Source organism: Mesocricetus auratus, unplaced genomic scaffold (assembly GCF_017639785.1).
Source record: "Mesocricetus auratus isolate SY011 unplaced genomic scaffold, BCM_Maur_2.0 Super-Scaffold_100020, whole genome shotgun sequence".
Classification (NCBI taxonomy): domain Eukaryota; kingdom Metazoa; phylum Chordata; class Mammalia; order Rodentia; family Cricetidae; genus Mesocricetus; species Mesocricetus auratus.
The window spans coordinates 35,090,744-35,162,832 of NW_024429201.1; the positions used below are offsets into that span (position 1 = coordinate 35,090,744).

Genomic DNA, 72,089 nt, shown 5'->3' on the forward strand with positions numbered 1-72,089 from the left:
AAATATTCTCTTTGTTGTATTCAGAAGAAAATTGTTTTAAATGGTTATAAAAGGACTCTCATTTGTTCCCCAATGTCTAAATTTGTTGACAATTCCAGGGAATCTGACATCCTACTCTACATTCAGAAGGTTATCTGTATTCACATGTACATAACACCCCCAACATAGACACTAGGTAAAAATGAAATATTTCAAAGGGCAGCATTAAAACTACTTTAAGTTGAAACATTGTTAAACAAAACATTCCATTCTATTGGTTCGGTATTTATTAAACCAAGCAAACGACATCAACAGAGTGAAGTAACCAACTTCAGTAGCAAAAATGCTCAAACACATTTTACCCAGCCCCACATATAATTAGTAAAATTCTTCTTCATACTAATGCTCACTTTTAATTTTACTGTAAGATTTTTCCATAGTTTTAAATTATGTACACATTCATAATTATGGAAGACACCTTTTTATTTGTGCTGACTGTGTATACCAAATGGTATCTGGTGCAGAGTTACTGTAGAGAATGTTTTTGTTGAATGAATGAGTAAGTGAACTTATGGAAGAATAATGAGAATTATATTACTCTTGTATTGGTTTGAAAATTTTTGAAAGGATAAATTGATGCTGCTATTGAGATTGTCTACCTGTCATTATTACCTAAGAAATTATAAAAGTCAGAAGAGGATAATGGGAAATATGAAAGAGGCTTATCTTGAGATATTTGATATATTTCAATCAAAATGAACTAGATAATTTTAAGATTCTTAATTTTTATTTATATACCTATTAGGAAATAAATGGAATAAACAGTAACTATGAGAATTTTACTGATCCAATTATTTTCAGAGAAATATTCATAATAGATATCAAATTTATCTTCATTTTATACTAATTTCCCAATACCTCTTTCCTCTACTTCTCTGTTTCTCTCTCTCTCCCCTATACTACTTCTCATTTATATCCATTTTCATTTTACTCTGCAATTCTTGTTAAGAAGCATCAAACACAAACTAAGTGAATCCCATAATAACCTCAGGAAGTCAATGAGATAATGCTACTAATATCTTGAAATGTTGACTCATAAAAGTGTTCATGTTGATAACTGAAAATGTAACTTATGTCTTTCTGGACCACCTGGCAATGGTGCCATTTTGTAATGATGCAAAAAGTTGTTTATGGAATTTTAACGTTTTTTTCTAGATAGCCACCAATTCATTTTTATATTAAGTACTGATACCTATCCAGTAATAATAACCATACCCAAGGGCCTACCTCAAACTGCTGCATATTCAACCTCTTTAAATGCAAAGGAAAGAATCTATCTTTAAGTCCTTAAGTCAAAAGACGGTTCATAATAGACTTACTCATAGATGAGCCTTGATGACCAGAAATAGGCCAATAAACGTTGAACAGAAAAGGTAGGATTTCATGGCCCCTTGTCTTTAATCCTCCATGCAGGGTAGTTAGTCCTGCTGCAGAGTTAATTAGCATACATATGGAAGCAGTATATTGATGCAGTTTCATCCCAACCAAATGTGAAAATAAGCCCACATTGTTTTGTAGAATGATTTACATTCATTATCATCTACTTAAAAAATACATGTTTTAAAAAATCATTATTATTTCCAGAAAATCCTTAAAAAAGTATTTTCATATTTGTACTTTTGAAAATTATTAATTTCAATACAAGGTCATATTTTTGCAAATCAAAATAAAGTATAAGTTTTTTTTTAAAAACTATGGATTCCAAATTTTGTCCAAATATACTACTAAAAATGTCAAGATTTATACAATGAGTCTGAATATTTAATTGACTATTCAGCATTAGAAATCCAAACTTGCTACATACTACTTCTCCACAGTCCCCTTCCTTGGTAATGAGAGATTTACTTATGATATGAGAGCTCTCTGCCAAAGAGCTACATCCCATCCATCTTTTGTAATTTTTATAACAAGTATTTTATATCATAATTCATTGAGATACATATAAAAGGGTAATACCAGAATTAAGTCTAGTTCTCATAACACTCAGATAACTCAATAACAAGTCTAATGTTTAATATAGATTCAGATTATCTGCAGTCTTCATTTTCAGTCAATATATATTGATCAGAGATACAGTTATACCAAATAGCTATAATCATAAAGATTGTAATGAAGTTTGAATACTATATGGAATAAAACAGAAGCAAATACTACGCAAACTCAGTGGCTACATTCTGATAGTCTGAAATTCTTCTAATTGATTCTTAGGAAAGAAAATGGAATGTCTTCCTTTTTAGACTTTGTAAATCTATACTTCAGTTTCCTGAGTATTTCACACATGAGTATACCATATTTAGATCATTTACATTCCTCCCTGTACCATGCCAGCTCCTACCAGGTTCCTCTCAAATTCATAGCAACTTGATCAATAATAATAATTATTATGTACAAGCAAGATTAGGAAAGCTAAAAGGAGTGTTTCTCTGGAGAAAACCGCCCTACAACCCCAGTTATTAACTGGGATTCACTACATTTGTCTAGAGATGGAGATTCATGACATTTCCACCATTCACATGGCATATTGACTTCTGGCCTTGTTCTGTTGTTGAGATTTTTTGTGTAGTGTCCCTGCCATATCTAGATGACGTTGACTAGCAGCAGTTCCCCTTGTCCTGTGTCTTTTATAACTTTTCTGTCCTTTCTTCCCATGGTGTTGCCTGTATTGTGTTTCTAATAGTCTGCATTTTGAGCAACTGTGGACTCCTTTTGTAGCTTCTATATTCTTCAAAAAGAACTTTCTGTGATGAAGGGTAAGAAGTTTGTTTGATTACAGATATACAGTTGAATACAGTTGAAAGCTGCACTAACTTAGCAAAATAGCAATAGTATATTCTCCTCTAGGGTCTATGATCTTTCCAATCATAGGTAGATGACTTAGCTTATAGCACCTATAATGAGTCCCCTTCTACTGATGGGGCCATACGTTGAATTAAAAAGCAGTTTGTTACCCCAATGATAGAAGTACAACAATTTGGGATATCTTACCAGCCTGATCATTGTGGGATTCATAGGCTTTCAAGGTAGGCAGAGAGCTTTGTCAGTAAGTATTCTGTCTTGTAGGCTTGCATGGCAGCTTATGAGAATGGCCCTCAGGAAGGAGGCTTCTGAGTCAATACCAGTTTGATTCCATCAAGTCCATGACTGAAGTATGTAATGTATTCAACAACAGTGCCTTGATTTCAAGTTCTGGGAATTAATCAAGGGAGCTCTCCTTACAAACACCTCAAATGGAACTGTCTCTTCTCTGCACTATTTATTTGTAAGACAGTCTATGGTTCCTGCAAAGCATTATCATTTTAGTCTCCTTGAAATTTTAGTTCAAACTCAAGAAACTTGTAAAGATGGTATATGTTAGGCAATTGTTCCCGGAGGTTAATCTACTTGTAAAACACTTGGTCATCTTACAGGTGCTTCAAGCATGTGCCGTTATTCAATCAACAAATATTTAGGCCCATTATTATGTTCTAGGAGCAGGAACAAGCCTTAAATTTAATGGTAAACAAGCAAATTATTGTCGCAGTTCCTTTGAGGATTAGAGACTAAAGGGAGAAACAGCTGTGTCACATGGAAATTATAACAGAGGAATGCATTTATAATAGGCACAATAGCAGAAACTTATATTCTACTGGAGAACCTTCTAATTATTAGAGACAGTATTGCAGCAAGGTGATGTGTTAATGTAAGCTGAGAATGACAGAATGAAAGAGAAAACAGCATATTGTAAAAGAGAAGGGATGGTATTTTCTCTTTAAGTGGAGAGGGATAGCTGTGGCTCAATTTCAATGTAGTATTTGAAAGTATGTTAGTGATACAAGAAGCTAGAGATAATGAGTAGGGAAACACATTCCGGAGGCTCACTGAGAACTTTGGCTTATTCTTTGACTTAACAAACACTTGCCTGGGTAGTGTCACTTTCCTTCCATGTATGTTAAATGGTACAGTATATGCTGAATAGGAAAATTAACCATATCTGGATATTTAAATCACACAGCTTCACAATTTGAGTGAATAATGGATCTCTCTTTCATTCTACACGCTGGTGTTAATTATGACAGATTCACAGCTGTCTCTTCCTATATTCAACTCTTTTTACTTATGATATAGATACATGGTCTTTTACTAGAGTATGTTTCCAGAGCTTAGAAGCATCATGTCTATCTTAACTTGTCATTTTCAATACAAAAAAGTATCAAATTAATACTCAATTTTTTCCACTTCCATTTCATTTTCCTTGGAAAAAAAAGTTGGGTGTGGTGGATTTCTGACAGGAGAAGCTCTTAGAATGGGAAACATTGAGTGGTAAATTTATAATTGATTTGATTTAAAGACTAGAGTCTCTGGGCCCAAGACTGTGCTATTGGCAGACATGGACTGTAACTACTTGCAGCTTCTATAGGATGCATCTGTGTACACTACCCTCCTTCATGTCTTCATGAGACCATGGGGGACCCCACACAATATCCCACTACAGAGGTAGCACATTTCAGTAGGGGGAAAGCCACATTCTAGCAGTCTAGTAACTTTTTCTAAGAATATACATTCCTAATCTGTGTGGCCAGGGTGAGATTTTTTAAGAATATTTGGGTCTTGTCTGAGTAATGTTCAAGTATAAAAAGAAGAATGTCTGCTTTTATTCAGAACTCATGGTGTTTCAGTAAAGAAATCGAGTTTCATGGAAACTGATTTCTAAAAACAGATTAACATGTTACATTTTTCTTTCTGTTCTCCTGGGTTTTCCATCTTTACTGCTTTTGAGGATGGGCCTGAGCATTTCCAAGGTCAGAGAGACACTTTGCCCTATTGATCAAGAGCATGAGCTAAGACTACTTTTCCTTTGGATGGGTAACACCTCAATTCTTTAATTATTTAGCCAAACATTGAGATGGCTCAAATATTATAAATAGTAATTTGTTCCATAATTCCTTCTCTTTCGGGGGTCTTCCAGATTCTCTTTACCAAATATGTTTTTTAAAAAATCTTTGAAATGTAACATTGAAAATGGAATTTACTGACTTTAATAAGTTATAACCATGTTTCATTTTTTCTAGCTTCTCACTCCTTGCCTTTCTAAGTGGGAAAGAAACACCTGCCTCAAATTCAACAATAATTTGTACATTGAATTTTCATATAATTTATACTAGCATTAGTATTCCCTTTTGTCCCTGAATGTCAAAATTCCTTGGAACTTCCAATGTTAGTTTTGTTAAAATGGAATGGGGGGGCAGTATTTGCTACACAGTTATATATAGTAACTTTATATATATTTTGTTATTTTTTATTTATTTTTAAATTTAAATGTAAATTGGAAACAAGGTTGCTTCTCATGTCAATTCAAGGTCCCTCTCCATTCACTCCCCTCCTCCCATGCCCTCCCACCAACCCACACAATATCCATTCATTTCCCCAGGGAGGGTGAGGTCCTCCTTGCAGGAGTCCATAGTCTGTCATTTCATCCAGGACAGAGCCTAGACCCTCCCCCAAGAGTTCAGAGTGAGAGTTCATCTCTCATTGTTGGATGGGAGTCCAAAGTCCATTTGTATACCCGGGATAAATACTGATCTACTACCCAAGGCTCAATAGATTACCTAGGCCCCCTCACTGACACCCACATTCAGAGGGTCTTGATTAGTCCCATGCTAGATTCTCAGGCTGACGCCTGGGATTCAAGAGTTAACCTTTATCAGGTCAGCTGTTTCTGGGGGTTAAACCAGCCCAGTCTTAATCCCTTTGGTCATCAGTCCTCCCTCTCTGTCACTGGATTTCTTGAGTTGAGCTCAGTGCTTCACCATGGGAGTCTGCCTCTTCTTCCATCAGCCACTGAATGAAGGTTCTTTTTCCCAGACTCTCTGGCCATGGGATTGTAGGCTGGCACTCCCCAGATCTATGTCTCAAATCCATATATGAGAGAGCACATGCCATGTTTCTTGTTTTGTGCCTGGGTTACCTTGTTCAAGATGGTTTCTTCTAGTGCCATCCATTTGCATGCAAATTTCATTATTCCATTGTTTTTTTCTGCTGAATAGTACTCCATTGTGTAAATGTACCACATTTTCTCTATCCATTCTTTGGTTGAGGGGCATCTAGGTTGCTTCCATGTTCTGGTTATTACAAATAATGCTGCTATGAACATAGTGGAGCAGATGCCCTTGTTGTATGAATTTGCCTCTTTTGGATATATGCCTAAGAGTGGAGTTGCTGGGTCTTGTGGTAGCTTTATTCCCATTTTTCTGAGGAATCTCCATACTGATTTCCAAAGTGGCTGAACAAGTTGGCACTCCCACCAGCAATGGAGGAGTGTTCCCCTTTCACCACATCATCTCCAGCATAAATTGTCATTGGTGTTTTTGATTTTAGCCATTCTGACAGGAGTGATATGGTATCTCAGAGTTGTTTTGATTTGCATTTCCCAGATGACTAAGGATGTTCAGCACTTTCTCAAGTGCCTCTCAGGCACTATAGACTCTTCTCTATTTAGTTTTGCAGTCCACTTTTTAACTGCATCCTTTGGTGTTTTGGAAACTTGCTTCTTGAGTTCTTTGTAAATTTTGGAGATTAGCCCTCTGTCAGATGTGGGATTAGTGAATATTTTTCCCCTTCTGTGGGCTGCCTTTTTGTCTTGCTGACTGTGTCCTTTGCCTTACAGAAGTTTCTCAGTTTCAGGAGGTCTCATTTATTAATTGTCGATCTCACTGTCTGTACTACTGGTGTTATGTTCAGGAAGCTGTCTCCTGTACCAATTCGTTCAAGAGTACCACCCACTTTCTCTTCTAAGAGGTTCAGTGTGGCTGGATTTATGTTGAGGTCTTTGATCCATTTGGACTTGAGTTTTGTGCATGGCGATAAACATGGATCGATCCGCATTCTTCTACATGCCAGCATCCAGTTATGCCAGCACCATTTGTTGAAGATGCTTTCTTTTTTCCATTGTATATTTTAAGCTTCTTTGTCAAAGATCAGATGTTCATACATGTGTGGGTTAATATCAGGGTTTTCAATTCGATTCTATTGGTCTACCTGTCAATTTTTGTGCCAATACCAAGCTGTTTTCAGGAATACAGGTCTATAATTGTGCTTGAAGTCAAGGATAGTGATGCCTCAGGACGTTGTCTTGTTGAACAGGGTTGTTTTGGTATATATAGTAATTTTTATAGCTTTTCTTATTAGTTATTTTTAATCCTTGCAACTCAATAAAAAAGTCATGTGAGTTCAACTATCCTGCTACACAAAAACTCACTGAATTAAAATGCAATTTTATGGGTACCTTTATCTCATTAATCTCCATGCTACTTTCTATTTTTAATTTTAATTTATTTTTTCGTGTGCATGGATATGCAGTATACGTGTTAATATACATTTGCATGTTGTGTTCATGTGCACAGAATCATGTAGAGGCTAAAAGGTGTCTTGCTTAATCACTCTCTACCATATATATCAAGAAATGTGAGTCACAGAACACAGAGTATCCTGATCCTAGGCCAGGTAGCCAAATTGTTCCAAGAACCTCCTGTCTCTGTCTCCTGAGTGCTGGAATTATAGGCAGGCTCCTACACATACCTGATATTTTAATTAGGTGATCGTGCCCATGTACCTAGTACTTAGCCCACTAAGTAATCTTTCCAGCTTCCACATTGCTTTTCCTAATGACATATTTATTTTTCCCTTTTTAAAATTTATATTAGAAACAAGCTTGTTTTACATGTCAATCCCAGTTCTCTCTCCCTCTCCTTCTCCCCTACCTCCCACTGACCCCCTATCCCATCTGCTCTCTGTCCCCCCAGGGAGCGTGAGGCCTTCATGGGGAATCTTCAAAGTCTGTCATATCATTTGGAGTAGGCTCTAGATCCTCCCCTGTGCTAAATTTTCTTTAGTAGCTAGTCTCCATTTCCTTCATGGAAAAAAATGATACTTCTTTATTATTATACTGGAAAAGTAAAACCCAATCCAAAATAAAAATATATTATGTGTGGAATAATAAACATTTATGAAAGCTTTGCTCCAGGCACTTAAAGTGCTTCAGGAATGCACTTTCCTGTATTTTTGATAATATGACAAGTATGGATTAGGACCAATTTTAATCCTACTTCAATCTATTAAACAGTGTGACCATTTAGCTATTCTTCTGAAAGCCAGCCAATTAATGATCAGTGTGCCTACTATGCTTCTATACATAAGAAAATTATCAACAGGTATACCATGGAAATGACTCTCCCAAAGTCTTCCCTAAAACTCCAGCTTCTGAAAGTTTACTAATTTCTGAATTTATATTTATATTTTTTCAAGTAGGCTATATTTGATAAGAGTTGTTCACTTTCCTTACCAAATAATGACTTCAGCACATTTGTTTCAGGTACTGTTCAGGGACTTTTCTTTGTACAGGATTCGGGTATTTAATCTTTATTATAAAGTGAAGCAATTCATGAGTCTTAACATTTTCTGCGCTGCTCATTTATATAAATTTCCTGAATTATTTCATTAGTGATCCTAATGGAATGAACATTTTTTTAATTTAAATTAGAAACAAGCTTGTGCTTCACATGACAATCCCTGCTCCCTCTCCCTCCCCCCACCCCCTGAGGCTCCCCCAGCCCCCACCCAATCCCTACTCTGTTCTCCAGGTAGGGTGAGGCCCTCCATGGGTGATCTCCAGAGTGTTATTTAATTCAAGGCAGGGCCTAGGCCCTTGCCCAAGTGTCCAAGCTGAGAGAGCATCCCTCATTGTGGGATGGGCCCGGAGTCCATTTCTATGCCAGAGATAAATGCTGATCAATACCCAAGGCCCCATAGATTGCCTAGGACTCCTCACTGACACTCACATTAAGGGGGTCTGGATCAATCCCATGCTGGCCTCCTAGCCATTAGTCTGGGGTCCAAAAGATTCCCCTTGTTCAGGTCAGATGTTTCTGTGGGTTTCACCAGCCTAGTCTGGAACCTTTTGTTCATCAGACCTCCCTCTCTATAATTGGATTCCAGGAGTTCAGTTCAGTGTTTACCTGTGGGGGTCTGCCATATCAGTCACTGGATGTTATGTTTCCCAGACTCTCTGGCAGTGGGATTGTAACCGAGCACTCCCCTGATCTACGTCTAAAATCTGTATATGAATGAGTACAAGGGGAGATACAATCATCAATTAGAATGAACATTTCTGTCAATATGCTACTTTGTGATAGCTCTTATAGCTTCTATCAGGTCTTTCTCTGTTTACCATACAAAGCTTTGGAATTTAGCCTTGGCAAAATAAAACTATAACAATCTTGTTACATGATGTATATTTGAAGAGTAAATATGATAACTCAGGCAATAGTTTTCATATTTAAGTAAACCAGCCTCATCTCATTTTCTGTTATGCCTCTTTAAATTATTCTTTCTAAAGTGAAATTTGGGTTGTTTGGTTTCCTCATGAATTTTGAGAGAATATCGAACTTGTAAAATATATGATTCCAGTTTATTACTTGAGTATTTGTCCTTTGGTCAATCATTTTCATGTTCTGATGCATTGTTTCCCAACATTGGTCACTATCACAAACTTGATGTAATTGCTTTACCTAATAGATTTGCCTCTGTGTCTACTTGCTTCCTCTCTCCAAGGTGCTTTGACAGTCATTAAAAACCATTAAAGCTAATTCTGTTACTATCTGTAACCAAAATGTATCCATCAGTGTTTAGCACAAATCTAAGAAACCTTCATAAGAACTCAAAATAATATTTATACAAGTATTATATGCTCTTGAAGTACCTCTTATATCCTGCCAAATAATATATCAGCTTAAGTATGTGATTAATCCCTATTGGACTATGAGTTATGTATCTTAGAAATACATGTCTTTTCAATACTCGATCTCACTAAATGCTGAGTACTTCAAGCATTGCTGGTGCTGGGTAACATTGGTCATATCAACTTGCTTTTTCATGGTGTAAATTAAGATAGTGGAGTGATCATTTAAACAACTATTTTATTTAAACATTACCTTTCATTACAAATGTTATGTTTCTTATTTGCTTTTCTAGTCCATTTTTTAATTAGGTGACTAATTATATTTTAAATTTTCTTATTATGAGCTGTCTGAAGTGTCCCATAGAAAACATGAGTAAACCCGAGCACTGACAGTAAAATCTGTCTCCCAAATAACACTAAAATCTAATTAATATATTAGATTTTTATGGTTTAAATTTTGTCAGCCAATAGAATTTCAAATTGTACTTAAATGGAATCTGCAGAAAAGTTCAGAAAGTACAACAAAAGAAAAAGACTCCCAAAGAAAAACTGCTTTTTCTAAGAATAATGTAAACATTCCTTCTTTACTTCCCAATTTGATTGATTTTGAGAGAGGTTATTCTATAAGAGGAGAAAACATGACATGTTCTATTTTTAACTCCTTTTCTATCTCCTCCAGGATCTACTCTCCTCTTTTATTCAGTACTCACTATGTATTCAGACTTGTTTAACCTTCTGGGTTTTTGTTTACTTTGGGTTTTTTGTTTTGAACTTCATGATATTGCTTTAAGGATTGACATAGATTCCTCGAAACACTATCATTTTTTGGTATTTATCAGTGAATAACTCCAAACCTATGCAACAAAACTAAGGTAAAACAATATAGTTATAAGCTAAATCTTGGTGGCAGTTGCCAGTATTACATCAAAGTTGGCTAAAAGTATAATCTCTGAAGTAACCTCAGGCCACTCTGGATTCGTGTTATGGAGATGTTTTCTGCAATCTTTAAATTGAGTTGTAGCCTGACATGTTCTCTTGATGTCAAGCAGCCAGTGCTGGCTTTACTTTAGCCCCCTTCTTCTCTCACTAAGAGGAGAGATGTGCTCTATTCACTGAGATCATTCATTCAAAGATCACAATACCTTTACTTTTCGTAGATGCCCATTTTTTCTTTACTAAGGCCCATATCACCCTACTCTTTGCTTTTGAACAGATCCCCAGTTTGAGCCTTTTTCATGACAGAGAGAACTGCTCAATTGGGAGAGAACTGCTCAATTGGGAAGAAACAAACAGATTGCTTCATGAAAACAAAGGCTTGTTTCCTTTGCTTGCTTTGTCTATCAGAACTGGGAGATTATTATTTTAGAAGCAGCAAGGGCTTGCTCTCGATGCATGCTATTTCTGAGTCCGTGAGCTCTCAGCAGCCTTCCATGGTGTCAACCCATTATATACCTTAAAAAAATCTCTTGCTTCCATTAAACTTTAAGCTGTCAAGGATTACAACGAAAAGATGCAATTTTTTTCACTGCAGGAAAGGTCTGATTTAGTAACAAGCTATAAGCTAACAGAGCACCAGAATCCACGTATAACGTTTCATTGAGCTGAAAAAAACTGCTGCTTTTTGTGTGCTTCAGCCTTGTTTTTTTTTTAATGTAAAGTCCACTTTGCTTTGAAACACAGTAGAGTCTAAGAATTCTATTATTCTTAAATTTGCAGATTCAAATTTCAGTATTCAAGCATACACAAAAATGAAATTGGTGCATATATCTTCTGCATTGGAAACAGTTGGGGAAAATTTAGTTCACAATGCCGTCTATCTTACATGTTTAATATTGATTTAATTAGTCATTTAATTCCAAACACCCTTATTATCTACTTGTTTGAAAAGGCTATTTACTTTCACCACAATGCATATATTAAAACAAGTGACTGAATAGAAAGCCAGGCTTGTGGCCTGGAGCTTTCTTGGTGTGGAGATGATATCCTCCTCCCCCACTGTAGCTTGAGCATCACAATGTCAAACATTCTGCACACATTCCCAAAGGAATCTGCAAGGCTAATTAGGGTGAGCTTCGCCATAAAGAATACAGTTGTTAAAACAGCCCCTGTACACACGAGAGTAATGAGCATTCTTTACAAACGCTGTGATTTGTTACTGCAATTTGCAGTCATATATCTCTTAGGAAATAACTCATATGTTGTTATTTATTGCATGTATGATTATTAATGATATATTAACAACTGCTGAAAGCAACTTATTTCACCTCAATAACTCATATACTTAGCACAACATTTAAAGATCCAGGGAAAAATCAGTATTTCTAGAAAGCTATTCTGTTTCTTTTGTTTTATGTTTGTTGTCTGGGACAATAATAATTTAAAAAATGTTCAAAACAGTATAACAGAAATGTTATTTAATTTTTAAAAACAATTTTATTATCATGATGATAAGATAGTGTTCTTAAAAGCTGGAGCTATTACCATTTTTGAATCTTTTAAAAATTCATAAGGTTTATAAAACCCATTCCTTATTTTTTAGAAAAAAAATCCAATTTTACATGTTAGATATTATTATTGACTTGATTGGGACAGTATCACAAACAATGCTAATTTTCCATTAATATTATTAGAAGAAATATGTTGTCGCTCATCAACCCAAATACAGAGTAATATAAATGCTTCAGTTGTGGTGGTGGTAATTTCTTTTGCATTAAGTATACTGAAGAGGTTAAGTTACTGAGTTAAACATTATGTGAGAGGCACAGCACCGCTCTGCACTGATGAAAACTGAGCCTGCTCAGCTTCCTTCAGCACTGACAGATTGTTACCAATTAACCACTACCCAAATGTCTTCTGAAATCAGAACATGGAAACAACAGAGCTTTTGTCTCAGGAATTAGAAACACATAGTCGATTTTTAAAGTTTCATGAATCCTTGAGGCACTAACTGGAGTGAATTCATTTTAGGGTTTACAAACCTGTTTGGGTTACCTAAAAACATGGGTGCTGTGATGCTTGCATAGCAACGGGAATCTTTTCTGAAGATATAAATTGCATTGTACGCAGTGTCATATTTTCAAAAGACAAAAGATTCTGTCTTTTAAAAAAATTCAGAAGAAAGTAGAGCTCTGTGTCAGGAGTTCACATAGATAATGTATATTAGTGGAAAATAAACAATTAATGCAATTTTGATAATCAGGAACAATTATGGTTGACAAAGAAGTGCTAATTACTTGGACTTATAAAATCATTTCTGGCAGATATTCATTTCATGATACATTTTGGACTCTTGTGAAATATAATTTTGCAATGAATATAGAGAAAGGTAGTTTTAAAACACTGCCGTCTTTGAAATGCAAGACATTATGCATTTTTGCTCTTTTTTTTCTAAGTGCATTGAGCCTAAAACAGTTAACTGAAGGCATTCAGTCTAACACAGAAGGAATGAGATGTCATTTGCGAATGCTGAAGTTTATGACAATGTGTGTGTGTGTGTGTGTGTGAATTCAATAAAAAACAAATAAATAAGCAATGTGATTATGTTTCTGGAACAGACTTTCTTGAAGACTGTAGGGACAGGACTCAGGGAAGCAACATATCTGCATATCTAAGGAGAATGATAACAACATCAGATGAAACAAGTGCGTATCAGGATTGAAAAGGCTGCAGGAGTTTGCAAGCAGATGTCAAAAAGCATGCAGGGAAATGTCAAGAAAAATATAACAAGCAGCTAAACTGGTTGCAGAGATTAGGGTGCTAAATATATGCATGATGAGCACACCACCACTCCGCTTCACAAGCAAGAAGGAGGAAAAGAGCTTCGTCAATAATTTCTGTGGATAAGTTTGGGGTTAAACATCAGCAGGAGTAAAAGCGAATGAATTTCTACTTCTGCTTCCCAAGTATCTGGGCCCTGCTAGGCTGACAGATTAAAACCATGAAGCTATAGTCAACAGAAATGGTAAAACATATTAACTTTGGAGAAGAAATTAGGTAGATGATTAGACAGAATTACAGAAATCTGTAATTTCAAAACCACACTTCAGTAATTAATACAAATAGGAATCTGATTCTCAAAATTATAGAAATGAATTCATTTGCATTACAAAAATCTTTTCATAATTTTATAACATATTAAATTTCTTATTCCAATGAAAGATATTACACATATCAGTTTATGACCAGTCACATGATATAACAGATAATAATCAATAAGGTTTTCAGGGAAGCATTATTGCAACAGCAACTGTTAGCTTAATGCTTACCTTAAGTTCATCTTACTGGGAAAAGTTGTAACACATTTCTACATTCTACTTTCATGAGACCATAACTAAATGAGTTCACCATTCCACAAGAACATTACTTTGACAAGTTATGTAACTAAACTCTCAGACTACTCAAACATTTGCTTATGAAAAATAAATTGGGTGATTATTAATTACCTAATCTACACTTTTGTGTAACCAAGCTCTGATAGAATTCTTTTTACTGAACATGCCATAGAGATAGTAGTGACCATTAAGTACATGGAATTCATTAAGGAAACTTGACCAAGGTCCTCTATTTGGCAGTTTTTATTTTTCTCTTTCTTTCTTATTTAGAACATAGACACTAATGTAAGAAACCCAGTAGTCACCCACATGACAGAATGATTTAAGAAAGAAAACTATGTTCTAATCATAAAGACAGACTGAAGACTTGGATCTATTATTATGAAACTGTTACAACAATACTTTATGAGTATCTATGCACTTTATTTACATGAAGAAAAATAAAACACTCATTAGTGTAATCCACTGGACCTTCATAGGATGGGAAAAAAGAATTTCATTTGCCTTATCCAAGTATAATTCCTAACAGAACAATTTTACTTAGCTTTAAATTTGACCATTAACAAATATTTCTAGTTCAAGGGGCATTTGTTTGTGTGTGTGTGTGTGTGTGTGTGTGTGTGTGTGTGTGTGTGTGTGACAGCCATTTATGCTGTATTGGTGGCAATGAAAAGACAAATTATAAACAGTCTCTGTCTCCCGGAATTCAGTAGTAAAAATAAACAAGCCAAAGGCCATTAGTTTACTTCAATGAACTTAGCATTGTGGTAGTGGCAGTCCATAAATGCTGTAGGAGAACATCTTCAAAAGCTATCAGTGTAAAGAGCTCAGAGTGAATCCTATGCTAATATTGCAAAATGTTTAAAATATAGTTTTGGTTCATATACTAAGAACTCTCACTGCTCTTGCAAAAGATTGTAGTTTAGAACCCATTTTTGTTTGGCATTTCATAGCCACTTACAATATCTATAACTCCAACTCTACAGTATCCCATGCCATCTTCTTGCACTTACATTTGCACATGCAGTAATACACACACACACACACACACACACACACACGAACAAATAAAGTTTAATTTTTAAAGTTGAATGAAAGTAGAACTGTAGTGTGGGATAGACAGGTAGGAATACATACAATAATCAACTCTCTTTTAATGCAATGTTCAGGAATTTGAACTTTAAAAGATATTTGAATAACTTTAATAGGAAGGCCAAAATGCTGTTCAAATTTCAGACCCTACCAATGTTGAATTACACAGAATTTTGAAAAGAATTGTTATGTAGAAAATTCCTGGAAAAACAGAGAACAAAATAATAAGCCCAGATCAAAGAAACATCTCACTGGAAGTTACATAGGAATTGCAGTTCAAATTACCTATTGGAAATTCATTGTGGGTTGCTATTAGGGTAGAAGGTAAAATCAGATACATCTTCTGAAAGAACGGGAACATCAAGTAAGAGAAGATAAGAGGGAAAAAGTTTATTGACGGTTTTAAGAAAGAGAGAAATCATTTGCTCTGGATGATTTTGAAGTGATATTAGAAAAATGGTAATATTTATTAACAGGCCATTATGCATAATCATTTAAGTTCAGGATAAAAGTCTAGAGAGAATCTCAGTGCATTGGTATGGATGTCATAGTGACACCAAGTAGAGGTAAAACCTTCTTGTGACAATCAGCTCACAGGAAGGCATAGATTATTTTCCCAAACCATGACAACACACAACTAGAAAGTATAATATATGTGCAAGAGATCTGTAAGGTAAAACAAAAAAAGCCCCCCAAAAACATTGAGACAATAAGCATTCAAAAGCGTGTTTGAGTTTGTTTGGTCAAAACCACGCTATTAACAGCTTATCAAAGGACAGAAACATGAGCATTTTGAAGGAAATTAAAAATTCCTCTGGAGACAAGGAAAATTGAGAAAATGGTAAGGTTAATATTAAGAACTTAAAAACTCAAAAGCTGGAGAGAAGTGTTAAATGTTGGAGAGTCACTGAACATCATTATACTTAAAGTTGTAAATAAAGTTATAAGATACATTTGGGGCTGCAAATTAACATACAATTCTTTTAGTAACTATGTAGAATTGCTCAAATTGGTGTGAGTAAAATAACAAATGGAAGATTAATGCAATGTGCTGTGGTTATTCCATTATACACTCAATTAATCTACAAATTTGAGAATGCTGTTTGTATATGTTTTATATTTTATGCTACATCTCATAGAAGACAATTATGTGTACAAATTTGTATATATGATGAACATATTTGGATTATTTACACCCCTCTTTATAAGACATTATAAATTGTTGATATACATTATACATCCTATAAACATAGCTTTCACAACATCAATGACTAATGTTGGCTGTAGTAACATACAAAGCAGTCAGTCTCTTGAGCCCTTAAGCCTATGTTGGCAGGAGGCAGTGGTGATACTTATGTCATGGTGTCCCTTTTCCCTGCCTTCTGTGAAATAGCCAGCTTCCCTTGCCTGTAGTCCATTATGCAAACCAAATGTGTACACTGATACTTTCTTTACTTCTGAAAATCTTTTCCTTTTTATATCTACATTTTCTTTCTCCTTAGCTTAGATCATGAGACGCCTGCCACTGAAAACAGCTGGAGTTTGGAGAGCTTTAAGTTCCCGTAACTTCTGCAGGAGCTCAGTGTGCGTGAGCATGCCAAATCAAGCCCTCGAGCTGTTCTGAAAATAATTTCTTCAGTAAATTTCATTTGTAATGACCTCAGGTTGCTTTGGATTCTTTTAGCAAGAGCCATATCTTCTCCTAGAGCTCACAAGTTCTCTCCTTGCAATACTAAATGCAAATTTCCTTCATGTAATTAGTATACATATGGAATCTGTGGCACAAAGAGTGTAACTGATTAAAACAAACTGAATCACGTTAAGTAGCACTAAAGCACAAACATATCTCTATTTTAAAAACCTCTTTATTTTTTCTGTCTTTGGGTTTAGAGTTCTCTCTAACCACAATATGGTGTGTTTGGGGTTTCTATTATCTGTTTTGGCATTTCACATACAGAACACCTGCATGAGGTAGGTTACTTACTTCCCAGTTTGCAGGATAAAGGTTTATCATTGAGTGAGTCTTATTCATGCTGTTTAAATGAAAGGAGACGTGCCACTAACGGTTCCTTCAGTTTAGTAACTGGAATATTTTATGGGTTAATGTTTCTTTTATTTTGCTCCCATCTGTTTAAGTGGCTTTATTCCTCTGTATTTGAACTTTTCGAATCTTTTTACAGATACTATGCTAAAAGATCTAGGAATATTTTTTCTGTTTCTTTTACTCTAACATTTATCTAGTTTTATTACATTCTTTTGACAAAAACTTCTTTTCCTGTGATAGTTTTCTATCTAATGTAGTTAAAAATAGGAATAACTTAAATGAGTAGGAAGTATGAGGACTATAATAAAGAGTAAAGAAACAAAATTTTAGGAAAGTAGAAACAACTCAACAACACGCAACTCATAATTAACTTACAGATTGTAATTCAATGCAATCCCAACAAAATCCCAGATTGTCTCAGTTTAAAAGGTTGTTGAATCAATAATACTCTTCATAGCTTTTAACATCTAAATCTCACTTCACCATGGATCCAAGTCACTATTAACTCTTCTTTTAATATATATATATATATTATTAAATATGTGGAAAATATGTGGATCACAATCTTCATAATGTCGTGAGCTCTTTGAAAAGAAAATAATAAGCCAGACCATTTCTCTTTTTTTAATGAATTCCAAGGATAGATGATCTAATAATGTTTTATATACTTCTACCTTCTACAATGAAAAGGATCCTTCATGCAAAGTCCATGATGTACTAACTGAATCTTCAAAAATTCTCTCCCTTAGTGTGGCATGGTGGTGGTGGTATGTAAGTGGTTTTAAGAGACATAAAAACAGGATGTGTAACATTTGCTAATATCCATGATGTAAATACTTTTATCATAGAAAACATTAATTAAAAATGAGTTTGTTAAGAGTCTTTGAAAGCTAAACAATTGACATCCAATGTGTGAATAAGAGATCAATGAGGGATGATCAACAAGGATAGTAACTTCAGTCTGCATTCACCTTACAGATTTGAAAAGAGTACCCTAACTCTGGAAAATGATTCTAAGAAGAATCTGTCAGGTGCCGAGCTTTTACATCTTCCATTTGACCATCTAAGTGGTAACTGAATGTTTATCCTGGTATCTCCATAAGGAGCTAGTAAAACCATGTGAATACATTATCCTTGTCTGCCTATGCATTCTTTCTCAGGCCTCCCAGGCACGAGTAAACTGAGGAACTGAGGTCTTTCACTCTCCTTAGCCATGCTCCTTTACTCTCCTCTCACTGTTGGACTTCTCTTCATATCAAAGTTGTCTTCTTGTTCCTTTGAGGTTTTGTTTAAAATGTAGCTCTTTCAGTTCTGTTTTATTAACTGCTATGTCACTGATTTCATTATGATTACATATACAATTTGCTATTGTGGACAAATAATCACCAGCAATTTATTGTATCAGTATGTGACTTCATTTCTTCATTTGTAAAATGAGAATGTCAGCAATGTGTACTAGTGGAATGTTTTCAAAATTACACAAATCAACATGTGAAATTCATGTGACAGAGTTTTGTATTTACAGTTACTTTTAATTAAACATCAGTTTTTATTGGCAAAATAAACATGTCTTTTATGAAACTTTCTGTTTATTAAAGCAAGTATCATTATGTAGACTGAGCTGGTTGTGCTTAAGTATTTAGGAATGAATATATATGTAAGGAGGCCAGGAATTTGAGAAAGTACATGAGGCACATGAGAGGGTGTGTAAGTAGGAAAGGGAAGGGGAAAATAATACAATTTTATCATAATCTCAAAACTTTTAAAAATTAAAAAGACTGTGTCTTAATCATCTCTATGTCCCAAGCTTCCATCTGCACACCAGCATTTAGAAAAGGGTTAATATGTATTTGTTGACTAAAGACATAATGTTAGGTATCTATATGTTTATCTATGACTTTTATTCATGTATTTGTTCTTCCAAAGTAAGTTCTAAGTATTTCCAGAAGAGGGGTTTACTCTTTGCAAAGTTAGTTTTTCTAACTATAATTCTATACTTTCTATAAACATTTGTTATGTTATTTTGCACTGAATACTAAGTTAAATGAATTTGTCACAAACGCCTTAAGACATATATGCGCAGCTACTATGTAGTAGTTGAGAGTGATGATCAAGATTAAAAACTGTTTTGATACATGTCAGCATAAGTATTCTGATGTAGCTGTTAATGTGCTTACTATATGCTAGATACTGTGCTCAATTCCCTCTCAAACATTATGACATAGATATGACTGGGATCCTCTTTCAGCACTAGAATTATCTGAAGACCAGATAAGATAGGTAATTTGCACAGTGTTCAAACAGCTACTGAGCAGAAGAAGCACATCATAACCAGAGTCTAGGATCCTTATCACTGGAGCACACTGTATTGAGTGGAGCTTCCTGTGATAACGTGAATAAAATTCTATTCATCCCAGACGGGTACCAATGACAAAGCAAAAACCAGATTCTGCCCAAGTGATCCAATGAATTTTTTAAGGTTACTCAGTAAAACACACGTAAGGAGCCACATGCAAACCTATGAGTAGCTTAGGAAGCCCCACAATAAAAAACTCTTCCCCAGCATGGGTGACAAGTCACAAAAGTTACATTGCTAGATTTCACGAACAACTTGACAGGAGTGCTACCAAATAACTGTTGCTACTTGGTCTTGATGTCCTAAATGAGTTTTCTGAGCATCCCTTCAGGAGTAAATGTTTCAAATCAGAGGAATTAGCTACTCAATAACTAACTCTGGTCTTAGAGAAATCCTATTTTAATAATTTATTAAGTACATAATGTTATAAACATTATTGTTAACTAAAAGGTAGAAACTCAGAAAGAAAATGTCATTTCCTTAACCAGTTTCACAGGGCAAAGTTTAGTTTTAACATAGAAAGGATGATTGCATTAATACTTGGGCCTGTGATCAACATACCATACTGCCTGTACAGAAATCACTGTCATTCTTGAATGGAATAGGCACATTAATATATAATATTCTGTGTCTCTTATCAGTAGGATGAATGTTCACAATTCATCCAATATAGACAAGAAAAATACTGGGTTTCCTGTAAGTTTATTTAAACAGAGTTCAAGCATCGGCAAAACATGACAAAATTATTCAAATTGAAGTCACATTGCCCTTCTTTACTAAAAGTTCTATGTATTTGTACATAATTTCCAGTCACAACTCTGAAAGTAATAATGATGCTGAATAGAATACAAAACAAACATGGAGGTCAGTGTAGCTTAATTAAATCTCAAAATGCTTTCATATAAGTGGGCAAGAGGCAGGGGAATGAGCCAGCTCATTTTCATAGCTGCTTAAAGAAACTTGCTTTTATGACTGTGTAAGAATTTGAGGGAACCAAAATGTGACAGCACACATCTGTAATTCAAACACAATTTATAATCATTAAAAATCTTATCATTCTAAATAAATGTTCAGTTTCTTTTGAAAGATCTAAAAGACAGAAGAAAGAAAACAAGACATATAATCTATTAAAGAAAAAATATACATATAATGTATTGCTAAAACAGTGATGGTGGGACATCTGGCCCAAACTGTATCCTCTCTATTAAATTATCTTCTATTAATTTAGTCATCAAGTAAACATTTCCTAAATCCCAAACTACTTCACTTTGGAGTGCCAATTATAATATACAAACTGGTAAATCAAAATAAAACTGAGAATAAAAAGTAGGATAGAATATAGTGACAGTTCATAGCATCTCAATGTATTTCAATAATTAATTACAAATAAATTGTATTTGGTTATTACTTGTCTGTTATGTAATTGTGTAAAACAGAGACAGAGAGTAAAAGAAAGAGGTTTGACCCAATGTATATATAACCATATCTTGGTAGTAAAGAACCGGCCTGTCTCCATCATAGGCTTAAAAGACATCTAATAATAAAGACAAGCTATTTTCATTCCTGTGTGTGATTCCCAATGATGGGGCTATGCCCTACTGTAACCCTTAACTACAAATGGTTCTGTACTGCATGTTCCAGGAATAGCCATCATGTCTTTGCTTACAATAATTATACAACCATGCCTTTGTTTCAAAGGGTTATATAACCACCTGTTGTTATGACTACCTTGTTATTTCTACCTTACAGCCATGTCTTTTTTTTCAGGAGGTCTTTAGGATCAATGTATTATGCTTATGATACTGTTCCAGTAGCCCTACCTATTTTGCCCACCAAATTCCCCTTTTGGAAATCCCTTACCCTTGATCTATAAAAACCTTGTCTTCCTCACATCTGATGCTGACCTCTCAAAGCCTACCTTAGAAGAAGGCAACCTGCATACAAAAATTAAGGAAAAAATAACAAAAAACTTGCTTCAACTAATTGCTTGCTTCTATTAATTTGGCCATGATGATTTCAGTCAGTGGTTTTTCTCCTCCCATCTTTGAGATTAACATTAGAAACTCATCAGTGTCTAATTCCTTCAAATCAGTTTTACAGAAAAATTAATAAGGAAGCATAACGAACTAACACAAATACTAGCAATGTGCATATTGAGAAATTGAGATAAAACCACCCAGTAACTAATTAGGCTTATGATTAATAAAATAATGTTAAACTTTAATATTTAGATTTAGTATATTCAAAAGGCTATACATATAAATTTTCAAACAGAACTGAGTGGTAGATAAATTATTTTGAAAGATCATAAGGAACCATCACACAGAATTGGAAAGAGATGTGTCCACATGCACACACATAAATGAATAATAATACATCTAAACTGAATTTCAAAAATGAAAACAAGAAACTAAGAAATACAGTGGTGTTGAAATCAAGGAGGAATTTAATATTGAAATAGTTAAAATCTTCACATTAATTTTTCTCATAATGAAAATTCTAACACATAACAAGATATGACAAACTCAAATTGTATCCACTGATAATAAGAGCAGTGGATATAAACAATTGTAAGAATGAAAAAAATAAGATGGCTAGCCAAAGAGAACAAGATCAAAAGATGGACGATACATTAGAACCCTTAATTTATGTCTCAGTTTGGTGGGTCAAACAGACCAAAACTGTCAATGAATATAACAAAAATATGCCAAACTCCATGTGAAAATCTTCATAATTATTAAGTTATGAGACATTAAAAGTATATATTAGTTTAGAGAAGTTTTTTATTTAAATGCTCATTGGCTTGAACACTGTGACAGGAAAACCCATAATGTCTACTACTTAAAACGTAGACATTCTATGTTCACAAGCTCCTGAACTTTAGAAGGTGAAAAGCAGAGCAGACTATATGTACACAGTATCTATATATCATTGAAGGTCACTGCACATCAGGACCTTGGTAACATGGACTGTGCTAAAGCAGAGTCTATATGAATTTGACTGTTGTTTCCTTTTTAATAGACCAAATGAAATGACTGAACTAAGCATTCCACTAGGAAAATCAGCAAATTAATCGTAAATTCAAGTGAGGGAAACTGAAGGAAATAATTGCTAGCAGTTAAAAAAATCCAAAAATAAAACAGTCCACACAGAAATTCACTAGAGCTGACAGATATGGTCAGAAATGATGCTGATAATACAATTTGTCAAATACGAATAAATATAACCATTACAGGCACACTGTCATAGAGATATATAACATATAACTGAAATAAAACATATAGAGGAGGAAATATAAAAAGAAAAAATTAACTACACAAATATCTATATTAGGAAATTATAGAACACATGCATTTACATTATTTGTAACTGTATATATATAAATATATGTAGCTAAATTTGTGTATGCATTTGTGTAAAATTATGTATAAACTTATCTGTAATAGAAAGAAGAAGGACGCACAAGTAAGGAATATAAAAGGAAAAAATAGAACCTGTTAGTACGCAAGGAAGCAGCGAAAATGAGAAAAGTCTTACACTTTGAAATAAATTTGAAAGTCTAAATGAAATGCTTTCTTATTATAAAGGGAGAAAAATCAGTCACAGAGAACAGAAGTTAAGTGCATTAGGATTAAAATTTTACCTTTTCATGGGCAAAAAGCTAAGGAAAATGTTGATACCCATTCCCCCAATGAGACAAACACTATCTGAAACCAAAGGGTTCAGCAGTGAATTCTGACCAATGCCTCAGGCACATATGATTCTAGAGTTAGGCAAAATATTACAGAAAGCACATATCTTCCATATTTATTATCTATAGAGCAAATATAAATTAGTATTAGAACCCTGGGAACTTATTGTTTGTAAAACAATGGGCAAACTTCAGCTAGATTCTATTTTCATATTAAAATCACAACAAACAGATGAAACCATAAGAATAGTAAAAAATTTGCATGTAGTTAAGTAGGTTTCATCACAAAAAAATGAAGTAGGACCCTTGGGTAGATAGATAGATGACAGAAAGACAGACATACAGATGATACATATATATATAGATAGATAGATATATGCATTAAAGTATAAAACAATAGTATATAATCTACAAAGAAAAAATATTGTTTTAAAATTATTATAATAAAATTGACTTTTTCAAATTTGATTAAAATGATAATTTGTGTTTAGTTTGCATTTTTTGGAAACAAAACCCAATAATAATGATAAAACAGCAAAAACATCATTAAATTAAGTAAAAATGAAATTTTCCTATTATCACTTCTCATTTATTAAAATATGTGTTTTAATATTATTCTAGAAATACCATTAATTCATATTTAATAAAATTTTAAATGAAAGGAAAAGAAATTAGAAAGTATGTAATAAGATTTTTATGTGATTATACAATAGGAAAATCATAAATAAGTTAAAGAATAGGAATCACTGAAAGCTCAAAACCAAAATGAGATCATGAAAAATAATTTTCCAGGACACAATTAATTTCACTTTCATAATACTGAGGAACAAATTCCCACATTAAAATTAAAAGAATAAATATATAAGCATGATGATAATAGCCAATTTGTAATATCACATTAAGAAAATATAAAAATCTAAACATCTAGCTACATATTTTAGATTTCTAAAGGATTACTCACAGAGATTTAATATTATAAGAATGCAAGTTCAAACTAAATCTACAGATTTTTTTTGTGCTCCAAATAAAATACCAACAGACTTATTTCTGGATCTTGAACAAGCTGATTCTAAATTTCTTATGTAAAAATAAATATGAAAAATTTGGCAGTTATGTTCTGAAGAAATTAAAAGTAGTAACTGGGACTATGTTGATAAGATAGATATGTTAATACTATGGCAATTGTATGGTGTAGCTGTCTGATAGGCTGGTCAATGGAATGAAAAGTTAAAAAAACCAAAAACGTGAGAATTCATTATATCATAGACAAAATGTCTATTATTGCAAAAGAATTTGCCTCCCAAAACTCTACGTGCTTCAAAGATTTAAAATATAAATATAAAGCTTTAAAACCACTAAAATATTAAAAATACTTAAAAGTATTTTGTTGTCATGATACTCTTTCTAAATAAAAGGAGTCATTCAGAATTTTAAAACATGAGTGATCACCACAAACAGGTTCCAGTAGTCTGTGTCTCATCCATTCAGAAACAACATACAAATGGTCTGCTCACCAAGCAGCATTATTTCTATTGTTGTGTAATGAATCCACATATTAAGGGCAAAGTGTTGTCATTTGGAATGTTGGTAGGTATAGAAGGCAAACAGCTTTCCATGTTTAATTGTGAACTTCAAATATGCTTTGACTCTGAATGCCATTTAGAGCTCCTGTTGAGCATTTACATACAGTTCCACAAACAAAGGAACTGGAGTGAGGGTATTCACTGTAGCATTCCCTGGAAGAACAAAAGCCTCTAAAATCTCTACATGATGATAACTAAGTTGAAGCAATGTCAGGGTACCTATAAAACAAAAACCCTACAGCTTTGGAAAGTGAGGAACACCATAGTTGATGAATACATCACTAAAACGGTCAGTAAGGGGTAGAAAAAATCATATATTCCTATAGCTATATGAAATGTTTCAGGATACTCACCAAAGACCTTAACATACAAATGAATTTGGAAGCCAAAGGTATGAGGAAGATTTGTTTTTCTATAACTATATTTTTACACATACTGTTCTTAAACAAAAAAGAAAACAGTTAATCTAAAAAAATAGCATCCCCTAGCCTTGTTATAAACATAGTGTGTATAACCATACAATAACCATCAAAATTATTTTAAAAGCTTGATAGTTTTTTCTCATAAATCCTCATCTTCATGTTAATCCTCTCAAGATACGACTAATACTAAGGGCCAGAAGGAAACAAAAAGATATTCTACATAAGTGAATTGTTTTGAACCTCTAATGACATATCTGAAAATATTCATGTGCTTTAAATGAATCTGTTAGGACGCTGTCACTGGATATGTCAAGACAGACAGGAAAAGGCCTGGGAGGCCTCAACCCTACACAAAGAACGGCAGGCAACTGAGGAAAGCTGGGAAGGAGACATGATCTCCCCCAGGCAGGAGCACACAATTTGCTGTCCAGGACCAAATTATCTGCCTTAAAAACAAACAAGTAACATATTCAGATGAAGCAGGTTATATTTAGGAATTTATGAATATAAAAACATACATAAAATAAAACCAAATGAAATGCCTGTTTTATATATCTGTCCGAACCAATTTTAAGTATTTTATTGAGAGCTCATTGTTTAACTGTTTTTTCTAGACACTGTGCATATACCCAAACTATATTTATTACACTATACTATGTTGCAATTTTCCTTTATTCCCTTATTCTTTGTTCACTGGAAACACAGTCTTTCTTGATAATGTCACTAAAAGTTTTAGCTTCTGTTTCAGTTTTTTCTCAAAATAATTCTTGTTTCATTGGAAAGAAAAGGCCTTTGTGTTTGTTTCCTTTCTTTGGCATAACTTCAAGGAAAATATAGCTGATTAAAATATAATTGATGCTATATAAAAGACATGCATGTGCAGAAAAGAGATTGATTGCATTGAGTAATTATTTTTACTTATATTTTTAAGATTACAAGTAAAAAAGAAGAGAAGTCAGGTACGTATTTTAAAATAAGAATTCATACATGTATTCCATATTTATAATAAATTGCATATTTTAAAAAATATTTTGGGAAGCTAGATTTTCATATATAAATAAAGTTGTGAAAAATATGTATTCATGTCTTAACAATTAATGAAAAGTTTATGAATTTGTAAGGAAGCATGGAGGGATATAGGGAGTAATAGAGGGAGAAAAGGGAAGGAACACATGTTGTGATTATAATCTCAAGAATTGAAAAAAACCTTAAGAGTATGCATGTAACTCAGAGGGACGAATGCTAGGAGTATTTCTAGATCATCTGGTTTACAGCTGGCTATGCCACCTTCTTAGGCAAGTGATTTAATCTGTTAGAGGCTCAATTTCATGATGACAACATACAGCTATAAGCAACAACTTTCCAGTGCAGTTGTAAATGATTCACCCTGACATAATACTATTCAATACAGGTTTCAAGACATTTAGAGTTTTGGTAGTATTGCCCACAAGAGATTATCTTTTCGGTATTGACTACAACAGCTTCTTTGGGCCAGAAAATGGTTGGATATCCCAATAGATCCAAAGTAAATTCCAAAAAGCTATAAAAACAAGAGTAGAAACCACATGGAACTTAGCAGACTCTCAACTCACTGAGCAGCTCCTGGCCAACATGGCAAGCTCAGGAAGTCTGTGGGTTCTATCCCATGGGCGGAACCTTTTTTTTTTTTTTTTTTTTTTTTTTTTGGTTTTTGCGAGACAGGGTTTCTCTGTATTGTTTTGGAGGCTATCAGTCCAGCTCGGCCTCAAACTCACAGAGATCCGCCTGCCTCTGCCTCCTGAGTGCTGGGATTAAAGGCATGTGCCACTACCGCCCAGCCCATGGGCTGTATCTTGAATGGCTTTAAATACTCCTTCATCTGCAGCTGTTGCTAATAACTCAACTGAGAATTTTAAGGGTCCACTAAAGGATCATTATATTTGTTACTTAGTACTATGTCTTTTCTTCCAATTTTATTTTCTCTCTGTTTTCTGTCTCTTATTCCATTACATAAAGAGAGAGCCTTGCCATATGTGTAGTTTGCTTCAATTTCACTCTTTATCCCCTTATAGAAAGTTGTTTTAAGTGGACTATACCAACAGAATGAGAGTTGCTAACTAGATCAAACAACTAATTTTGAAAAATCTGAAGCCATGACACTTGTTTACACTGGCTTTTAAAAATTAGTTTCTAGGAACACTATAGCACTATGACACTTAATTCAAATGCCAGTCAGACCTAGTAAGCAAATAACTCTCCAAGTTTTACCTCGCACTACTCCTTAGTCTTTACCCCAAGAATGACCAATCTGAGGTGTATTTCTATAATGGATGAGCCTTCTGTCTGAGTATTCCATTACCTCATTCATTTTAAAGTCAATTTAGAACTGTGGACAGTGCCAAATTTACAGCCCTGAGTCCAGACTCCTTTTTTAGTCTAGAGAGGAGTCATTGCATAAGTTGTCATGTTGCAAGCCTTCTGAGCCAACTCCACTCCATCACGTTCATTTTTCCTGATGGGCATAAAGGTTCCAGACATGTAAGCTATACAGTAATGTTATTCCCATCAAAGATCAGCATGTAGAGCTGAAATCTATACTTTCCATCGCCATTGTACATGCTCATATCATTGACAGAATCATTTCACTTGGAGAAGGAAATCAGGTTCTGTTGTCACCAAGATTTAAGCCACTTAAATTTCTGTCCTCTCTGTGATAAGAAATTAGTCATCAGGAAATGCATAAAACTGTTTTAGAGGAGATCCTATGAAATGTGGATAGTAAAGGTTCTGGGAATAACATATTAGGTCATCTTCTCTAAGAAGAAAGGATGCTATGGTTGTTTGGGGGGGGGTCAGCCTATTTGTGTGCGTATCTCATGTATAATTAGTGTTCTCTGAGGGGTTGCTATTTCACAGTATCACTGCTATATGAGGCTGGTTACATCATTGTAGCAAATGTCCAGTGCATGAGGGAGCTGAGAGTTTCAATCTGAGAAATCTCTGGTTTACTCATGCATTCCCTGCTTTGTAATCTTATGTTTTTCATCTAGCATTCTCTGCTTGAAATATGCAAATCCTCTGCAGGGCCAATGTAAGTCTTTCAAACATCAGAAGGGTGAGCCTAGAGCCATGGTAAATGGGGCAAAAGCCAACAAGAGCTAAAAGGGGCTTCTTGGTAAGAAAGGTACATCAACAGGAAGAGAAACAAGGTCCGGGGCCCTGAGATTTGAGAGAGTAGTGAAATAAACATTTTAAGGAGGTTTTTTATTATTTTTTTAAGGTATGAGGGATATCTAGGCGTATTGTTTATGTGAAGAAAAATACCTCAAGTAAATATCCATGTGCTTCAAAGCATGGGATCAGGATAACAGAATAATCCCTCAGTCCTCTTTTTCCTATAAAGTAGCTTTCAACTTTCTTGGGCTGACTCAAATATCATCATTCTCTTAGAAACTCCCTGACTCTCCAAATGACTCATTCTCTCCTTTGAGCTCTCTCAAGGCTTGCTCAAATTGCCTAATAAGGAACTTATCATTTTAATATATTTAGGTATAGATTTATCTTCTTGAGATGAAGCCAGGTGTGATATTTGATTTATCCTTATAACCCTAAAACCTAAGCAATTCATAAGGTGGATACATAATTTAGATGAGATGAATTGAGTTCAAATATGGCTTGCATCTTCTGTGAGATCAAATTATGCCTGTAAGACATCCCAGAGATTAAATGAATCACTTCATTAACTCCATAGCCACCATAAAATTGTTGTAGTGCACTTTGGGTTAGATACAAGATTTTTATATACATTAGATAAAAGAAAATAAAACAAAAATACTGGAATTCCCAGGAGCACAAGGAAGGAACACAAAGGTAAGCTTCAGATACAAGACAAATTTTCTCTTTGTACTGACTGAAGGAAAATATAGAAGTATATTGGAGGAAAAGAAATATTTCTGCTGAACTGCCTACTGTGGAAGCATATTAAATATCTGTTATCATTATGGTACCTGTAACTCCTTATACAGCAATGAATAGTTATTTATTTTAGAATAATATTGACTGTGGGACATTTGAATAATTTTAGTTCAAGGTTTAAGTCTGTCTGATTTCCAAAGCTTTCCTGGGAGTGATGCCCTATCATCTTAGAAAAGAAGTACTTATTCATAAACTGTATCTTCATTCTTTAGTCATTAGGAAAAATGGGTCATAGATCATGTCATGTTGTCTGTAACCTAGTTATAATTCTGGCCCGAATAGAAGTTTCAAAATCATGATTTCTTATAGAAACCTATAAAATCTCATTAGCTTCTGATAATTATATTAATACTGAAAGCTTTGAAATACAGAGCTAATTTCAGCAGAAGATCATCTGTGAAAGTGTTCTGGGGAGGTTTTCTCTCTCAGCTTCCTGAGAACAAAAGGGAAGGCAGCGTAGGGCTCTACTGTGACACCCTATTTCGGGGGTAGAAGTTCAGGGAAGCATCGCATCGTGAATGAGCGGATTCACAAGTGGGAAACAGGGGTATTAGAGCAACATCTCTAAATGTAACTCAGACTGGAGAAGACTCTCCACTTGTGATCGATTTGCATCTCTGCCTGTGTCTGAATTCATATTCCACTAGCACAGATGGAGGTGTGATGGATTTTTTTTTGAGCACATCTATTTATTCAGATACCGGATTCAGTCTCTGAGTAGGGAGATGGTAAAGGCTGCTGTGAGCAGATGGCACATAGGCACTGTGACTTTAGAAACAACATTCTTTAAAGATAAGTGGCACAGTAATAATAATAATACTTAGCACATATATTGCACCTTTGGTCTGCCAACATTAACTAATTAATCTTCAGTAGACCCCTGTGAGATAAGTAAGTGCTTATAATCATCTCTATTATGCAGTCAAGTCAACTAAGAATGTGTCGGCACATACTGTGGAAGAATTGGCCCGAGTTAAAGACCGGGTGGATCCAATTTACATGGCTCTTTAAGATTTCTGCTCTAGTAGGAGAGACTAGTATTTCTAGACACCCTGCTGTTTGAGGCACCAAGTAGATTGGAAGCAAGATATCATCCCCCAGACATATTTCATTCAGAAGGTTTCTGCTACAGAATTCTAAAATTGGCAGCAGGACAGTTGAGTCATTTTTCTAAAGCCCCAGAGGCCGTGGTTGGTCAGAAGGAGGGGTGGAGTTATAAGGCCCTTGACTGCACTTCCATTTGAAAAAGGCAATTTGAATGCCCACATCTTATAGGGGAATATTCTTTAAATTAGTGAACAAAATAAGGATCTCAGGGAAGTTTAAGATTTCCATTGCCATTTGCCATGCCTGAGAACTCTTCTCTGTAGGCTGTTTGAGTCTGAACTATGGCCTCAGCCTGAGAGGTTAATATTCCCCTGAAACACTGAAAGGCTGCTGAGTTAAACAAGAATAACAAAGAATTTGCATATATTATGAAGTTTTGGTATTTACATGCAAAGATGTTCACCTTACAGATCAGAAGCTTGGTATTTTTGAACAGTGTCATGATATCAAGAGACCTTAACCTGAACTTGGAAAGATATAAGAAAAACAAAACCCTTTATAAATGGGTATATTAGTAAACCACCCTTGACTTATCTTGAGAAACCAATGAAAAAAATATATTTGAATGTCTTGGTATTTGAATTGTGATAAACAAGCAATATTTTAACCCTCACCCTGACTCTCAGCAGTGTGATTTGGAGGCAAGACATAATTTTCAGGCTTACTTTGCTCATCTACAGAATGGGTCCATTTTCACAAACCATATATAACTCAAAAGACCCAAGTAACCCCATTTCCTCTCAATTGTGCAGCAATTAAAACTGTTGACAAGTATCACATAACAATGGCTCACTGAAGGGAGGAAAGAGCCTTGGCCAATGAGATCATAACCAAAACAGATGACCACTAGGACTTACCTAAGCTTGATATATTTAATCGTTATCCTTCATAGATTAACAGGTCTTAAAAATTGAAGTACTTTTGACAATAGGTATCAGACTTTCTCTCACAGAATGACTCTTAAAAGCCATGGCAGACTTTATGAAAGTCCAAAATATCTTAATTAGCTTCATTTCATCCATAGTAATTCATCATCCATTACTGTTTTTGTGTAGTGTTTAAAATTTTATTTTTGTTTCTAATGTCAAATTTAGATGAAATTAACCATAATATAAAGTAACAAAAGGGACTAGTCATGTAAAAGATCAGTATTGATGGCAGACACTGATGTGTTTTTACTGCAATACTCTAATTTATTCATTTATATTTCTCATTATACATGAGTAATACTAGGTGTAAAATCTAAAAAAAACCCATAACATTAAAAATTAGGAAAACTATAGATATCAGTTTAATTTTATTCCTGAAGCTATTATAAAATAGCTTCTGTTGACATTGACAATGATACAAAAAAGAATGCTAATTTCATTGCATAATGTTGGAAACACCACAGTAATGAAAGCAGAGCTGAAATGTTTTTAAGATTTGTTCTGTCTATACCATGTCTAGTTTTATATTTTCCTATATTAAAATTTGAATTTTTTAAAAATTTGAAACCACACACACACAGAGACCACACACACACCCCTATAGAGAGTTTTTTTGAGACTATCTTCTTTCTTAATTAAAAGTCTAACAATAGAGGACATAGGGGATTGGAACTCATGTCAGCTGTATAACAGTCAGAGGTCAAGTTCGCTGTTAAAGTGGCTGATTGAATGTAAAACTTCCTTGTTTGCTGAGTATTGAAAATAGACCTAAGTAAAAGACAAATAATAAAAAAGCACTATATGATGTTAGTGTGCATTTTGACTCCAACTCTTAAATCACAGAGGAAATTTGGGAAAGACTGTGATTGTAAAGTAAAGGAGAAAGGGGGAGGGGTCAATAAGAACATTATTCTCATCAGCATTAGTGAAATTGTCAACACATCATTTCTGTTCCTATAGTGATGGAAAGAGGACTGGAGAACTATCAATATTGACCCAACTCAAGAAGAAAATTCAGTTTTTCCTTATTCTTTTTCATATCCATTGTCTCCATCAGTTCTAGGAGATATCTTTTTAGAGTATTTGTTCTCAGAACCATGAAGCAGTACAGGTGGTGCTTCCTCAGCAGGAATCTGTCTTCTTGCTCAGGGACCGCCAATTATTTGTAGCGAAGCTAAAACAGAGGAATAAATATTACATGTTGATGGATGCTTGTCAGGAAAGAGGCTGGGGTGCTTTCAGTGGGGCTTGTCAGACACAAAAACCTTCAGCAAATCTGCATTTTCAATGGCAAAATGGCTAGAGCTCTCCAGCTGCTTCACTGGTGAACCTCAAGATTTATCTCATAAATTTAAATTATAGATGACATAGCACTGGAATGGAAATAGATGACACCTTTAAAAATAAATCTAGTGCAACATTTGGGGAAAGGGATCACACATTTAAAAGGGAAAAAGAGAACATTCCAATGTGCCAAAAGGGCCTTTATTTGTTGTCCTATTTACTATTCTCTGTCTAAAGTTAGCATCTCTCTTACTTTTTCCTCTTTAGTCTCCTGTATCAGACACACTGTGGAGGATCTATGGAAGTTTTGTGAAACTCAAGGAGTAAGCTGGGTTGCAACTATAACAAAAAGCTTGCCAAGCTTTAGAGCCAAACTGGCAAGGTTTTCTGTTGTGTCAGCATTTGAGTATTATTGCAATGTTATTGCATCACTGAAGAAAGAGCATGGAAACAGCAGACAGAAACATGAAGAGCATTTGAAGGAAAGTATACCTAGCTTCGGTAGAGATGTTGGCTATAGTGGGCAAGGCTTAACTTTAGTAGTTTAAACTTTAATTCAATTATGACATGTTTTTCTTTTTAAACTTATTCCAGGAGATCTTGATTTCAGCAATTTTCCTAATCAGATATTGGTAAAAAATTAGTAAGGAATTTAAGTTTCAAAATTTTCTTTATCAATTATAGATTTGCTTGAATTATAAGGAAATTTCCACTGGGCAGAGCATGAAGAAGTTTGGAGAAATGTAAAAGGATTAAATTAAGATTATTTTACAACTGTATATATTTATCATATGCTGATGTAAAAGCCAATGAAGATTTGTAACATGTGTTTTCAGAAGCTATGGTAGAAGTTATCATGGAAGCAAAAGACTGCCTAAATCAAATCTGTGAATTGAGAAAAACAAGCAAATGAAAACCACAGTCAGAAACAAAATAAGTTAAAGCAAAGTCTCATAACCTATCACTGATGTAAAAATGGGAGATGGAAGGAATACCAATATTTTGATCACCCTCCATAAGACATTGGAGTGTTGTACCAACTAAAAAAATAATAACAGCAAACAGTAAGCACTAAGAAGACATAAGGCACAGAGACAAAACCAAGACCCTCCAGAAGAATGTTTCTCCCTGCATTATGGACTTGGTCTCTCCAGTTCATGCCAACAGAGGATACGATGTGCTCAGTGGGCAATAGACTGGTGAGGTGAGTTTTCTTAACTTGCTCTCTAATTTTCTGTGATTACAAAGAGTCAAATATATTCTTACCCAAGCGTCAGTTTTGCTTTTCAAGTAAAAATCCACATAAAGAGTTCAGAAAAACCAAATACCTAAAACAATGTGCTTGATGAGGCCAAAATCAAGGTGTCCAAGTGACTCATTCCCTGGGTTTATCAACTTTGTTAATGAGGCATATGTACTGAGAATTACACAAGGTTAAATATAAGGAATATTTCTTGTAAAACATGTTCCATCATTCCTCAAAGTCAATACATAAAAGCCCAGTACCTACATAAAACATCCCCCTCAAGGGCACATTTTCAAATAAAATTATTGAGATTCTAGTCAAGAATGTTTATCAGCATCTTTTGTAAGACAGCACATGCTAAGTTCAAATATAGAAATGATATACAGCTCTATCACACAGTCATAATATTTCACCCAAAAATATAAAACTGTTGATTAGATTAAATAATACACCACTGGCTTGAAACATGACATATTCAATTATTTTGCAATAAAGTATCGTTGTGGGATCCCACCTGGGTCCTGTTGCTGCTTTAGTCCCCAAATAACACATAGGATGTTATATTAATTATAAAGTTTTTGATCATTGGTTTGATTTCTTATTGGCTATCTCTGGCTTAATTATTGACCAATAATTACTAATATATATTTTTATAAGGACTTATCTTTCCAGGGACACAGCTTCATGTGTCCTTTCCCACAATCACATGGCAATGACTCCCCTTGACTACATTTCCCAGAATCCTCATGGACTCCTAGTCCCACCTATCTTGCTTCCCTATTGGTCAACAGTGCTTTATTTACATATACATGGAAGGACTTCCCCCAGCATATCTTCTAGTGTGTCTAAATAAAAAGAAAGGTTTTAACTTCGATATAGTCAAATTATATATAACAGAAGAGTTATCAAGTAAGAACTATATTTACAATATTTTGTCCATTGACATTTAGTAAGATTAAAGAAAATATTTTATCATCTATCCTATCTTTGTGAGTCTAAAGTCTTATATGTAGCTTATCTTTTATCATAACTAAGGAAAATTATAATTATAACTATCTCTCTTGAACTCCATCAAAAACCACAGAAGGATAATATATTAACACTAGAACTGACAGATACATCTACTACCTGGACAGTCACCCAAAGTTCCTCTGTAACTTTGGGTTATCCGTCTTTAGCCCATAGGCCACAGTGTGTCTGGAAGACTTCTCATCAAAGCAGGAAACTTTAAACTGTCCTCCTACATTGGCAATTTGTCAGTCATTTTTCTGTGTCCTGCAGATAGTCTGGCAGACACTTCCATGAAGCAGGAACCCTGTAGGACTGTCCAAGTTTAGCGGTCATTTTCCTGTGGGTCCTGCATGTCCAGTTTACACAGCAACAGTCAAACAGTCCAGGTAAGAGCAATTTCTTGCTCAAATGGCTAATCTTGTCATGTTGAAAGCAAACTCCATAATGAGTTTTTCTATGCCCATCTTCCTCTCAGACATAATTGGTGTGCCAGGAGTAGACATTTCTCATTGTCAAAAAAAAAACCTTAAACCATTTTAAATGTCATTTTTGAAGGTTTTTGAAAGGTTTGAAGACTATTTATTTATCTCAAATATATCTCTGTGTATCTAGAAAACCTAACTAACATAACTATGAATCTTGACTGTTATATAGGTAACTATCTATAATCTGTAATTAATTACTTATTATGTTTTAAAAGATCAGTATAAACACAATACTTAAGAGGAGATATATACATATCACAAAATTGACCTTAAATTTGTATCAATAAATGAAAATCTATTTTAATACAAAGTATTTATTTTTATACCATAATATCCCCTTTACCTTTAAAAAGAGATTGCGCTGGGCGGTGGTGGTGCAAGCCTTTAATCCCAGCACTCCGGAGGCAGAGGCACGGGGATCTCTGTAAGTTCGAGTCCGGGCTAGACTGACAGCCTCTAAAACAATACAGAGAAACCCTGTCTTATAAAAACCAAAAAAATAAAAAAGTGAAAAGAAATTGCTTGTGATAATTAACTATAAATAACGAGCTCCATTTAAATGAAAACAAAATTAAAAAAACAATATTTGGGAATTTGGGTGTTTATTTTAAACTGTATTTTGTTGGATGGGGGTGCTGTCCATACCAGGATGATCATGACAAAACCCAGAAACCTGGCCAAGTAATCTGTAAATCTGTATCACCTTAGCTGTTTTAGATTTTGGATCCCTTGGGACAATATTGGGACCTATGTTGATTTCCTAGCTATCAGTCTGGGATCCATGAGTTCCCCCTTGTTCAGGTCAGCTGTTTCTGTGGGTTTCTGCAGCCTGGTCTTGACCCCTTTGCTCATCATTCTTCCCTCTCTGCAACTGGATTCTAGGATTTCGGCTCAGTGTTTAATGGTGGGTGTCTGCTTCTGCTTCCATTAACTACTGGATGAAGGCGTTAAATTCTTTCTGAAGAATCTAAAGTACAAATTCTGATAGACTTCTTTTTCTACATAAAGAAGAAATAGGTATACTTGCTGGAAGTATGATGAGATTCCTTGCTTTTGCTGTTCAGCCTGAGCCTGAATGAGTTAAAGTCAAGGACTGAAAAGTGTTTTGAAAAGCATTTTGACATTTCTCTTTTTGTGTACAAGACTCACTGTTGGATGAAATGCACAATCCCTTTCTACATTTTTGAATTTATAAAGAAACTTTATTTCTCTTACATTCGGTCTAAACTGTTACATGTAGAAATTTGGAGCACTTTTGAAGAGTAAAATTTCTACCCACAGGACATGGAATTTGGCAGTCATATATCTTCCAAGAAGTATATGTCTTCCCAGAAAGCTTCACAATAGTACATTGTTCCTTACATTATCTTCTCAAAGAATCAGAGTGCCTAATAAACACCATTGCTCATCTGGATAATCGTTCAGCTACCAGAAAGTTGTTTATACTTTAGCTACAAGAAAATATTTTCTTGCATTCCCACAACTGCGACTTAATTGACTCAAGTCATTTTTTGAAATAATTGGAGTGTAATTTAATAGCCATGTTCATACACATGTAAACTTTCTACCCAATTTTTTTGTGTATTGGATATGTGGATCAGGTAAGACATATTCCCTCATGAGAACAAGAGATCTGATCCTCTCCCTTATATACCCTACAACAATTGGAAGAAACAGTCATGCAGTTTGCCTGGGCAAAACATTAGAGCTGTCCCTGGTGATGAGAGTGAAGAGGACCAGAATCTGAGAGCTGGAGAGCAGAAATGACCCAGTTCCTTGCTGTCGAATGCATTGGGTTAGTTAGTCTAGGCAATGCGAGAGAGCTCACCCAGGCAGTGATGATGAGGAAAAGCTAGAGAGCTGACCAACCTAGCCAGGCCCAGAACTGAGTAGGCTCACCTCAGCATCCACCAAATCTATGAATTGTTGGAGCTTGTGAAGGGGACAAACTTACAGATCTGAAACAGTAGGATCTCCATGACAAAAACAGGATATCCAATAGAAGCCCAAGTGAAAGCCCACTTTTGGTAGAACAGCAGAAATCAAAGGCCTTCAGCCAAGTAGAGGCAATGAACACTGACAAGTAAACATGAATGGATTAAAGGGTAAATGTGTCTCAATGGGCCATACTACAGTTTTCATGACAAAATTCTTCTCATTTTTTTATTTTGTCTTGTGTAGGTTTTGGTTTTTTGTTAAATTTGGTTTTCATTTGGGTGGGTGTTTAAAGGGCAGAGGTCAGATGCCAGTAGATGGGGAGATAATGGGGACTGGAATGAATGATGCAAAATCTACAAATAGTCATAAATCCTAGAAATGTGGTTTATTTGCCCTAGAAATATCTGTTCTAATATTTTTGTTTTACTCTGATAGTTCATATATGTTGTCAATGTATTCTGATCACATTCATACTCCATTATTTCCCTCCATGTCTCATTTTCCCCTTTTTATATTTAAATTAGAAACAACCTTTTTTACATGTAAATCCCAGTTTCCTCTACATCCCCTCCTCCCCTGTCCCTACCAACCCTCTATACCATCCTCTTTTTGCATCCCAGTGAGGGTGAGGCCTTCCATGGGGAAAAAGGAACAATTAAGTAACAGCATGACTTTGATGCTCTAAATAAGTACATGAATTGAGAAAAATAACCCGTTCATCACAGATCGCACATTCTTTATTCAAATAATATGTAGTGGAGTCCAAACTAATTGGCACACAAACCCTCTAAACTGTAATAGACTATTATTGACAAGGCTTTGTAACTGGGCTCATGACTTGATGTAAAATATACATAGATGCTATTTTGGAAAACCTTTAAATATGTAACTCAATCTAACAATATTGTACCCTGTCACCCAATGCCAAGTGGCATATCACATGGTAAAGAAAAATTGCACAGAGAGGCTGCCAGCATAGAAATAAAATGCACAATGGGGTTGCCAGGATTGGAATCCTAGCTCTGCTGTTACTAAGCACATGACCCAACATGTGTCACTTATCTGCCTTTTATATCTTACTAGAAAGATGGGTGTGAAACTATTACCTCTGTTTCTTTGTAAGGTCACTTTAAGACTTAAATATTGTAGACAGTTACAAGTTTTATAAGAGTGTTTATAGAGATCCAGACTTCAACCCATTTTAACTTTTACTAATAATTTAACTATATTAATGTAAAAATTTTCAAAAAATACTGCCACAGAAACCTACTCCACAGCCTGTTTCAAGGAAAATTACTTTGAAACTTCATATCAAATGATTGACAACCTTTAGTTACATCTCCTCTATTCACATTCGGTATCCACAATAGAAACATCTGGCCAGCACTCTAGTTTAGGCTGTAGAAGACAATGCATTTGGACCATCACATCAGTGAGCATAACTAGCTGTCAAGAATGGAAAATGCAGGGGCAAGCGACCTATCTTAGCAAATATAACCCAAGAATATTATAAATGTATAAACATCAAGAATAGACCTGTTAATTTGAACAATTAGGTATGTTAATGAAACTAGAAAAGAAGGCAACTAGAAATACAGTAGAAGAACATGCCTATACTATGAAGGCATCCTCTCTCCCAGTATTTGCAACAGCAGACCACTTAGAATGAACATGTGTAATTCTGTAATTGTCCACCACCACATATACACCGTGAAAGTAGTAAGAAAGGCACATTACAACTGCAGTGAACATAGCAATCTACCACAAGAAAACTGTATTATTTAGTTAATCCAACAATATGGTTTGACAGGTTCCTTAAAAATAAACAAACCGGCACATTCTGAAATTTATCAAGTGATTTTTTTCAAATAAATATCCATGCTGTGTTTCAATGTTCTGTAAGCCTTGACATTTATGCTGAATTCGAAACTTGCTATGAAAATAGGAACTTGGATTTCTCCAAATGAAAGCCTTTTGGAGTTGATAAACAATTCTCACTGTAGCTTAATAGATTCTCTCTAAATTTCAAGTCCAAATGTCATAGCTAGAGACTATGAAGCCTGAAAAAGTAGATGCTTTGTTGATGTTTTCTTTCCTATTACTGTTTTATAAAGGTTTTTGTTCCAACTAAACACAACACATCATATGGTCTCTAGTTAGCACTGGCAGAAAAAAATAAATTTGCAAAGTTCAAAGAGACTAAACAGACAGAGATAACAGGGCCGGGGATATCAGCTTTTGTATATCTGTCTCATATTTAGTAGTGTGCATAAGACTAAGTGGGCTCTGAGTAGAGAGCATTATCTTAAAAAGTGCAAATACTTCCTGAAGCAGAAACAAGGAACTGGGGCCAAACTGACATTTACTTAGCAATCAACAAAAGTTGTCTGTGCAGTCATCTACAGTACAGGGCATATTCAGCACAATTGACCAGGCTAACTTTGAGAAGGATCACAAGGATAGGAAGACTCCTTCAGAGAAGTAGGATAATAAAGAGCTGAAAGGAAAAGATTGCACCTCACGTCTCCTCCTATTCCTGTTAACGCCAGCAGCCACAATCAGGAGTTTATTGTATAGGGCAATCTTGTTGATTAGAAACTGGATTCAAGTTCATCAGAATGGAATGACATGAAATCACCCCTGCTACTCCTACAGAAAACTTAGCATGCTTACAGACATTTTTATTTGAGGAACTATATTATGTCACAAGAGTTGGCTCAGGAAATATATACAATAATTTGTAGATTACTTCTCAAATTCATTTCTTAAAGAGATTGGGAAAAATGGCCTCATGCTATGTGGCAATGAAAAAATTTTCATGTTGCTTTCATTAAGAAGGCTCAAGGTGTTTGGCTTGAGGTCCAGTTGTTTTGTCATACTATTTAAGACTATGTTTATTTCAGGGTCTAAGTCTTTTGCTAAAGGACCTTATATGTAATTGCTAACTTAATGATGTAAAAGGAACTACTCTAAAGTAACAGAATAAAGTACTCAGAATTAGCAAGGAGTTCACTAAATGGGGAAAAAGCAACATAAAGCCAAAAAGCTCATAGTTCAACAGTGAGTCACTGACTCTGTTCTCTGACGTGCAACATCGACTCATTACCCCAATACTGACCCAAAAGAGAATAAACAGTTTGTTGCTTGGCAACAGGACTGCAGAGAAAGGAAGTAGAATTTGCTTTAATGTAGGTCTTTGCAGATCATGCAACCTCTAAAACAAGCAGCTTCTTATGAATTCTGCCTTAGGTTACAACAATATTGCTGTTCAAATATTTAATGCAATGTCATTCAAGTAGCATGTTGCTTAACATTTATTAAGGTCTATTTTGGTTTAGTTCTTCCTCTTTTCTTCCTCCTCCATTCTTTCTCCTCCCCTGCTTTATTTGTGTATATAGGTGATATGAGTATGCATGTTTTCATGGATGTGTGTAACTGCAAATCTATGTGTGTACGAATGATTGTGGAGGCCTAAGATTGATGTTAGCCTCTGCCTCTGCCACTATTCAAATTATATAAATTTAATTGAGCCACTCTAATTTTGACTGTTCTGGTTAGGGAGCTTCTTCTGATATTTTCTGCCTATACCCATCTGGAATTAGGGTTATAGGTAGCCTGACATGCCCATGTAGCTGCCATGTGAATTCTGGGTATCCCAACTTGATCTTCCTGCTTGCACAACAGTTCTTTCCTTACTGAGCTATCTCTCAAGCCCTACCTCAGATAATTTCCAGAAAGCCTTATTCATGCCACCTTGTATATGTGAATATTATATATTGTACAACTACAAAGGACATACTCAAGAAAAGTTGTATGTACATATCTACAAAAGAGGGTACATGTTTTTAAAAATAAAACATTATTACTGGGTACATATGTGAAATTTCAGCATCATGTCTCAAATAGTACACAAGAAAATACAACTTTCTAGACAAGTTAAATAGTATTAAAATAGTCTTAAAATTATTTGCTAGTGTGCTTACTAGGGAAGGCATGCCTATGCCTATCATCTTCTTAGAGCTTACAATAAAGACATTGGTTACTTTGTCTCACAAACAAAAGAGAAAAAATAGGGCTTCTAAAAGACGCAAAAAACATAATTATGGCATGCTGAACACATCCCCAGAAAAGTAACTGATTCCAGATAGACAAAGCTGTAACCTTTATAGTATTGTTTTAATGTAAGTGTACTTGTTTTGAAACTGAAATTTCTATGGTCGATAGAAAATCCATTGGCCCTCATTTATCGTCTATAACTTCATTAAATCAACTTGAGCAATGTACTAGAGGAGGTGGCCTGCTCAATTCTGATTACATTGGAGAAAATGGAAAAGTTCACAGTAAGAACAATAGTTCCAGACACCACAGATGGAAATTTAAATGTGGTGTGATACTGCACATCAGGAGCCAGCTAAGGTAACTGTGCCACAATCTGTGAGCTACTCTTGTGAAAAGATCCCTTGGCATTTTCTTAACAAGAGCAGAGTGTGAGTGCCAGTGTTTTGACTTGCTCCCGTCTTCCAGTGTGTGAGCTCCAACCACCAACTCAATATTTCACATCTTAAATGATTTTAAGGTTAAGCAATTCACATTAATAGTTTTTCATAAACACGCATATCAGTGAATGCAACAGCAAATTCTAATGTTCAGTTTAAGATCCCCAAGAAAGATATAGACTACCCCTGAGCATAGGGACAGCAATCTGGTCTTCTTTTAATTTTGGGAATAAAAAGAGGAAAGGAAAAAAAAACAGTTTTGACTGTATTTCTCACATTATCCAGTGCTTAAACTAGCTAAGTGCTTTTATGAGTGTGAACCAACTTCAGCACATGAATGCACAACAGATAGAGATTTGGACCTGCATGCACTACATAATCTGTGTCCTCTGGGAGCACTTCGGAAGCTTTCTCTCATAAATACTCTAATTTATGAGAAAATGAGGTGCATTTATATGTATATTTTAAATTGTAATTAATTTTGACATTTTATGAACACTTGCAATAGTTTTAATCTAATGACAGCTAAACAACTGATAATAATTTATTTAAAAAGTCATTGACTTAATAGTTAAATTATTCTAAGACTGACATCATATTTGAAATTCATTTATTTATAATGAAATGTCACAATCACTTGTATAAATTTAGTTTCAAACTTGCTTTTCAATTATTAATTTTTGTCCAGTTACTCTCATTATTATATCATTCAATCCCTTCAAACCATGTCAGTCATTGAATTGCTACAGTCTATTTATTGACTATTTTCTTGGTGTTAGTACTTATGGCACAAATCCCATCCAAAATTCACATTAAGACTAAGGGCTAAGCCGGGCATTGGTGGTGCACTCCTTTAATCCCAGCACTCAGGAGGCAAAGGCAGGCAGATCTCTGTGAGATCAAGACCAGTCTGGTCTACAGAGTGAGTTCCAGGACAGCCTCCAAAACAATACAGAGAAACCCTGTCTTGAAAAACCAAATAAAAAAAAAAGACTAAGTACTAGAAATTACCACTGCTGTTTCAATGGGTCAAAAATCTTAAGTTTAAAAATGCTAGTTAACTTGCAAAGCCACATACTTAAGGTGTACCAAACTGGGTTTAGAATGCAAAATTAATGAACTATATTCATAGTTGTTAGCATTGATGAACTATATTATAGCAAATCTCATTACCATAGTAGCTTATTTAAGAGAGTCTAGCTGTCTATTAATTTCATTTTTGGTTCTTTATCTTTTTGACAAAAATATAAAGTTAAGAGGGTAGAAGAATGAGAAGAATTTTGGAGGAGCTGAAGGGAAATCATGATCAAAATATAATTCATGACCTGGCGTTGGTGGCGCTCTCCTTTAATCCCAGCACTTGGGAGGCAGAGGCAGACAGATCTCTGTGAGTTCGAGGCCAGCCTGGTCTACAGAGCAAGTTCCAGGGCAGCATCCAAAACAATACAGAGAAACCCTGTCTCAAAAAACCAAATATATACATATAATTCATGAAGAAAATTTTCAAATAAAATATATGGAAAAACTATGTCTTCTCTAGAACTTCTGAATAAAATTTAAAATAAACTTTTTAGACCTCAGCAATTAAGGAGTCAAGTAAAAAGTCACATGCTTGTTAGAAAAGGCTCCTCTCTCTCTTTTAAAATGATACATTTAATTTTAGAATAAAAGAGTGCATGTTTTATCTGCTGTCTATATGTACATACACTCATGTGTCTGGTACCCACAGAGGCCAGAAGAAGGTTTTGTTGTCCATGGAACTGCAGTTACTTACTGATGGTGTGAACCACCATGTGGCTGCTAGGAACCTGTCCTGGGTCCTCTACAAGAGCAGCATTTGCTCACGAATGCTGAATTGGGTTTTCAAAAATCTTTGGTATTTTCTTTACCTTGCTGTCACTTCATACTTTCCCAAAGTTTAGGGATAAATGAGAGCTACACTTCAGGATAAAGGATAGCTAAACAACTGGAGGAGGAACTAAATGCTTTTGAAAAAAATGCTAATATGTAGTTATAGTAAGTGACAGTGATTTACCTACTAGTTACATTGTCACATTAAATGGATGAAATCAAGATTAAAGAAAGTAAATGAAGACAGCCACTCAGATGCCTCAGCATGTTAAGAGACTTGTCAAGCTCTACAGCTTATGTTCAATCCCCAGGACCTACATGTTAGGAAGAGAACTTACTCCTAATAGATGTCCTCTGACCTTCACACACATGCTATGAAATGTGTGCTTGATTTGGTGAATAGACAGACCGACAGACACACACACACACACACACACACACACACACACACACACACATATGTATGCCTGGATGAACATAACTAAACAAATACAAAGAAGTATACAGTAATGAAAATAATAGATAAATATGGCTGGCTTTAAACAAACATACGCACATCCACACAATTATATTCATGTTTTAAACTGCATTGTAATTTCAAAAACCAAACCACAATTAAGAACTGAAGATTCTACGTCCAAACAAGCTAAAAATACAGGCCAAATCTTTTCAACTATGGCAAGTATAATGTGCTGGGGCATAAGGAAACATGTAGCATAGAAAACAAAGAACCACGTCTGATGAAAGAGAAAACAGAAAGCATGACACAAGTTAGGTGCTATAAGATGATCTGACACAGGCTGGCCTGAACTTCTGCAGTGTTTTCAGTTTTCTGAGCACAATCAAGTGTGCTGAAAAGTGAGAGGCATGCAGAAGCATACTGACACCAGTGCCCACAGAACTGAAGTGGTGAAAATTCAAGAAGAGTCAAAACAGTCTCATTTAAAAAGCCACAAACACCCTGACTTTACCCCTATTAATGGCCTGAAACTTCCTCTGGGGGACAAAATATGGCTGGGGAAGAGTCAAAAAATCCTAAATAAATATTTTCAGAATATTGCTATGAAGAGAGGGATTGCTGTAATTCAAGCACTGAGCTGAAATCTGAAATCTTTAAAGTGTGTTTTTAGTTTGCCGATTCTGACCTCCCACAGACCAATTAGAGATAAATAATTGTTGTTGGTATGACAACCTCATGGAGAAACAAAAGAAAGACTTTACTTTCTTTAAATGAAGTCACAAAGTTAGTCTAGAGAACAGAAAATAAGAAGAGATGTGGGAATAAAGTTATCTCTGTGAATAATGACATTTTCTTCAGATCACAATAGGTCACGGAGGGCTAGCACAGGGACATCACGGATTTGCTCATTTCGATTGTCATAAATAAAAGCAAGATTGATCACTGAGTTCATGTGAACAGTAAGGAACTCCTCTGCCATTTCCAAGTCGTAAGTCTTTGGTCTAAATTAGTGTCACATTTCAGTAGCAGATATATTACTGGCTCTTGTGGCAAAGACCTAGGCACTTTGCGGATATTTTAAGATGTAAATGATTGCTTTGCAACTTTGTAAAATCATTATACAAATGAAAACATCTACAATCTTTGTTGTTTAGTCCTGATATGTTCCTCTTGATTTTTTAATATTATTGAGATATACTGGTGCATGGAAAACTACCCACACTGGGATAAAATTCAATGAGTCTCACTAATAATACTGACCACACTACACGTTACTCCTCACAATTTCTTGTGTCTCAATATCATCTGGTCTTCCATTCTCCACCTTTTCCCTGACAGTCTGTAAAGATCACTTTACTTCCTTACACTAGAGATTAGTTTGCATTTTCTAAGAAATTGTAAATAGAATTATGAAGAGTTTCAAGTTAATTTTTCCAGTTAATTTAGCCTTTTTGATATGCCCATTTAATCACTTTTCTTTTACTATTTAATACTGATATACTATACTACCACTTGATTTTGAGTCACTGATGATTACAGAGCTTACTTTCCACTCTGTATAAATAAATTTGCTATCAAATTTTATACAAATATATGGATATGTGAGATCATGTCTTTCACTATAAGTGGAATGGATGTATTTTATGGTTGGCTCCATATTATACTTTTTAGTAGTCAATATGCTTTCCAAGGTAGTTATAAATTCTCATTCCTCTTATCAGTACATATCCCTAAGGATTGTAGACTTGAATTAATAACAGGTTCACAAAGTTACCTTAATCTTAGCCATCTTAATAGTTAGCTAGAACTAAAGAAAACCATTCTGAGTGAGATAACCAACAAGACAAATTGAGATGTAGTCTCTAATATGTGGATTTTAGTTTTTAAGTCTTCAAAAGCACGCCACAGTCCATATGACTGCAGAGGTTAGGTAGAGAGTAAGCGACTAGGAGGAAAGTGAAAAACACCCATCAAAGTGGAAATATATAGTTGGGGAGAGACTGGGACAAGAAGATTAATGAAAATAATGGAAAGAGGGAATAAAGACAGGGATACTGACAGGAATGTATTTATTGGATCATTTGGAAAACTATTCCATTATAATACAATATTCTTAAATTATATGCACCCATGAAATAAATCTAAATGGAGTCACCAAAAACTCAGCACATATGATGCCCAATTAGGCATTTTCATTACCAAGTGAAATGTATAGGGCCAGCAATGCATTAGATCTATTTTATTTATTGGCCAAAGGTACAAGTAAACAGGAGGTATTCAAGATAACATTTTGTCATCAGAAAATTCCTGTAGAGGTCTCTCACAGACCCAAACATCAAATCTAGTTTATTCATTTCCTGCCATCATGGAAGAAACTCCTTCCCAGAGCAATTAAAAAGTGGGTAGTTTTTGGTCTTTCATTGGATTATAGAGACATGTTATTGTTTAGGAAATTTTGGTTACAAATTGTTATTGTTTGAGCTCCAGTAAAAAGTTGAATAAAGGCAATTAGGTTCAAAATTATTATTTTGAAAGGTAAAAAGGAGGCATAGGTATGATTAGAAAGAAGGGTAATGTTGCAGAGCTTCTTTCCCGGGAGACTGGTCTGCTAGCAGCCCTGCTCAGCCCCAAATAAACACATGGACAGTATATTAGTTATACTGTTGACCTATTGGCTATTTCTGTCTTAATCATTAACCCATTTATATTGTCTATATATTTCCATATGATCTTGTCTTCCCCGAGAACACCTAATGCCTCCTCTCTTCTGGGTCTTACATTGCATCTCCTCTATGCCTACATTCCCCAGAATTCTCCTCTTCTGCTAGCCCCATATATCCTTCCTGACAGGCCACTAGCCACACAGTGTTTTATTCATCAACCAATAAGGGAAACATATACACAAAAGGACAAAAAAGAAAAAATGGAAGATATAGATTGATAACATAAAATGGTACATTATTGATCCTACTTTTAAAAACAAGTACTAGTTTTCAATATTTTGCATTGGATTGGATTTTTGTATATTGTATACAAATTTTGTACATTGATGCAAATTTTAGGAATCTTGTTTGAACATACTTTATATTTGTTTATCTTTTTTTAAGGTTTCATACCTATGTAACTCATTTGACAATAAAATGTAAATTTCTAGTCCTGAAAAGTTATTATTACCAACTATATAAGATAATAAAGAAATGTAAGTTAGCAATTCTTACTTTTTACAATTGAATTTAAATTCATATTAGGTATGTTTTCAAGGTCAAAAAGAGATGTATTTTAGGAAGACATATCTATATAATATGCCCTTTAAGAGTTCTTAATAACATAGGTTCCTTTTTATGACACTGAGATGTGTCTGCTCCTGGCAGCACCAACCTACTTCAGAGAATATGATGGACATTGAATAAACTCCACATGGAATTTACCTTCTGTGTAGAAAAGTAAGCCACTAGGCAAGAAAGTTTGCTTGCCTTGACAGCTGACAGTATGCTGCCCAAATTGGACAAACAGGACACAAAACAGAGTGACTGTAAGACCTTGCCAAGACAAGGTGGGACAGTCCTTCAAAACTTCTGCTTCACAGAAATGTTTGTCAGATATGCCAGACCTATAGGCCAAAGATGGGTGCCCTACTGTTTCAGAAGAACCTTGGGTGACTGTATGGGTGTCCAGTTGTTTACATCATTTTTCACATTTTTTGGGAAGTCACATGCTTGCACTTCCTGCTTAGTCAGCTAATATTATTTCCTTCTTGGATCTCTTGGGGAATTGAAGACTAGATAGTTACAGTTGTTCTTATTTACCAGACACAGAAAAGAAATTAATTAAGGAGGTATGAAGTGTAAAAGTTTGAGAGACATTAAAAATAACTTGATAATTCAAATTAGAATAGAAAGTGAATTAAGTACAACTTTTTGGACTCACAAGGATGAGACAGATTACGAAGTATTTTCTTGGGATTTGTCAAATGCAAATGGACCTGACATTGTTGATGTACTTGTTACCTGTATAGATTATATATAGTTATTGTAATTATTGTACATGGTTTTTCTTATATTAATTATAGCCTTCGTTTTTTTGTATTAGACGAAAAGGGAAAAATGTGGTGATCTATTGTTTAGATATAGTAAAGATTGCCTAGTGATCAGAATGGAAAGCTAGTCACAGTCATAGAGGTCAGGCAGTAGTAGTTCTCAACTTTTGCTTTTATAACATTTGTGCCACTGTTTTCTAGGCTGGTTCTTATAGATTGCAGGGTTTCCAGCTATGTAAGAATGATAATTATTGTTCTACTCTATTAGGGTACATACCAGCTTCTAGTACCATGAAAGCTATCAACAAAGGATGAAGCTTCCAAGTAAGTTCCATCTTGATTTCTCCATTTGTTTATAACTCAGGTATATGGTATCCTCAGCAACAGGACCTGACCCTAAAGTTCTTGATGATAACTAAGCACTTGAAAACATTCTGTAATGTTTAGGTACCTATGGGATTTCATATCAGTTCCAAGAGATATAACCCATTCTTGACACAGGACTTTTAACGTGCTACACTATGATATGTAGTATGGCATTAATTCTTCAACATAGAGTAATTCAACTTAAATTCTTCTTATATATATCATCTATATATTTTAGGAAGCTACTAGAGTAATAGGTTTCTATATGACTTTTTAAAAACTATATGTTGTATTAGTTAGCTAAACTAATATTCTCTCTTTAATCATGCTGTTATTCCCACAAAGTTCTCAAAAGATGAAATATAAATAGCTAAGAAAAATGTAAAAAATATTAAACATCCCTAGCTGTCAAAGAGATGCAAATTAAAAATATTTTAATATCTTATTTTCCTGCAGTCAGAATGGCTAAGATTTTAAAAAGTGATATCAAATGTTATCATAAACTTCAAGAAAGAGGAATAAGTATTCATTGCTTGTGGGAGTGCAAACTAGGGCAGCCATTATGAAAATCAGCATGTCTGCCCTACTTTGAACTCCCACCACAAATATAAGTATAGCTGAAACTTATGGTAGAGCTTTTTTCCAACTATACACTTCTTGGATATGTATGCAAATACTATATATCTTACTATAGATATATATGCTCACCCATTTTCATTGATACTCTATTCATAATACAGTGAACAGCCTTGATGTCTACCAACAGATGAATGGACAATGAAAATCAGGTACATTTTCACAATGGGGTAGTATTCATATATTAAGAAAAATTAAACTAGGAAATTCACAGATAGTTGGATAAAGTTGTAAACAACCCATACGGTGAGGTAACCTGGATCCAGAAAGCTAAGTATCAAGCATTTTCTCACTGGTGAATGTTAGTTTTGATATTTGTGTTTGGTTTGAAAGATATTTGTGTTTGGTTTGAAAGACCTACACATACCAGGAAAAAGAATGTCATAAGAAAGGAAAAAGAATGTCAAAGAAGAAAAGATAGAACACCATGGAATAAAGGTTAAAGGGGAAGTGATGAAACAGGAAGGAATTCTTAATTACTTTCTTTGCCTTACAATATATCTATCCTATTCTTCTAACCATCTATTGTTACATATTGGTTTTATTTTTAAATCAACTATACTGATGTAAATTTATTTATGTAATGCATGCATATCTCATGATTTCTTTAGCCAGATTACATTCTCTTCAGACCTGGAGATTGATGTAAGATTTTGAAATCAGGTGGAACTAATATTTCAGTTTTGGATATTGAAGGAACCTAACAGTTATGAACTAATCTGTTTTCCCATCATGACATATAATCTTTGTGAGCTGGATAATGTTTTTGAAGACAGCTATTTTTGTTTTCTTTTGGCTCTTTTCTTCACGCTCTTAAACTTTGGCTTATGACACAAGTTACTCTGTAATAATTTTGTCCTTTTAAAGTTTGCAATGAAATTTTGCCAGTTCTAGGCACACTGAGTCTGGGGGTAATTTTGCCCTTGTCCTTATGCAATATTCATTCTGAGAATACCACAGAATGGCATAATGTCTAAGGAAGGTTTCCCCAGACTATGTTAATGCAAACCCTCCTTATCACTTTTTGATCACTCTCCCAACCTTGTGATTCTTTCTCTGGCCTTGAGCATATTTCTCATGCATATTTACACATACTCAAATGCAAAGTTCCAAAGAATGCTGCTCATACTGCCAGAGACTTTCTGCCTTTGTCATTCAGAGTGCTGTTGTGTACTGGCTGCTTTCTAATGCTCACTGGTTTACATATGTACACTTTCTTTTGTTATTTAACGAGAGGGAGGGATTTTATTCTACAACACCATCACCATCTGTATCTATCCATCTCTATCTATCTATCATCCTTCTCTATCCATCTCTATCTATGTATTTATCTAAATAGCTATCTAACATGGTAGCTATTGATCTAGCTGCCAATGTATTATATCTATCACTATCTTTTATCTTCTATCATCTACCTATCTTTATTACTTTTAATAAGATATTTAAGTATACTAAAAGATAAATGTCTTTAAAGGTACAATTTTGCATGTGTTTTCTTATTTGACTTGTGTTATGAGAAAGAATGTAAGGAGGAAGTTATTAACTTTGATAGGAAAATAACAGGCATTGAGATCCGTCTATCACATTGCTACTCTACTTCCTGGTCTCATGATCCTAAGCAATGGCTTCATTAGCAGTCATGTATTCTGATCATAGATTAGTTATTTAATCTGTTTCTTAATAAAGATTTTTCAGTTAGAAACTTTAAATACAATGCTTCAGCATGATAATTATAATTACTCAGTATAATTTATGATGTTTTCATGTATATTATTTGATTTAAATGTCACAACAATCCCATTAGTCAGAAGACAAGATTTTGATTTCTCTTACACATTGAATATAGAATAACAATCTACATGGTATCAACAAATCCTCTCAGCAAAGACCAGCCTAACATAAAGAAAAGAGTTTCATACTTTACTCACCTCATATCTTGAGCTCTTCCCACTTGCTTATATTTTTTATGGCAATGTATGTGTTTATGCAGGTCTACTAAATCAGAAGTTGAAGCTTAACAGGGTCAAATTGTAGGCCACAGAGTGTTTCTGAAATGTAGGCAGATCATAGAACCATTTGTCAACTAACTTCCTGAAAGAAAAATTTCATAGTAGAATTCAATTGCTTAAACTACTGTTGGTCCGATCTGATTCAGTTTCCAAAGGTAGTTGCCTCCCATTACCCATTCTTTGTTCTTATTTCCACATAATACATCAATTTTAGCTTCTCAGGTTACCCATGTTTAAAAGGCTGGCAGCTCTTTCTGAAGACCCAGACTTGATTCCCAGTAACCACATTGCAGATCACAGCTATGTATACCTCCAGTTCGTGTGCCTTTCCACTGGCTTCCACTAGCACTGGCACACATGTGGTGTAGACATACATCCAGGCAAAGCACTGGAGACATAGGAGCATATCCAGTAAATGACATATTCCAAATTTATTAGAGAAAGAACTACATAATCTTTTCAGGTGATAATTATGTAGTTATTAATGGAAACAGGCACACAATAGCAATATGATTCATGTTTGGATTGCAAGGGCTGACTTGTTCTTACACATAGAAACAATCAATGAATTGCATGTGTACACTGCATGCTATTGGAAGGGTTCTACTTATTCACAATGGTACACAATGGTACACATGCTCCATATGACTCCCTAAATATCATAAAGTATATACTGTTTTTTAAAAGGGTAGCCTGTGGCAATAATATGAAAGCTTATACTTTAAATTACTTCGCTGCCCAAATGAAGATTTTCATTTTAGGGTCTTTTCTGGGATCTTCTAACCTCCCAACACATCAAAGGTAAATGATAAATGTAATAACTAAGCATCTATGCTTTTCTCAGTAACCAGAAACACAAATTCTACATAGTTTCTGAAACAGCTCAACAGTCTTTTAGATAAAATTTAAAAGTCACGTTCTGTAAGGATAGAGATAACTGGCCAGAAACTCATGCACAGAGAACTTTTGTACCCTCATAAACGTGAACTGAACATGCCCAGAAAAATCGTGCTTCAAATAGTGTTCTTATAACAACTTCTGTTGTTTAAGATTTTAGCCTCATACTACTGAAGACAAGTCTTTTTCTGGTGAGTTAAATGGACTGCCCATCAGATAACGTAGAGAAAGGACGTAAACATGAGAGTCAATAAAAACCATGGAACCAGAAGGCTGAGTCGAGGTAAGAATAGAGGAGAACATGATGAGACATACCATAATAGATTGAGTCATTATAGGCTTAAAGAGATAGCTGACACTAGTGAGATCTCCAGAGATCTACAAGGGTAACACCAACTGGCAAACTAAGCAATAGTGGAGAGACTACATTAAATGCCCCTCCTTGATGGTAAGGGCGATGACTACCTTATATGCCATCCTAGAACCTTCATCCAGTGACTGATGGTAGCAGAGACAGATACCCATAGCTAAACACTGAACTGAACTCCTGGAACCTAGTGACAGAGATGGAGGAGTGATGAGCAAAGGGGTCAAGACCATGATGTTGAAACCCACAAAGACAGCTGACCGGATAAGGGGGAGCTCTTGTATCCCAGACTGATGCCCGAGAGGCCAACAGGGCACTGATCCAGACTCCATGAATGTAGTCTCGGTGAGGAGGCCACAGAAATCACTGGGGCCTTGGGTAGTAGATCAGTTTACCATGGTTTATGAATGACCTTTGGAAGCCCATTCCAAATAGAGGGATGTTCTCTCAGCCTGGACACATGGGGAAGGGCCTAGGTCCTGCCCTGGATGAAATGACAGACTTTAAGATCCCCCCAAGGAAGGCCTCACCCTCCCTGGGGAATGATGTGGGGATTGGGTGGGGGGCTGGGGGGGCAGTTGGAGGAACAAGGGAGGAGGGGTGAGAGAGGATCTGGGATTGACATTTGAAGCATTCATGTTTCTAATTTAAATAATAATATTACAAAAAAAACAAGGAGCCTCTAATTGTCCACTGTCACTTTCCACCTTCTTATGCCCTTCCATTCCCACTCTCCTAACTTCTATTATTACTCAGTGTCTCTGATACTGTGCTATTTATTTTATTTCCACAAGCTCTTATGAACAGTGTCTCTGATGTTTCTCTCATACCATTACACTAAAGTAACATGCAAAAAACATATTAGGAGAATATATGCCAAAGTATGTAAAAATGACTGTTCCTATAAGTATGCATTACTCTACAAGAGATTATTTAGGTTAATTCTTGACTATCATCTATCTATTATGTTTAAAAGAAAAGTGAAATGCCATGTTCAAAACAATCATCATTTTACTATTTCCACTGAAACATGTGGTATTCAATGTTAATCATTAAATTATTTAATGGGGAATCTTATAAAAAATTGATTAAGTTTTTTTTGGAGTGTTTTTATTTTATATTTTCAACTTAAAGTAGAAACAAGATTGCTTCACATGTCAATCCCAGCTCCCTCCCCTCTTTCTCTCTCAGCTCTCCCCTAACCCCCCACCCCAGCCTGCCTCTGCTCCCCAGGGAGGGTGAGGCCCTGCATGGGGGATCTCCAGTCTGTCATATCATCCATGGCAGGGTTTAGGCCCTCCACCATGTGTCAAGGCTGAGAGAGCATCCCTCCATGTGGGCTCTAAAAGTCCATTTGGATGCCAGGGATAAATACTGATCTAGTACCCGAGGCCCCAAAACTGCCCAGGCCTCCTCATTGCCCATGTTCAGGGATTCTGGATCAGTCCCGTGCTGGTCTCTCAGCCATAAGTCTGGGGTCCTCTGTAGTTTATGTATAAAATATATTGATTCTTGAAAATGAAATTACTAGTGAGACTTGGTTCATCTAGCATAATGATTTTTTATTATAGAACATAAATTTCTGGTATAGTGTATATTACAAATACATGGACATGTTTTTTTTTTGTTAAGTTCATTTTAAAATACTAAAATTGTATACTTCTTACCAAGACTGAATGTTTTATCTCTTGGAATTTAAGAAAGAACACTATTCTTAGTTTCTAGATACTTTATCCTTTGAAATTGTCCTTTTGCACAAGTAAACATTGTGGTCCAGCCAGCTTATTCTGTTCAAGTTTCTTTATTAGAATCTATAGACAGAAACAAATTCTCTCCTGTTAACATTCTGATCCAGAAAGAAAAACACTATACTATCCTCCCAGGGCAATTATGAGTTCATAATTGTGATACTGAGAATAAAATAAGCCTTAAGTGAAAGTAAGGCAGACTGGTATTCAGGTTCCTGAATGGTACTCAAATACTATGATATTGTTGGGGAAGAAAATAAAACTGTATTATATGTCTTCCATTTGGGGTGGATTTATTTGAAAAGTGACTATTCTCAATAGCTATTAACATTATATTTCATATTGGTTGAATCAAGCGGTTAATCCAGGAATTTTCAAATTCTTCCTCATGACACAGGGTATAGCAGTTTATTTCTTCAATATGCATTGAGTTTGGTGATATTATATGCCTTTCTTTAAACTAAATAAGTATGAAAGGAATTGATGAATGCTTCCCCTAGGCAAAACTCTTGGTTACTGTGGAATTTCAGTGTTTTGATCACAAAAAATGTGTGTTGAGATTAAACGATATGCCAGTATGTTATGGTAAACAATATCCCCAGTAAATCTGAAATGCATATTAAACTCTACCTATCTGTCTATCATTTGTATCTCTCTCCCTCCCCTTCTCTTCCTCTCTACCCCATGTGTGATGTAGTATGTGTCTGTGTAAGTGCAGTGCATAAGCACAAGCTCACACTTATGAGGCTAGAAAGGACATATTGTGTCCTGCTCTATCTCTCTTCACCTAATTTCCTTGAGATAAGATCTCTGGCACTGACAGGAAGCTTCCACTTTGGGTGTAGACTGGCTACCTAGGCATCTGCCTATTGCCAATGCCTACTACTGGGGTTACAAGAATTGATGGCCAAGCCTTCCTTTTTGGTTGTGATTTTTACGTAGGTACTAGAGATCTGAACTTAGTTCTGATGCTTAGACTACAAGTGTTCTTAACCACTGAGCTGTCTCCCCAACCCCTAAATGTTATTCTTAAATTTTCAAAAATAGGCTGTGTTTTTCTTCCTCTTACTTCATTATTTATGAGCTTCTGTTTCTTTCTTAGACATTTAAGTTTTTAAATAGTGAATATTGGAATACTTCCTGACTCTGACACTTAGATATTATTAAATTTAATTTGAATCAGGAATCAGACTTTAAGACAAATTAGTAATTCAATAAATGTGTAAACAAACAGAAAGATTATAAAGTACCATTCAGGGATTTCTCCACTTTGATTATTAGCAAGTTAAATTCTCATGTACTGTTCTACTTTGTTGTATATTGCCAGCATAATGATACCCTGGAGGACTATTATACAATATGTGAGAGTCCATATTCAGCTAACCAAAGAAAGTTGTATGTCAGTGTTGCAGACCCTAGCCTGCCACATCCTTATTCCTTAAGATTCTAAGTCATTCTTTAGACTCTGAAGCTAGTGATGTTGCATATTTTAACAATTAAATGCAGGTTTCAAACACGGCAGCCTATTTTGCAAGAAAAATAGTCACTCAGGTTAGATTGGAATCCTTAAACATAAAATTAAAGATTAAAATAGTATATTAAGAGTAGGAGATTTATGGTGAAAATAATAAATTCTTCTGATTACATCATCTTCTGAATATTTAAGAATTAAACTATCCCCTTTGATTCATGTAAAGGACAAGTAAAATATGCTACATGCCTGTATGTGGATGTGATGTCTCTCTTTGCTACTGAGGTTCAAAGGACTTAACACTTACATTCCTCAGAATCTATACACCGAGGCTTGATGCCAAAATGATGATTGTAGATGATATGGTTTAAGGATATGACTAGATCAAAAAGAAAGGATCTCATGAATGAGATAGTTACCTTGTCAAAGCGGACATAGACATTTGTTAATCCCTTCAGCAAGTTAAGATACAGCAAGAAGGTGGAGATTCATCAGAAACTGATTTTCTTGGTACTTTGATCTTAGATTTTCAATATCCACAGGAACAAATTTCAATAATTTTTAAGACACACATTTTAAAAAGAATTAATAGACTAAAAGAATACTGATAATAAATCCTAATAATCACAGATACATAGGATTCAAACTTTATGCTCATCTATTCTCCTTCATTGTCTCATTTGTACATCATAGGGTACTGTGTCCATTGTAATCATTAGGAATGACAGTTCACAAGGCTATCTTGGCTCATTGAGTAGGGAAATATGGCACTTATTTTTGAGTTATTTAAGTGATTATTCTTCTAAAAGAATTAGTTTTAAACAATTATTTCTCTACATTTAGAGCTAAAACTAGAACAAGGATATTTTAATATATTCTCTTTATTTGCCATGTAGTCAGTAAATTTGCTTTGCAGCAGCATTAAATCAATGAAAAAGTATATTACAAAGAGAGGTTTGAAATTACCTAGAATGAGTTAACTTCTTATGTCCAAGGAAACAATAAAACCTCGAATTTATAAGTAATTTTTATATGTACTATACTCTAAAGAGATTGTTACTTTTAATGAAATGCAAAGAAATCATGATATAGAATATAGTTATGAAACTCTGAGAACTCAAAGTCTTATTTGTAAATCAAGAGTTGAATTTGATTATTATATCTTTGCCAAATATCCTAGATTTGGTAAAAAGCCCTATCTTATTATAATTTCTTTTAATGTGATTTCTAATAATTTAAACAGTGTAACATCATACATAATACATGTCAATGCACTGTGCCAATGTAGGATGTGCTATAGCTGTACTCCTCTTTTATATTTAAGATGTATGAACTCAATACATCCTGTTACCCAAGGCAGCCAGGAAGATATTTGTGAAGAAAGTTAGCACAGTACTCCCTCTCTAAGTTAACTGTTTTCCTTGGTATTGAGAATATTCCTAAATTCTGATTATGTTACTGTTAATATATACACCTAACGGGCAGAATCTCATCAATTAAAATAGATATCAGAGTTTTATAATAATGAATGTACTAAATGAAACACTGTAAACAAGGAGGAGTAAGCTGTGACAAATGAAGCAGAAAATACTTTAAAAGACCTACATAAAGGCACATTACTATACATCTTTGCCCACTCTGAAGTCAAATAATAATATATAATAGTGATACTGATGGAAGGATGTATGTGGACTAACAGACAGTTTATTGTGCCTTTGGGAGAAACCTCAAAATACAATAAAAATTTTAATGATACTTCAAAGTTCAAGATACTTTCAGAGATGATCCTTCTCCACCGTTATTTAAAAAGCATTTGAGGAATTTGAAAGCTCTGGAGAATGAAAATACAGGCTGACAGGAAGAAATCCCATCTTGTTGGGTCTCTGAAAGAGCGGAGGACTGAACACTTGTAAACACGGTACCTTGAGCAATAGTTGCCTTATGGCTTGTAGTTTGAGGCCAAGAATAGCATGATAAACTTAGAATGTGTTTATCTCTTGGCAGCTTCATTTTACTTGCAAGCTGGAAGGGACAAAGACCAACAATTTTCCACCTACAAAGTGCATCTAAGCTGGCAGCAAGCTCAGCCAGTAAGTCAACTTGTGTCTTCAGATCACAGTCATTCTCAAAGCCAGATGGACAGCTTTAGAACAGGAATGATCCAGCCAATATCTCAAGACATTTGTGGTTGCAATGTCCTGGATTGGGATGTGGGGGTAGGAGGAAGCTCTGGTTTGGAGGCTCCACATACATCTACTGCTATTTTAAGAGACAAGCAGTGTGTGTGCAAATTTTTATAATGCCTTATTCCTTGCTAGTTGAGAACAGGTAGGAAGGCTTTTAGCATTTTGGAAAACTTGTGTTTTCTCTCAAAGATAAATATAGCTAGTCAACTTTTTTATTTTTCCAATGCTGTTTGTTTTGTTTGGAGTTTCATTGTATCATCTTTCATCATAGTAAAAGCATTTTATCTCTTTCATTCACTGACATAAATGTCAGTTATTTAATGATGAAAAGCCAAGGTAGACTTCTGAGTTTTATTTTGTAAGTGCTTAATTTAGTATCAAAATTAATTATATAAGATGTAGTTGAGAAAATAGGAGCTTGGGTGCTGTAATTTCTAAGACTGAGCAAAGGAACTTCTTGCTACAAGGTTTGAGACATCTGCAGGAGTTGGGTTATTTGTGTTTTAGGGGTGTTATGTTTCAATTTACAGAGATATTTTGAGCTTATAAAACAAAATTCTTATTTTAACTAAGGGATAATTTTTCCCTTTAATACAATTCTCTTCTGCTTTAAAACAAAATTATTTACCCAAATTTATTCTGGAATATGATACTGAGAAAGGGAAGATAAAACCTTTTGGTGTAGTGACACTTAATTTTATGAATACAATGGTCTTCTGGTTTGAAAATAAATTTAAAAGAGATAATTTATATTATCATAAAAATAAAGAAATAATTCTGCACCTTTCAGTAAGATAATGAAACAAAAATATTTAATAATTTGATGTTGAAAATTAAATTTGACTGATGTTTATTCAACCCCAAAGCCTCTATTTATATATGTCATATGGAACACGACAAATAGTACTTCATAATCAAAGAGAACCTTTACAACTTTTATAAATTGTGAAAAGTTTGTTTGTGAAAAGAAAAATAACTACTCCATAACAATACAACTTAGAAATGGCTCATCCTGACTTTTCCAGGCAGTGGCAATTTAATCTATAAAACATATAATTTAACACATAAAGCTACCAAGCAACAGCAACAGCAATGCAATGAAACTTACCAAATTCAAGTTTGTTTTCCTTGCTACATAGCCAGAATAATTATTTGTTCCCTCGAAAATGCATTGCCTGTGGATTTCCACCATGCCTGGTTTTAGAGTTAAAGCCCGCAAACAAGTGGACAGCAATTTCTTAACCTGAATCCCTGCACCCTTAGCTTGTTTCAAAGATTCATTCCAATCCAGGACAGTATTTCTCTTTTCTCCTGTGGCTGTGAAATTGGGTTCTGTCAGTTTACTGTTTCAGTCACACCACTCACTGTACAGAAGAGCTCTCAAAGTTCTAATTTGGGTTAAATGGTCACATGATGGAACACATGGAATTTTGCCACTCTTCTTCTGATTATGACTCAAAATTGACATAGAGCTTTAACAGTAAGTTAAAGGTGAATCAATTCTACCCAAAAGAGAATTGCTTAGCCAAAATTAGTTGTACTTATCATCAAGACACGTTCCTTTAGTATCCATGTTTAAACATCTTGTAATCTTACACAGTTAATGAAAATCAGAACTGAAACATATTTTACGATTAATAAGTCAAGGTGATTATGTCTTATTTGACTTGCAATGTTCTCATTGCCTGCTATCATGACTATTTCCATATCTACCTTACATGTGACAGCTTCAATATAAAATAGTAGTGCAACTCCCAGAGAAAACTGATCAAAGTGAGCTAAAACCCAGGGGGAAAACAGGGAACCAAAATGCTTAAAATAATTCTAAAAATATTTACCAACAATAACAACAAGATTGCCAGAAACAGGAGAAGAGAATCAGTCATCAGTAATTCACCTTCCCTGCAGATGCAATTAATTCCAGGAAAGTCTGGATGAATGCGCGGGATGCCAGGGAAAGTACTCCCAAGAAGGAATGAATGTTGGAATGTTGGTGATGTTTTCTCTTGAACAGTTTGATGGGGAATGTTCTTCTGTATATATGTTTATCTTATTGGTTGTCCAATAGTGAAGCAAGATATATAAGCAGGTACAAGCAGGAAATAGCTTCTCTCCTCTTCTCTGCAGAGATGCAGAGCAGACAAGATGTAGAGGCCTGGAACTTATCTCCAGTAATGTAGAAATACATACAATTTTAGAAATGGGGTAATATTTAAGACTGAGCTAGCAAATAAGAATCTATATCCAATGGCCAATAACTTAATAACAAATATAGCATCTGTGTGTTTCTTTGGGGCAGAGAAAGGTAGCAGGATCTAGCAGGGCAAGAGAAACATTCACATTACAAAATGGTGCAGGCAACAAGAGGCATGAATTTCCACGTGGAATGATAAAAGGGATTTTAGAAACAAAACAACAGAGAAAAACATGGCAGCATTTTCTCAGGTGGGTTCTCTTTTGCTAGAGACAAGCAGAGCCTAGCATGCCTCCTTTAAGGGAATCTTCCTGACTAGACATAAGCAGAAAAAATGTAAAACTCTTTTATGGGACCCGAAAGAACCTAAAAGATATGCATATATGCATAGTACCCAAGAGAAGAGGATGGAAACAAGATCCTCTGAATGGATGGGGAACACGGCGAGGGGTGGGGGGGAGTGGGACCTGGGAAGAATAGAGGGGGTAAAGAGGAAGGGAGTTGGTCATGGGGGAACAGGAAGTTGAGGGGGTGGGGGTAGAATAGGGGGAAGAGGGAATCATAGGATCGAAGACAGGTCAGGCACCAGAGTGACCTCGAGTGATCTAAAGGTATAACATCAATTGGCAAGCTAAGCAATAGTGGAGGGACCACCTCGAATGCCCATTCCTGATAATGAACTTGATGTCTATAACCATCCGGGAGCCTTCATCCTGTGACTGATGTAAGCAGAGGCAAACACACAATTAATCACTGAACTGAACCCAAGAAACCCAGTGACAGAGAGAGAGGAGTGATGAGCAAATTGGCAAAGAATGGGCTGGCAAAACCAGCAGAGACAGCTGATCTGAACAGGGGAGTGCTCTTGGACCCCAGACCAACAGTGGGGAGGCCAGCATGGGACTGATCTGGACCCCCCAAATGTGAGTGTCAGTGAGAAGGCCTGGGCAACCTATGGGACCCTGAGCTGTGGATCAGTGTCTATCCCTGGTATACAAACTGTCTTCATGTGCCTATAGCACAAAGAGAGATGCTCTCTCAGCCTGGACTCTTAGGGGAGTGCCTTGACCCTACCAAGAGTAAAATGACAGACTCTAGATATCCCCTATGTGGAAGGATTTGGCAATAGGGTGGGAGGGTGGGGGGAAGGGGAGTGCGGGAGGAGGGGAGGGAGAGGGAACTGGGATTGACATGTAAAACAAGCTATTTAAAATTAAAATAAAAAATGATAAAAAAGAAACACATAAGCATATGGACTAAGGATTTTCACCAATCCAAAAGGCATATACTGTGTTTTTTCAACACCTTGTGGTTATCTAGGTCTGAACAGATGAAATAAATGGCCAAACCTGAAAAAAAAATTGAATGGTGTTTATGAGCAGTTGGCTTTGGCAGTGACCACATCTGCAAGTGGCAGCATGCTGCTTGATGGTTGCATAGTTCAAGTTGGAGAGCACAGCTCTCCATGCTGGTGGCAAAGGTGCCCCCCTCCCTGCCATCTTGGAAAGACATTGGCCAAAAGAGTAACTTCTTTAATTTTTAGCAATGTTGTCTAGCAGATAAAAGACCGCATGGCCAGAAAAAGGTAAGGATTTACAGTAAAGGCAGATTCAGATGAATAAAAACCTCTAACAGTTTACAGTGTGTCTAAAAATATATGTAGGCTTGGTAGAGAAAAAGAAATAGGATAAAGCGTTTAAAAAAATAAAAAAGAAATAGAGTATCTGGGTGGTGGCACATGCTTTTAATCCTAGCACTCAGGAGGCAGAGGCAAGCAGATCTCTGTGGTTTCAAGGCCAGTCTGGTATACAGAGTGAGTTCAAGGGCAGCCAAAGTTACACAGAGACACCCTGCCTTAATAAAGGTAAAAATAAAAGTAAAAGAAATAGTGTAATCAATAAATAGATAAATAAATAAATAAATAAATAAATAAATGAGCCATGTAAAAATAGAAAATACACAGAGAATCTGGATACTGTGTGCTATTGTGTTGTGTATGAATTGTTTGGCTGCTGAGGAAATAGCAACAACTGCTAAAAGAAATGTTGTTGGATTAATCCAAATTATATATTTTAAAAATGCCTTGACTTCACAATTTAAGTATATGAATATGTTACTTTGAAAAAGAGCTTTTACTTTTGTTTCCACAGAAAATGAAAAGCTGTGGATTCCTTCCAGACTAATATGGTTTGATGAAGCAAGACCCCTTGAAAGACTGTACCAGGTGATCCAACATTCCAAACATCTGGCATAAGGAAGCATTGTAGACCACTACAACCAGAATCTCTGGGTCTTCTTAGGATTCCCATGGTTTACAGTGCCTCCAAACAGCAGCAAGCAGTTTGGAGAGAAACACGCCCACATTCCCAAAAGTTGTTCATAAATGCTTGCTTTCATTTAAATTGGGTTAGTTAAAAATGGTAATAATCTTAGACAATCTCTTTTTAAAGTAAAAGGGGGCAATAGGATATAGAAATGAATGCTTTATTGAAATGGATTTTTTATTTATTGATACAAACTTAAAGTCAATTTTGTTGTATGTAAATTTCTTCTCTTGTTTAGGTATTTGTTTATACAGATATTTTAAAATGTAATGCATAATTAAATACTGATTGTATACAGTCACCTATAATAGTCAAAACTTATAGTTAGGTTAGTTAGGTTTTCTAGATATACAGAGATATATTTGAGATATTCTTCAAACCTTCCCAAGACCTACAGAATATGGCATTTAAAATGGTTTAGGAATTTTCATGACAGATAACTGCTCCTGGCACACCAATTACATCAGAAAGGAAGATGGGCATGGAAGAAATTTGTTATGGAGTTTGCTTTTGACATTGGGAGACTAGCCATTTGGGCAAGAAACTCCTCTTGCCTAGACTGACTATTGCTGTATAAACTGGAAATGCAGGATGCACGGGAAAGTGACTGCTGAACTTGCAAAACAAGATGTACAGTCCTAAAAGGTTCCTGCTTCATGGATGAGTCTACCAGACATTCTGCAGGACACAGACAAAAATGACTGACAAACTGGCAAAACAGATGGACAGTTTAAAATTTCCTGCTTTGCTGAGAAGTCTGCCAGACACATTATGGCCTATGGTCTAAAGATGGATGTGCCAACTTTGCAGAGGAACTTTGGGTGACCGTCCAAGCAGTGAGATGTCTCTGTCTGCTCTAGAATTTATATACTATCTAGTATCCTTCTATGGTCTTTGATGGAGTTGAAGACAGATACTTATGGTTATAGATTTCCTTAGTTAGGATTAAAGATAAGTTACATATAAGAATTTATATTCACAAAAATAGGATATATGATAGAATATATTCTAAATTTTTTTTCAAATATTAATGAACTAAAAATTGTAACTATCATTCTTACTCGATAACTGTTTTGTTATATATTTTACTATGTTAAGTTAAAACCCTTTGTTTTATTTAGACAGAAAAGAGGAGAAAATGGAGATTGGTCTTCTGTGTATATATGTATCTTATTGATCGATGAATAAAGCACTGTTGACCAAGAGTGAAGCAAGATAGGTGAGACTAAGTGATGAGGAGGATTCTGGGAAATGTAGTAAAGAGAAGTCGTCATGTGATCCAGGCAGGAAGTAACACAGCAGGGCATAATAAGTATGTAAGCAGGGATAAGCAGGAAATAGCTCTCTTCTCTTCTCTAAGGACACACTGATCAGCAACATATAGGACACCAGAGGAGTAGTAACTTGTCCCTGGACCTTTCTCTGGTAGGAGAAAACCATGTGGGAATACTTAGATTGATAGAATTGAGTTAATAATTAGTCACTTCTAGTCAAATAAGAAACCTGAGACAATGGCCAACTACTTAATAACAAATGAAGGATTTGTGTGTTTCTTTGGGTCAGAGAAGGGCAGCAGAACCTAGCTGGGCAAGGTTCTTGGGAAAACATCTTCTCATAGAGCTAAAAAACAATTTAAGATTCAGTACAGACAAATGGACTGTAATAATACTCTGATTTCATCCCTAGACATGGAGATACATCAGCACATACTTTCACAGTCACTATACACTGAGTAGGAGGAGATTCTGCCCATGTTCACAGAGCATGTTGTCCCTGCCAGGGGGAAATCACCAAAATAAAGTGAGAAAATGTATTATGGTGGCAATGATGCCAAGGGGATTCAGAGCTCTTGACCAGAGTAAATTTTCCTGTTCACTTGGTGTATTTTGTTGAGTTGCTTTTATCTTCATATACTGTAATAAATATAGAAACTTTAAAAGATTGAAATGATGAAAAGTATCTTCCATCCTTGGGGCCAAGGAGTGCTTCTGACAACCTTTAACTTAAGACAATGAAACCCAGTCCAATGAAAAAGAATAAGGTGACTGAAATGTAATTCCACCACTAGGGCAAGCAGCCAGCAAAGAGTTTCCATTTAAGAGCTTCTTGCTGATGAAGAAACAGAACTAAGTCCCTTGCAGATGATTTTATCCCTCATTGCCTTTGCACAAAGATTTCTCAGATTACCTTGACCTACACCTTTCTATATACTGAGAACATGTCATCTCTATTTGAGTATGGTGAAAAACTGAACCAACCAATATATATTGGCCACTTGGCATTAGAGCAGGGCACTGAAAGAGGTTCATACATTTACCACTGCTTCTCCCTGGCTGTGTTTTATGCTAAGAAAATATTTCTCTCCCTGGTAATATTTGAGATACTTAAATTCAAAACACAGAATTGAATACAATCTCAAAATCTCTGTTAGGTGCCTATTTACTTATCTATTTATTTTGTATAGAGAATTTCAACTCAGTTTCATATTCTTCCTTTTTGCCCTTATTGATCCCCAAATCCCAACCTGTTTTAGTGTTCTACCTTAGAAAATTTTCCCTGAAAGTAGCCAATGGAAAAAGAGAGCAGTAGTTCATGTAGAAATCACTAATCTTTAAAATTATTATAAATTAATTACAATTATATTCAATACAATTGTGTGAAATTAAAACACATTGTAGCAGGACCAGTAAGTCCAATAAGTACAGACAAAGTCATTCAATATTAATTTATTGAAGACAAACTTACTTTTATTTGCCAATCTTGAAAAAATTATGTTAATGGATAGTAGATAAGTGCTATTATCACTTTTGGACTATTTCTGAAAAATTATAATGTATCATATATTTAAAGCATAATTTTATATTCCTAGTCTCTCCCTATTTTAATAGGAAAATATACCTACATATACACATACATCAGGAATTATTTTCATAGAGTACACTTTATTTTTATATATGTCTATCATTTTAAAATTCATTATATTTTACACATAAGTATATGTTTGGTAGTCTCATGAGAAATTTTTGATACCTTCATACTCAGCATCTCTGCTCTGAGATCTTTATTACGTTATATCATTTTAGTCTCTTATCTCCATACACACTGACCTCTCTCTACATAGCTCACTAAGTTCCTCTCCAGTTCATCCCTAAGTGGGATGAACAGATATGCTAGCACAGCATTGTCTTTGTTTTACAACCATCTCAAGTAAAATAATGAACACTGTATATCTAAGTAAATGTCTTCGCTCTTTGATACAGTCTTTAATGCTTAACAGGCTCCTCCTCCTTTCAAGTCACCCATTTGAAATCACTCTCAGATCCCTATCTGAGAATGACAAATAAGCAAGCTTCAGGTTTTATCTCGTGTCTATCCATTTATATTAACAAGCAATTAATAAGGTACAGAGTAAAGTCACTGAAATTATTATGAAAAAGGAGTACTTATAAAATAACACTTTACTGGAAACATGGTAAAAGCATGGCATTTTTGGTAAAGGGCATATTAGTACAGTGGAAGTTTTTACCTATTGATCACTGTAAAATGAACTTTCATAAAATTAATCTAGAGCTGAATGACAAGAAGGTTGATTGCACAGTCTTCTTGGTGTCTCTCTATAAAAGCTGCGTCACTGGCACACCATAGTTAACAGCTCTTTCTTAGGTGTCCATAAGGAGAAATCACATATAGTGTACACATAAAGTGTGCAATGTGAGAAATCCTTTGCACCCTTAGTTGACTTCTTAATATGCCTGGAATTGTGCTGGGCAGTTGTCTTATCTAATATCAAGATGATCTTCTAAATTAGATATTGAGCTTTTGGGGGGGAAATTGATGTTTACATTGCCATGGATTGCACAAGGGGATGATTATATATAATTTGTGTTGAAGGAACAAAAAGAATGAAGTATGGATTACTAGATGGTGTCTCTAAATATTCAAAGACAATTCTGCAGAATGTGAAAGATAACTATTAGAGCACATGAACATGAGGACTAAAGGACAAAAAATTTGATTGTGGGCTTTATTATGCAACTAATACTCAGAGAAATGTAAGGGAAAGACCTGTATGGAAGAAAAGGGAATTATTTCATGAAGGTTGACTTTTTGGTTAAACCAAGTACCAAAAAGCAGAACATTTCATCATGGTTGTCAGACACATTAAAAGACTTCAAGTTCTTTCCACAGTTATGTGTATGTCTAGAACACTAAAATATATAATTATTTAAGTGATGATATTTTATTATTAATATTTAATATTGCTGTATGCTATTACTTATGTTTACAGATGAAATATTTTATTGCTCTTTGACATAGGCATTTCAATGTAGTGGCATGTTTCTGCCTGATAAGAAACACAATTAAATTAGTTGTAATTTCTAAAAAAAATGTAGCTTCTCAGAGAACTGTCAGTATAGTTTTGATGAGTTATACCTCTTCATTTACACAGACATGGAGCTGGCTGAATAATCTTACTTCTTCCAGATGTGAAGAGGTGTATGTTGATTGAAAGTGTTGTGACAAATATTTTCCCATGTGATTCACATGTTTTCACACTCATACAGCACATAATGTGTTTATAGCTGCATGCTATAAACATAGCTTGGAAACATAGCCACCTTCCCTCGTGTTCAGCTTGCCTGGTGACAAATGGGAAGGCACTCAATACTTTTGATTCATCATCACACTATGGAAGAAGAGAGGAGAAGAGAGATAAACAGAGATGGGTGGGTAAGGTGGGAAAGAAGGAGGGAGGGGGAGAGGAGAAGGAGAGAGGTGAGTAAGAAGGGGAGATAGGGAAGAAAGGGGAGAAGGGAGGATGGGGAGAAGTGAGGGAGAGATCAAATCAGCTAGAGCATTAAAACAAATGATAAAAATTTAAATATTACATTTAGGTGATAAATACTAAAGATTTGTCTTCACATTTGTTAGATAATTAGAGCTAGTGTAGTTCCTTACATGATATGTGCAAAAGAGAAAAGTATCTAGTAATAGTTTGAAAAGATTTTTTATGAAAACATAACTGTGAGCAATTGTTTTAAAAGTAGGAATATAATAAGGATTTTGTTTCCTTTTATTGAAAGTAGATTTTTCACCTCATATAATATATCCTCATGCTAACTGTACCAGGTCCTCCTGACGCACCCTTCCATTTGCATTTTCATTAGTAAATAAACAGGCTTCTAAGAGATAATAATAAAATAAAATAAAAACTAACACAACAAGCAGAAGCAATAGAGTAAAAGAAAAAGGACAAGAAACAGATACAGATACAAAGATCCATTCATTCACACACTAAAGAATCCCGCAAAAATACTAAACTGGATGCCATAATATATATGCAATGGACCTGTGTGATTGAAAAGAAACTCTCTCTCTCTCTCTCTCTCTCTCTCTCTCTCTCTCTCTCTCTCTCTCTCTCTCTCTCTCTCAAGTAACTTTTTTAGAAAAGCCCTGACATGAAATTACTCAAAGATGGCACCTTGGAAAATGGAAAAAAGTGAATTGTCCCTTGCAAGTGGTTATCAATTGGAGATAGAGTCTGGCCTAGGGATTGAAGCATGTGTCCACTTCTCCTTGTAGGTCTAGGACCTCATCTGGTGCAGATACCTGCAGGGCCTGTGCATGCTGTCTCAGTCTCCATGATTTCATGTGATCATGACCCCTTTTGATGTAGAGACTTTGTGTCCTTGCTGTCCTCTATCACTTCTGGCTCTTACTCTCTTTCTACCTCATCTTGATCTCTGAGGGATGGGATTTGATGGAAACATCCTGCTTAGGGGTGAGTATTTCAAAGTGTCTCACTCTCTCTATATTATCCAACAGTCAATATGTGACTTAATGTGTAGTAGTGTTTTCATGTTTTTGATACAAAAATGATAAGATTTGCAGTGTTCTCTTAATGGGTTTTCACTTTGATGACTATTATGTGTCTTTCCCCATCTCTTCTGGTTACCTGTGATTTGATGTGTATTTTGTGAGATACTAAAATAGCCATTATAATGCCAGTTTGCTTCTTAAGTCCAATTGCTTATCTTTTGCCTGCTTTTTACCTTGCCTGAAGTGATTTCTGTCCTTGATGTTAAGTTGTGTTTCTTGGATCCAAAAGAAGAATGGATTCTGTTTTCACATCCATTTTGCGAGATGTTTGATGTTAAGAGTTATAATGAACAGTATTTGTTGATCCCTGCTATTTTACTGTTTTGTTGTTGTTGTGTGTGTATGTATGTGTGTGTGTGTGTTTGTGTGTGTGTTTCCCTTCTTTTGATTCAACAGTCAGTAATTACTTGTGTCTTCTGAGGTATGGTTAACCTCTATAGATTTGAGTTTCTTTCTAGTAGATAGAAACTTCTAAATTTGATTTTATCATGGAATATCTTACATTCCCATCTTGTATCTGTGGCCTTTTAGAGTCTGCAAAACATCTGTCCATGCCCTTTTAGTTTTTAGAGTCTCCACTGAAAAGTCAGATATAATTCTATTAAGACTGTCTTTCCATTTTTTTTGGTCTTTTTGGCTTGTAGCTTTTAATATTTCCTGGATGTTTTATGCCAGGACTATGTTAGATTTAACATTTTTTTGAAGGATGCATCCATTTCTTCTACTGAATCTTCAATGTCAGAGGTTCTCTTGTCAATCTCTTGTATTGTGTTGGTTAGGCTTGCCTCTGAGGTTTCTGTTTGAGTTTCTAAATTTTCAATTTCCAGATTTCCCAGTTTGACTTTTCTTTGTTAATTCTATTTCTGCTTTCATGTATTCAATTGTTTCATTAGTTTATTAATTTTCTCTTTAATTGCCTCTATCATATTCATAAAGGCTTTTTAAAAATCTTTGTCTTGTCTTTTTAAATACAATTCCCCAGTGTCACCCCCAATTCTGTAGCATTCTCCTGCTCTCGGCCCCTGTATAGAGTGATCATGCATATCTCCTCCAACCTTCCTTCCATTTCTTCCTGTTATATCAGCTCCAACTCTAGCAGGCATTTCCTGGGAATTGACCTACAAGCCTGTCTGAGAAGGAAATAGACCAGTGAAGGATACAGGCCAGCTTCAGATTTTCACTCTTCCTCCTCTTCTCCACATCCAATTCTCCAGGCTCATCCCCAGCTGTAGCAGGCTACCTGTTGTGGCCTCTCCTCACTATCCCCATTCTAGCATACTAGGCAGATCCTGGTGGAACACTCTGCTTTCCTCCCTCCTGTGAATGCCCCACATCAGTCTTCCATGCTAGCTCATGCCCAATTCCTAAGTGTCAGCTCCCAAAATCTAGAAACATATTTTACCAAGCACCAAAGAGTTGCCACACCTAGCAGGATTCCAGAAGTCCCTACAAGGTAACACATAGTCACCAGAAGGGCAACAGAATGCAAAGAACAAAATACCCACAACAAAGATAAGACCAAATATCAGCATCTAGGATTATAATTATCCTAACCCCGGATGAATGGGAGCCAATGTAAAAACATAATCAATAACTACCAGGACAGAATGTCTCCAGCAGTGCTCTGCAAACATACTAAAGTAGGTCCTGAGAATGTGTTAGATATTTCTACCTATGTTCTACAGTCATTACATTCTCATTTTAACCAGTTAAAGGAAAACACATTTTCTCATTTTAAGAAATGGTAAATATTTGTATCAATATGTTTAAAATTCGTTTTTATGTTATGTAATTATATATATTTTGTAATTTTCATATTTTATATGTAGTAGTAAACCTTTAAAACTTCAAATTTCTTAATGTGAAGTGAGCTCTAAAATTTAGAATTTGATTACTTAATGATTAATATATGAGTTTTCTTTTACTGAGTTACACTTGGTATTAAAATCAAGGCAAGGGTCAGCCTATAAGAACACATATCTTAGCTGGGCGTTGGTGGCACACACCTTTAATCCCAGCACTAAGGAGGCAGAGGCATGCGGATCTCTGTGAGTTCAAGGCCAGCCTGGTCTACAGAGCTAGTTCCAGGACAGCCTCCAAAACAGCACAGAGAAAACCTGTCTTGAAAAACCAAAAAAGAAAAGAAAATAATACATATCTTTCTAGAATGCCATGCGTTGATCTGAGAACCTAGATAAAAAAGCCAGATATGGTGATAAGCATCTTTTACCCCTCCTCTTCTCTGACAGTTAGGAGATGGTGAAAAGACTCTACTAGAAGTTTGCATATGCAGCACAGTGGCAGAAACATCAGGAGAAAGTCGCCTCAGAAATAAGAAAGAAAGCCAAAACCACCTCGCTGGAGCTCTCCTCTGACTTTCACAGGTATGTGTATAGGCACACACACACATACACCAACACACATTAAATAAATCTGTAAAAAATTAAGACAAAATGATTTTTACATGATACATTTTAGTCTTATATATCTAAAAATCATTTATATGATCCTTCATTTCTTAAACTTTAAAAAAGATGAGCAATCAGCCCTAGAAAATGTATTCCATTTTCTGTGAAAAGTAAACCCATTAAACTTGCTGTGTGCATGTTTTGGAGGGTGGTACACATGCGGATGTATGCATGCCTATAAAAGCCAGACATTGATGTTGGATCTATTCCTTTATTGCCCTTCACCTCTTTCGATACAAGGTCTGTTGCTGTACTTGAAGCTCACAGATTCAGCTTGGATGTGTGTCCAGAACGCTGGGATGCTTCTGTTGTTTTCAGTGCTTGTGCATCAGGAGTAGGCTAGTCTGTCTGCAGTGGAGATGAGGCCCCCAGAGTGCTCAAGCAGCACTTTGCTGACTGCCTCATCTATTCCAGGATTACATTGATACATTCAATATTTTTATGTGTCTATTTGAGTTGCTGCATTTTTCAATCAACAAATATATATATATTTTATTTCATCTTCTATAATTTGATTATCTGTATGAATACTATTTACATAATAAATAATGTTTAATTGTTTCTCCCAATTTACATGCATAATTAAATATTTGGAGCAGAAAACTGAAAACAATATTGAAGTTTTTAAATGGTAGATATGCAGCAGTAATTATTCTCGGCAGATATAGCCACTGTATAGTACAGAAATATTTGGGAATTTGAACAAATACATAAAAACATGGAACATGCTTCCATGCATATAAGTGTGTGTTTATGTGTCTGACAAATTTCTGACTAATTCCCCAATTACAACTATTGAACATTGCTATAAATGTAGAGGAAGAGGGAAGAATATGAGAAGAAGGAGACAAAATAATTTCAAAGAGAGTAGAATAGTAGTAACAAAGAAAAAATGTAAATAAAGAAAGAATAGGAGAGGTCTGAGAAAAGGAGGAGGAAGAAGGGATGACAGACAAACAAAAATTTCCCAGCTTGCTAGCACCCACCAAAAGGGAACTCTGGTCCCCTAACCACCAGACGAGTAAGGGGCTCTTTCTGCACCCACTAGAAGAGATGGGAAAGAGACAATACAAAAACACACTAAGCAACAGAAAAACAAATATGACACCACCAGATTCTAGAGACTCCACATCAACAAGAGTCCAACATTCCAACGCAAATGAAGCAGAAGAGAATGACCTTAAAACCACTTTCATGAAAATGATAGAGGCCCTAAAAATGATATAGGAAAATCCCTCAAAGAAATGTATGAAAAAACAAACCAAAAAATGCAAGAAATTGAAGAAAAAACAAACTGAAAAGTGCAAGAAATGGAAGAAGAAACAAAGCAAAAAATGCAAGAAATGGAAGAAAAAACAAAGCAAAAAATGAAAGAAATGGAAGAAGAAGCAAACCAAAAAAGGCAGGAATTGGAAGAAAAAACAAACTAAAAGATACAAGAACTGGAAGAAAAAACAAACCAAAAAATGCAAGAAA

General features: G+C 35.2%; 1 long non-coding RNA gene across 1 annotated transcript; it reads right to left on the bottom strand.

Annotated features, from left to right (window-relative positions):
* Positions 1–31,660: 31,660 nt before the first annotated feature.
* Positions 31,661–59,118, bottom strand: LOC121133097. Its single transcript, XR_005869828.1, has 3 exons — positions 58,856–59,118; positions 50,998–51,117; positions 31,661–32,434 (listed from the first exon to the last, which is right to left on the bottom strand). It is a non-coding gene; the product is annotated as an uncharacterized LOC121133097 (long non-coding RNA).
* Positions 59,119–72,089: the final 12,971 nt, after the last annotated feature.